At 36.1% G+C, this 72089-nt stretch overlaps 1 protein-coding gene across 1 annotated transcript; it reads right to left on the bottom strand.

Moving 5' to 3' along the window:
- Positions 1-53639: 53639 nt before the first annotated feature.
- On the bottom strand, positions 53640-54440 carry LOC120091341 (14 kDa proline-rich protein DC2.15-like). Its single transcript, XM_039049338.1, has one exon. The coding sequence runs from the start codon at positions 54365-54367 to the stop codon at positions 53957-53959; it is 411 nt and encodes a 136-aa protein (XP_038905266.1). The 5' UTR covers positions 54368-54440; the 3' UTR covers positions 53640-53956.
- Between the last annotated feature and the right edge of the window lie 17649 nt (positions 54441-72089).

The following is a 72089-nucleotide window of genomic DNA, read 5'->3' as shown; positions in this document are numbered from 1 at the left end:
TACAGGCCCCAGGTCATCGTCCACTTAGTGCCAAGTATTATTTCATTTATATATTTATTTCGTTATCATTTTATGTAAGAATGTAAATTAATTGTATGTTTTTTTTTATAATTTTAGATGGATTGGTCTACTAGCTACCTCTGAATAGTCAGCAAATATGTTGCTAGTATACTGAATAATATTTGACAGACTGATGCACAATTAGGTAACAAATGTATGTATAAATGAGTATTTAAAACATTTGGTCAGATTAATTTGGTATATAATTAGTTTATTTTTTTGCCAGATTAATTGGATGTCATACACACAAAATATTTGGTCATCACTACCTGATTACTGTCGTGATGGTCAAGACTTCTGGTTAACCGTTAGCCCTCTTATATACTTCCATATAGTAGAGTGGCATCATTCCGATCATGTGTTGAGACAATGCGACAAACGGTACCTTCATTGTACTATACACAATGATATAACAAAAAAATAGGGTTGTTTTTAAATATAGAAAAATAAATCAAAATATTTACAAAATATACCAAAATTTTAGAACTATCATTAATAGACGCTGATAAACACTGATAGACTTCTTTCAGTGTCTATTAGTAACATTGATAAACTGAGATAGAACTATCATTGATAATTCTAAAATTTTGCTATAAATATTTTCAACAGTTTTACCATTTGAAATAATTTTCCTTTTTACAATTGAAACTAGAATTTTTCCATGCTAAAAAATAGGAGGAATGAGATTATTTTTTCTTTTCCTCTTTCTTTTTCTTTTTACGTGTGAAGATAAAAAATAGAGGAAAAACAAATTTTTAAAAAAGAATTTTCTTTTTTTACATGTGACACAAAAATAGGGAAATTTTAGATTTTTTATTTTTTTAAGTGTGACTCTAAAAAATAAGGGGAAAAAAATTTTAAAATGTGAAATTACTAAGATAATCCCTATAACTATCCATGAAAATGGACAAAAGGGGAAATCAAAAGTTCCTCGCCTCTTTTAGATAATATAGATCGTAAATATTTATTTTGTTAAAATTGTGTTGATACAATTTCAATCCCAAAAATATTGTTCAAATCATTTTTTACACATCAGTTACTATGTCAATATTGTAAAAAAATGCCACAAATTTCATTCATCTTTACATATTAGTCGTTGCATCAATTTTCATCTTATTTTAGTGGAAAAAAATTGTCCAACTATAGGTTTTTTAAAATTAATTTCAATGTCGGTTACAATGAAAATTTTGAAGGGGTGTAATTGAGAAAAACTTTAGTTTAAGGGTATTTTGTATAACTCAACAAATAAAAAATTTTAAAATTTAAAACATTAAGATATGTTAGATAAAATTTACAGTGAGTTTATCTAGCCTTAATGTGTATTCGCACGAGGATTTCAGAAAAACTTGTTTCATGAAGTTGAACTTGTATTTATGTAGATTTGATATATTGTGGTTCAATCTCTAGCAATTGATCATCTGATTCTCTAAGTGGAATGCGTACGTTTGACTTAAGGAAGATGAGTGTGTAGCTTGAGTTTCAAAGGGCTGGTTCAGTCTTTAGAAGTCAAGGAGTCTTCTGATTGCAGAGGGTAGAATTGTTGACCCCCACAAATGAAAAGAACTCATCTATTTATAAAGTTCTTAGGTGGGCTTTGTGGGTTTGGGCTTGGTTGTTCCATGGACCTGACCCTTGAGCCTAACTAATTCGATTTGGGCCTAAGTTGACATTCAGGCCAAGTTAAGCCTAATTTTGGGCTCAAATGGACTTTAGCCCAAATTATAATATTAAGTCGGACTAAATTAATTTTATTCAATCCAACGGTCATGATGAAAACACGTGGCGTCATCAGAATTTGCCAATTATGTCTTCCAATTCGATTTGGGACAAATATCAACATATAATTAATCCAATTTCAATTATTTATAATTTCGAAATTAATTTAAGAAATGACGTGAAAATTTGTGATTGGTCCAAAATTTCTCATTCAATAAATGCTACTTTTTTTTAGATTTATGCACGTATATAGGTGGGCGAATCTCGAAAAAAATAAAGTTAGAATCAAAACACAAGTTATTTGCTCTTGATTTTGACTCTATTTGATGTGTCAAAGTAGCCAAACTACGAATTTGGTTCATAAGTTTAATTAAAATTTGGGATAATGTTTGGAACATGGCCAAAATTTTTAATTTAAGAGAAATTTCAAGTTTTATCTACAATTTAATTTGATTTGGAAATAAAAGCTTAGAATTTTGAATTTCATATGAAATTTGGAATATAGCCAAACTTTTAATTTGGAATGAATTTGGAGGTTCTACTCACAATTTATTTTGACTTGAAGCTAAAGAGTCAAAATTGAATAATTTGAATTTAGGATAAAACTTGAGGTATGTATTCAAATTTGAATGAAATCTAGATAAATTTGGTAGCTATAACATTTAATTTCAAGCTTGATCCATGCACATTATCAAGTATTTTCAAAAAAATTTAATCATAAAGATAAGATAATGGAATTTAGATACTGGATTTCCTAATTTGAAGAGATTTCATTAAATCTAGATCAATTAGAATTTGATCTATCTTATAAATAGAAGATCAAACTGTAGCTCCTTTGTTTCAATTCAAACCATTTCAAATTAAGATAGTTCTCCTTTTCTGAACTTTGGTTGTGCTCTGTCCTCTCTCTTTTATTGTCGTCACAATTTGAAGAATCAACTTATTGGAAAAGTTGGAAATATTGGAAAAGTTGGAAATAATTTTAGTTCATTCCTAGTAACTTGAAAACTTCTACCAAGATTGTGGAAGATGAGCCTTTTCTTTTCTTCTTTTTTTCTTATTTTGTTTCACTTTTGGGCAGTGCTATTTTTTTTCTCTTTTTTTCTTGTTTTTTCTTTTTTTGCAGAAAAGAATAGAACGGGAGGTAGTTCGAGGCTTCGACTTTAGCATTCCTCCTATAAGCATGATCTTAATTCGAAACTTGAGGATTTCGTCGGTTTTAGCTTGAGTCCTTCACTTGAGTGTTCCGTCGGTTTCAAGCTCAGTGCTCAACAGGCTATGATGTCAGTGTTCGACCTGAGCGTTCCTCTTATATTTATGTTCGACCTGAGCGTTCCGTCGGTTTTGATCTTAACGTTCTACTGACTTTGATCTCAATGTTCCATTAGCCCTGATCTTGGTGCTCTGGTTATTTCGATCTCAGTGTTTCCTTGACTCTGATCTTTCAGATGTGATGAATCAAAGCAAACTCGACCTCAACTTTCATACAAGGCAAAGATTGGCAGATCATACACCGACCTGGTAGATTGCACTTGATCACGTAAATGAAGCGAACAAAGGTAGATCAAAACTAATTGTGCAGTTGAGGTAGAGTCAAGCAGACAAGAATCGATCTCACGAATGAGGTAAAGCTAGAAGGACCGAACTTGATTTCACATATGAGGCGAAGGTAGGAGGATCAAAATTGATCGCATATGAGGTCAAGCCAGGTGGACCGAACTTGATCTTGCATATGAGGCATTGTCAGATGAACCAGACTTTATCCTGCATATAAGGTAGAGCCAAGTAAATCAGATGCGATCTCGCATATAAGGTAGAGCCAGACGGACTACAGTTGATCTCGCGTACTAGGCAGAGTCCAGCAGACCAGATTTGATCTTGCATACAAGGCAAAGTTAGAAGGATCAAAATTGACTCACATATGAGGCTGGAGCAAGGTAGACCAGACTTGTCTTAGGGTTGACGCCCTAAATCTCGTAGGGTCTTGGAGTTTGTAAATACGTGTATGAACAAACATTTGTGATGTAATAATATGAGATATTTTCTTCACTAATGTCTATAAAATATGAGATATTTTAGTTGCATTAACCACAAACTAATAAACTAAGATCCCTGGTTATCTTTGTACCTTAAGCATGTATATGGAGACATACACATGGATCATGCCTTAAGTGATAACCTAAATGGTCTGTAGTATATGGATAAAGTAGGGAAACCTTATTCTAGTGACACTATGGATACGGCTCGCTTTGTAGATGTTACAAGTGTTGTAAAGTGCTACAGATGATCTGATCCTGATCATTCATGTGAAGACATGCGAGCGGGGGTATCCTATACAAAAGATTTTGTTTAAGATCGGACCACGAAATGTTTGGTCTCGTTATATAAAGTTGTTCATGACAGAGACTTTCATTTCACTAGAATGACCATAGGTAACATGACCTTAATCCTGAGTGAGTTGGGAACTCCTGCCTATGAGGGCGGTCCTTTGATTTGCATGGGTGCGAGTGGCTAGATCACCGACTCAAACCTACCACTTTGGGTATTCGTTTGATTGGGGAGCTGGGAACTCAGCTACACAAGACGGAATTCACTCCTTCCTCGAAGATGGGGTAAGTAGATAGATTGCTCCCTTAAGGGCTGATTCCGGGGCTTGAACAATGTGGTGCTACACCTTCTCTGGTCCGAGAAGTATTACTCATAGTAGGACTATAATGTATTGTTCATTAGAGAATCTAGTGGTACTTAAGAAGTTAGATGTAACTATAGGGGCAAAACGGTAAATTGGTCCAGCTATACTTACGAGCGATTTGTGAAGGGTTATCGTACTATTGATTGGTTATATCCAAAGAACACAGAACATATCTGTAGTCCGAAGAGTGCAGTTGTCAGTCTTTAATGGAGTGCCTGACAGTTAACGGATGGTGGATATCATCATTAAAGAGTTTAGTCAGTTATACACGTACCGTTGGAGCTTCAAGTTATAGGTCTACTCAATGGATTCAAGTTGAGAATCAGTTTTTGGGTTAGTTTGAAATGTTCAAATTAACAAGAGGGAATTTGATTATATATGATATAATTAAATTGATTCAATTATATGTGATATCATTGATTTGATGTATTAGATACATTAATTGGAGGAATCAATATAAATATGATTTATATTTAATAAAAGAGAAAAGAATTATGGTTTAAATATTACATATGATGAAAGAACTATGGTTTAAATATTACATATGATGTTATATTAAAACTATAGGTTAAAAATATAATATGATAAATTAGTTATTATATTTATTTATAATAAGACAATTATTGATAATTCTTGGTTGGTTTTTCTTTTCTCCAATAACTGTGCAAGTGGGAAGTTTATTCAGTTTTAATAACTGAAGAATAAAAATGAAAAATGTTTTCATTTTTCATAATCACAAGATTAAGCGCATCATTTGACCAAGTGAAAAGAGAGAGCTATACGATAGCCCTTTTGAGAGAGTAAACGACGAGCGAGTTTACTAAACGGTTGCTTCTCGTTACTAGACGATCGAGTACCCAATGTCTATAAGATAGACTAACCCTTTCTCCCACTTACTCGATCATTTAACTTGATCGTATACTTCTTCCCTCCCTTTACCAAATCCATACAGAGCCCACACCTCTTGGATTCTCACACCGAGAATACCAAGGTAACCAAGTGGTAGTGTCAAGTGTTTTTGTTCGAGAGTCGAGGATTGAGTCTTACTCGATTGGGTTCAAAGATCAGACAGTTCGTGAATTCACTGGTTCTTTGTTGCGTTCGTGCTTTTGATCGAGTTTGTTGGGATGCCTGACTAGTGTAGATTGAGGGAATATATAAAGAAGAATTCTTCAAAGGTATATCACTCGATTTTTTTATTTTTAAATGAATAGCATGTTGTAATTTACTTGATAATGCATAACTGTTCTTGTATGTTTGTAAATGTTTAATTCTTTCACAATGGTTTGGAACCGAGTTGTTCTAATATTCTAAATCCATTGATGTATTTAATTGCATTTGCATTCTTGGTGCGTTAAAGCATGTTCACATTATGTTTAAGTGTTAAATGTATTTGTGGATGTGAATTAATAGAGTTTCTGTGATGATTGCCTCTAGTTATTGCTTTTTTTTTTTTACATTTCAAAGTTAATTGTAAAGGCCCCTGTGTTTTTCGGCATATTAACTTGCTATCGAGTCTGTATTCAAAGTGTTTGAGTCTGTAAGAGTCTCTCGTGATGAAGCTTCAAGGCATGGAGATGCAGTTTACTTCGAGAAAGAAGAAGACCAAAGGTTGGTCAGATTGTGTAGCCTAGGCTAAACGATCGTTTAGATTTGGCTAAATGATCGAGTGGAAAAGTTCTAACTCGATCGTGTAGCATTTACTAAACGATTATATGGCTAATGATAAACGAACGAGTAAAGTGTTTACTCGATCGATTTGCGTTGATTACTCGATCGTGTAAATGATGGGGGTAAACAATCATTGAGCATGGGATACCCGTTACATGGTAGGCGCGCACACTAAACGATCGAGTAGGCCAGCATGCTTCATCACATAGTCATTGGCTACCCGATCAATCGGTAAGTGTTACTCGACGCCTGTTCCTCGATCGTCTAGATGATCATGCTTCATCACATAGTTTTCATCTACTCGATCGTTTAGGTAGGTGTTATACTCGATGCGCTGCACGATCGAGTGGCCTTCATGCTTCATCGCATAGTCAAAGGTATTCGATTGTTGCTACACGATCGTGTTACTCGACCATCATTACTCGATGATCACAAGGAAAAGCTACACGATCAGGGAGCAAGGCTTCGCCCGGGTGATTCAAGACTCGATTCGCCTATTTGAACCGGTTTACTTGGTGGTTTATGTAATAGATAGTTTTTTATTTCCAATTTTTTAGACTAATCATCTCGGGCCATTAATTTTGGTGAATGTACATGAGATGTATGTTTAAATTATATGTCATATAGTATGCCATATAGTTTTAAATCCCATCATAGGTTATGTATTTTTCATGCATCATCTTTATATTATAAGAGTTATAACATAGTAGATTGCATGATTAAATTACTTTAAAGCATGCTCATGCATCATATAATATACGAGTTATAATATATGCATGCATTAAGCATACTCATGCATCATCTTTATATTATAAGTGTCAAAGTATAAGGGTGTATGAAAGCATGTATGCTTGGTTCATTACAATTATATAAGAGTTATATATAGTAATGAATGGACAATGCATGAAGCATGACACATAGGTTAATTTATAAAAGTTATAAATATCTAGTCTAGCTTAGCAATGTGGATGGTTTTAGTTGTTTCCTTTTATAAGAGTTATAATGGAAATTAGAACTAAAATAAATAAGAAAGATATGCATGCAAACATAGGTTTGAATCATGTTTTAAAAGAGTTTTAAAATTTGATTGAGATAGACCTAAGATCATGGTTCTAATGAGATTAGAAACCTAAGTTTAATCTCTTAATCAGTTTAATAGGATTAAATTACTAATAAAAGATTAAATATGTACCAAATCTATCTATAAGGGACCTTTTGTCTAAGGTGGGTTCTATCTAAGCTAGGATATTTAAGCTGATGGAAACAGAACACCCCTACCTGGAAACCTACTTGGAAAGGTGAATTAGATAGATTTGATACATGCATGCAAATTTGATGATAGTATGTTAAAGTGTTTAATAGGACTTGATTCGAACTTGTTTAATTATCAAAACCAATAGTTGTTTTTTAGCAAATTAAACTCACACTTAGATAAAATTAGTAGCCGGATTGTCTAAGTTAATGAATCCCTAAGTAAAACATTCAGTGGCAAGTACTTGGGGTATATGATACTTCACTTAAACCTCTACACGTTTATCTCTAATTTTCACACTTCGAGATCTATCATCAGCCTCGAGGAACCCTGGGAGTGTCCCTTAGAGGATGGTGGTTGGATAGGTCAATACAAAGGTGAATGGAGAGAATGTTCATAGTAAGTGGGAGCGGGACGTGTGACAACATATCCCATGGTCTCTCTCATTAGGTTGGACAACGTTTTGTGCATCGCCTCGAGGCACCCTGGGAGTGTCCCACTAAAGGATGGCAGTTTTGCACGACTCTTGATCTGATCTCCTATATAGGATAAGGTCGCTTTAGTCTCTTGTCCTAATCTGTTTTTTCCCTACGGTGGGAGCTTTAGGGCAGGACTTTAGGAACTAAAATGAGGGGTTACACTTACGCGGAATTGTTAAAGATTATCATATTCTTGACTAACAAATGCTGACTGTTAGAGTCAGTTACAATAGTTGTTTCTGTCTAATGGTTGAAAATGTCTCATCCTAGTGAAGGGGCACCTGATCACCACACCGTTTGTTGGGAATGTCCTGGAACTCGCAGTTCGTGTTAAACATTCTATTAATCAATAAAATATTGTTGAGTAATTTATTCGATAAAGTTGTTGATTTTGAATTCTATTATGAAAATCCAATAAACATATCCCTGGCTATAGTGTGAATACTTTAACTTTATGTGGTGACATAAACAAGATCAAGTTAATACTATATAGCCTAAATGGTCTAATAAGTATATGGAGGAAATTGGGTATTTCATCCTAGTAACACTATTGGATGCGGCCCATTTTGTAGGTAATACAAATGATGTTATCCAAAGATCATTCATGTAGAGACATGTGAGTAGGGGCATCCTATACAATAAGTTTGCATATAGACTGGACCACGAAATAGTCACGTTTCTTTATAACGACCGTTTACTGTTAAAACTGACTATTTAATTTTAAGTAACCTAAGATAACTCGATCTTAATCCTGAGCTAGCTATGAACTCCTGTTTGTTTGGGATTATCCTTTGATCTGTATGGGTGATAATAGTCTAATAGCACTGCTCAATAAGCCTTCCATTTTAAGGATAAGACCGGATGAATAGTTGGGGACATAGCCCTGCAAGATGGAATTCACTTCTACCCGATTTAGGGTTAGCAGATAGCTTGTTCTCTTAAGTATTGATTTCAGGTCTTTGCTAACTCAAACCTACCACTTTGGGGATTCGTCTGATTGGGGAGCTGAGAACTTAGCTACACAAGACGGAATTCACTCCTTCCCCGAAGTAGGGGTAAATGGATAGATTGCTCCCTTAAGGGCTAATTTTGAGGCTTGAACAATGTGGCGCCACACCTTCTCATAGCCCGAGAAGTGTTCACTCATAGTAAGACTATGAATGTATTGTTCATCTAGAGGATGCCAGTGGTAACTTAAGAAGTTAGATATGTAACTAAACAGGGCAAAACAGTAAATTGGTTTTCCACTATACTTAATGAACAGATCTGTGAAGGGTTTATCATACTGTTTATTTGGTTATATCCAATGGACACAAAAATATATCTGTAAGTGTGAAGAAGTGCAGTTTCGGCTCTTTAAATGAAATGACGGCAGTTAAAGGATGGTGGATATACGTGATTAAAAGAGTTTAGTCATTATTCACATAATCGTTGAGCTTCAAAGCTAACAGTTCCATAAGGTCCCCCACATTGGTAAGCTCATGGATTCAAAGTTGAGAATGCAATTTTTGGTTTAAGTTTCTGAAAATGTTCCAAAATAACCAGAGAGAGTTTGATTATATAGATATACACTAAATTGAATTCAAATTAATATGTGATATCATTGATTTGATGTATTACATACTATTTATGGAGGAATTAATAAATATGATTTTATATTAAATAAAGGAGAAAAGAACTATGGTTTAAATATTACATATGATGTGATATTAAAACTATATAAATATAATATGATAAATTAGTTATTATATTTATTTATAATAAAACAATTATTAGATACTTGTTGGTTGGTTTTTCTTTTCTAAATTAATCGTGCAAGTGGAAAGTGTATTTCAGTTTTAATAACTGAAGAATAAAAGTGAAAAAAGGGTTGTCATTTTTCATAATCGCAAGATTAAGCGCATCATTTGATTGAGTGAAAAGAGAGAGCTATATGATAGACCTTTTGTGAGAGTAAACGACGAGCGAGTTTACTAGACGATTGCTCCTCATTATTAGACGATCGAGTACCCAGTGTTTATACGATAAACTAACCCTTTCTCCCACTTACTCGATCGTATACTTCCTCCTTCCCTCTATCAAATCTACACAGAGTCCACACCTCCTAGATTCTCACATCGAGAATATCAAGGTAACCGAGTGGTAGTGTCAAGTGTTGTTGTTCGAGGGTCGAGGATCGAGTCTTACTCGATTGGGTTTGACGATCAAACAGTTCATGAATTCACTGTTTATTCATTATGTTCGTGCTCGTGATCGAGTTTACTGGGACGCCTGGCCAGTGTAGATCGAGGGAATACGTGAAGAAGAGTTCTTCAAAGGTATGTCACTCGATTTCTTTTTTTTTAAAAATGAAAAGCATGCTGTAATTTACTTGATAATGCATAACTGTCCTTGTATGTTTGTAAATATTTAATTCTTTCACAATGGGTTTGAAACAATCTTGCTTCCACTCAATGGTTTTCTTGAATAAGAGTTCCTTCAACTTGATCCTACATATAAGGCAGATTCAAGGAGACTAGATGTGATCTCACATATAAGGCAGAGCCAGGCAGTTACTCCACATCAACCTCAATAGGATTGAGAAGTTGGTGAAATGTGGATTTTTAAAGAGTTTAGAAGAAAACTCCTTGCCGGTATGTGAATCATCCCTTGAAGGCAAGATGACCAAATGACCTTTTACTGGAAAAGGTTATAGAGCCAAGGAAACCTTAGAGCTTATACATTAAGACCTTTGTGGTCCGATGAATATTAAAGCTCAAGGTGGGTATGAATATTTCATCTTTTTCATAGATGATTATTCAAGATACGGGTATCTATACCTAATGCAACATAATTCTTACGCTCTTGACAAGTTCAAGAAGTATGAGGCTGAAGTTGAAAACTTGTTAGGTAAGAAGATAAAAACACTACGATCTAATCATGATAGAGAGTATAATGGGCCTCAAATTCCAGAACTATATGATAGAACATGAAATCACGTCCCAACACTCGGCCCCAGGTACACAGCAGCAGAATGGTGTATCATAAAGGAGAAACAAAACCTTGTTGGACATGGTTTGATAAATGATGACTCGTTTTAGGGATTTGCAGTAGAGATTCCATGTTACATTTTGAACAACGTTCCCTCAAAAAGTGTTTCTGAAATGCCTTCTGAGCTGTGAAGAGGCTGTAAAGATAGTTTACGCACCTTCAGGATTTTAGGATGTCCAGCCCACATGCTTATGGCTAACCCTAAAAAGTAAGAACCGCGTTCGAAAGTTTGCCTCTTTGTAGGCTACCCCAAGGAAAGGAGGGGTGGATACTTCTATGATCCAAGTGAGAATAAGGTGTTTTTGTCGACAAATGCTATCTTCTTGGAAGAAGACCACATCAAGGATCATAAACTACGAAGCAAGCTTGTTTTACATGAGATTTCTAGCGAGACTACTGAGAGTTCAACAAGACTTGTTGAACAGACTGGTAGATCAACAAGAGTTGTTGATGTGGGTTCATCTAGTCAAGAGTTCATATTGCCTTGATGTAGTGAGAGGATTGCGAACCCACTAGAATGCTACATGGGTTTGATTGAAGCCCACAACATCAAGTTTGATGATGGAGTTGAGGATCCATTGTCTTATAAGCAAGCAATGGAGAATGTTGACAAAGATGAGTGGATTCAAGTCATGAATCAGGAAATTGAGTCTATGTACTTTATTCTATCTAGAAACTTGTGGATCAGCCTGATAGGGTAAAACCTATAGGGTGTAAGTGGATCTAGAAGAGAAAACGAGGTGTAGATGGAAAGGTGCAGACCTTTAAGACTGGACTCGTGGCAAAAGGTTGTACCCAAGTTGAGGGAGTGGACTATGAGGAAAATTTCTCACCTATTGTCATGTTGAAATCTATCAGGATACTCTTGTCCACAACCATATTTTATGATTATGAGATATGGAAAATGGACGTCAAGATTGCCTTTCTAAATGGTAATCTTGAGGAGACCATCTACATGGCTCAACTAGAGGGGTTCATTTTGTTCCAGATCAATAGCAAAGAGTTTGCAAGCTTGATATGTCCATTTATAGGCTGAAACAGGCGTCTAGATCGTGGAACATTAGATTTGATAGCGCGACCAAATCGTTTGGTTTTGATCAAAATGATGAGCCTTGTGTTTACAAGAAAATCATCAACATCTCAGTAGCTTTCCTAGTGTTGTATGTGGATGATATCCTACTCATTGGGAATGATGTAGGTTTTCTGACTGACATTAAAATGTGGCTAGCTGGCCACTTCCAAATGAAAAATTTAGGAGAGGTGCAGTATGTTGTAAGAATCCACATCGTTCGAGATCGTATGAACAAGAGGTTGGCCTTGTCTCAGGCATCGTACATTGACAAGATGTTGATCAGGTACTCAATGTAGAATTCCAAGAGGGGTTTATTACCCTTCAAGCATGGAATTTTTTTGTCCAAGGAACAATGTTCTAAGACACCTCAAGAAGTTGAGGAAATGAGATGGATTCCATATTCTTCGGCTGTTGGAAGTCTTATGTATGCAATGTTATGTATTAGACCTGACATTTACTATGCAGTAAGGATTTTCAGTCGTTATCAATCCAATCCAGGATTAGATCACTGGATAGCAGTCAAAACGATTCTCAAGTATCTTCGGAGAAGGAGAGACTATATGCTTGTGTATAGAGATAAGGATTTGATCCTTATAGGATACACAAACTCTGACTTTCAGACTGATAGAGATTCTCGAAAATCGACATCGGGGTCAGTGTTCACTCTGAATAAAACTGCCAGCGTTCACTATCCGTTCACGTGCTTATTTTTTGATTCAAAACAAAGACCTTGGGGCGTCTTTGGCTTTACAAGAGAAAGCCCGCCGGAGCTAGGGCTCAAGTATACTTTCTTAGTAAGTCATCAGACAGAAAAGGTTAGGGTAGCTGGGGAATTAGTTGAAGTGCAAGCATCTCTTGTAAAAGGAGAATCTCTTATTGTCCATTGAGAATTGAAGAGGGGAGAACGAGCAGACATCAGAAGGGTTGTAGTTTAGCAAAGCATCAAGTAGGGATGGATCACAGACTTCAATATGGAAGCCAAATACGTAGTCGCTTGTGAAGCTGTTAAAGAGGTTTTTTGGCTTAGGAAGTTCCTTACAGATTTGGAAATTGTTTCAAATATGTCTTTGTCGATCACACTCTAGTGTGATAACAATGAGGTTGTGACAAATTCTAAGAAACCTCGGAGTCATCATAGAGGCAAGCATATTGAACAGAAGTATCATTTGATTAGGGAGATTGTGTATCACGGTGATGTTATAGTCACTAAGATCATGTCGGAGCACAATGTTGTTGATCCGTTTACCAAGGTTCTCACGGCTAAAGTGTTCGAGGGTCATTTGGAGAGTCTGGGTCTATAGAACATGCGACACCTTGTCTAGGAAAAGTGAGAGATGATACTGGGTATAGAGTATGCCCTAATTTATTGTATATTGTACTGTGTTATGTATTGTACATTAGTCTCCCGAGGCATTAGGACAAGTGGAAGATTGTTGGGATTGGTGTTCTGATTCTCCCGGTGGTCTCGTAGTTTGTAAACTTTTTGTCCACATTGTTATTCATAAAATAAGTGTTATTTTATTAGCATTTACTTATATCCAATAAACTAAGATCCGTGGTTATTTCATGTAACTTAAGCATGTATGTGAGATATACAAGTGGATCATACTTTAACCTAATGGTTTGTAGTATAAGGATAAAAGAGGGATACCTTATCTTGGTGACACTACAGATACGACCCACTTGATATTTACAAGTGTTGTAAAGTGCTACAGATGATTTGATCTTGACCATTCATGTGGAAACATGTGAGCCGAGGTGTCCTATACAAAGAGTTTGTATAAGACCGGACTATGAGATGATTAGTCTCTTTATATAATGTCGTTGATAATTGAGACTTATATTTCACTAAAATGACTATAGGTGACATGACCTTAATCCTGAGTGTTTCTCCTACCTATAAGGGCGGTTATTTGATTAGTATGGGTGAGAATGGCCAGGTTGCCAACTCAACAAGCCTACCTTTTTGGGGATTCATCTGATTGGGGAGCTGGGAACTCAATTACACAAGATGGAATTCACTCCTTCTCTGAAGCAGGGGTAAGTAGATAAATTGCTCTTTTAAGGGCTGATTCTGGGTTTTTAACATAGTGGCCACACCCTCTCTTTGGAAGAGAGGACTCAACCATAGTAGGACCATGACTTATTATTCATTAGAGGAATCAATGGTACTTAAGGAGTTAGATGTAATTACAGGGGCAAAACGGTAAATTGGCCCAACTATACTTACAGGCGATTTGTGAAGGGTTATCACACTGTTGATTGGTCATATGGACACAGAAATATATCTGTAGTGAAAAGAGTGCAGCTGTCGGTCTTTAGTAGAGTGTCTGATAGTTAACAGATTGTGGATCTCGTGACTAAAGAGTTTAGTCAGTTATTCACATACCATTGAAGTTTCAAGCTACAGGTCCGTGAGGTCCCTTTGGTAGCTCAATGGGTTCAAGTTGAGAATCAGATTTTGGGTTAGCTTGAAGTGTTCAAATTAACAAGAGGAAATTCAATTATATGTGATATAATTTGCATGATGTATTAGATACATTAAATGGAGGAATTAATATAAATAGGATTTATATTAAGTACCATAAAATAGAAAAATAACTATGGCTTATATGTTTTATATGATGAAATGTTAAAACTATAGGTTATAAATATAATATGATAAGTTAGTTATCATATTTATTTATGATATATTAATTATATGATAATTAATTCTTTTTCTCTAATAACTAATTTGAGTGGGAGGTTATTGGAAGTTTTATGGAAACTGTGAGATAAAAGAATTTTTTTTTCCAAATTTAGAAGTTGCTTCATTCGTAAAAATACTCACGGAATAGGCTATCAAGTAAAAAGAGTTTTTACTAAGCGAAAGACGTTGAGAGTATAAACAATCGCTTAGATTTGACTATACGATAGTTACTCGTTGATCGTTGCTACACGATCGAGTAGCAGATTCTATGGGAGGCTTCCATTATCTAAATGATCAAGTACATCGTCTATGCGATAAACAGTGTTCTTATCTCTCACTTACTCAATCGTCTACTCGATCGCTTACCTCCAGTCTTCCTCAAGCCAAGATCATACAGAGCCCATAACTCCTGGATTCTCACACCGCGAATACCAAGGTAACACTTGTGGTGGTGTTCCTACTCAGTTCGTGATCGAGTTGGACTCGATTGGGTTCGATGAGCATTAAGTTGTTCGTGCTGTTGGTGTTCCGTTCGTTGCGTTCGAGTGCATTGTTGGACACACTAGACATCGGTCGAGGGATACGTGAAGAATGGTTCTTCAAAGGTACGCATGCTCTATCCCTTAAATCTCTTATAGCATGCTGTAATTTCTATTGATGCATAATCTGTATGTTTCTGGTTTGACTGTAATTGCTGGTGTCCATTCTGTATGGAATTTTGAACGATCCACTTCCGCTGCTCATGGAGATCTCTGTTTGTGATTTCCTTCATGTAGTTCATAATATTTTTATTTTTGAGCCCGTATACCTTTTAAGCTCATGCAGGTCGGAACCAACATGCAGTTTGGGCTATTTCGATGAAGAGCTTCTACATTTAAACTTCAAAAGCTCTTATTTCATCATAATTTTGATCATCCTCTTCACTTGTAGGATTCGCCAGTATGATAAGTTTCGGTTTCACTATCAAGGAACTTTATGTATTTATGTCAACGGACAATTTCCTCTTCATGCATGAGGGACACAACTGTGAATCTTCTTATCATTGTTTCTTCGTGAAATGATTTTGCCTTCAATATTTTCATCCTTCTTTTATGTTGATCGCTTATTATATTGAAATGATCAAAAGTAGATGTTGAAGATTAATCTTTCTTTGATGTGGAGATACTTAGCCTTTGGAAAGCTGAAGTTCGAGTGGAAGTAGATGTTGAACATTGGCTTTCTTCTTCTATCGTGGCCATACTTAATCTTTGGAAGACTGGAGATTGAATAGTTAAAGGCTTGATACGATTGAAGACAGAAGCTTTTTACTTGATTTCTTTTGAATTATCGACTTCTTCAACAGTTATATGATTGTCGTTGACTTCCGCTATGCTGACATCATGGCATGTAATAACTTCTAATACTTCCTCTAGATGATTCTCGAGGAAGTTTCTTGGGAAGAATTCTGTCAAAGTCACCGGCCATTGAAGTTGAGGGAAGTCTTCATCTTCTTCCTTACCAGGCTTAGGTTTCCATGCCCTCTTTTTGTCTTTCTTTTTATGAGTCTTTTTCCCTCTTTTATAGTTTTGATAGAAGCGCAACTCTTTTTGGGTGGAATTTAACTGTCTTATTTTTCGACGAGTCACAACTATCCACCCTTCGTCCACCTCTTCGATTGATTCTTTCTTCTTTTGGGAGTCTTTCATCACGATCTTCTATTAGAACCGAAAAGCTATTCGCTTAAAGGCCCCAAGCTAGATCAAGCTTTCCCTTTGATCATAAGACGCAGACAGTGTTGGAACACTTGAAGTCATTTCTACTACAGCATGGTTTGTTTGAATTATTTTATTAAGATCCAACTCAATCTTATTTTCACAAAAAAACTTCAAAATTAGCTCATTTAGCACGATGCAGTTTTCCACTGAGTGGCTAATGACCCTATGGTACTTTTAGTAGTTAGGATTGTCTACTTTTCCTAACTACTCCGGCTGTTTGCATTCTAGCAGTTGAATGAGTTACTTCTCTAATATTTGCTCCAGCATATCTGCAACATCAAAGTCAGGGAATGGATAAAAGTTTTTCCTACCTTTCTCTAAGAGTTGGGCGACATTTCTCGCCCTCATTGTGTTTTCTTTCAAATTTGGTTTGTTTTCCATTAGAGGAAAATTTCATTAAGGTTGTATGAATGACCATAGATTCTCTTATGGTACTTTTCACGATCTTTTCAGTGCCCTTGGTTTCATTCTAGTCTTTTCTCCCTTCAGGGACTAGGAAATCTTTAGTTCCCCCTATTGACAATGCTCAGCTTTCTGTCATAAGCGCGTGTCGCCTACTCCTCAATTGTACGAGGTTTTCTCCTTTGTAGGATATAGAGAAGCTCTCAGTGCATGTCTTGGGTGCACGTCTCCACTGTGGATAATTCAGTGAGTCTATCTTTGCAATCCAAACTCAGAACTCTCCATCGGTTGATGTACTCGATGATCGACTCTTCCTTCTGCTGCTTGGTGTTTGTCAGCTCCATCATGCTAATGATACACCTAGTGTTATAAAAGCGGTTAAGGAACTCTCTTTCCAACTGTTCCCAACTGTCGATTACTTCTGGCTATAGATCAATATACCAATAGAAAACATTTCCTTTCAAAGTACGAACAACTACTTGACTAGTAGGTCTCCTCTGGTTCCTGTATTTTTGCAGTTTCAATGAAGTGACCAACATGTTCTTTTGGATTCCTCTTTCCATTGAACTGCTGGAACTTTGGAGATTGGTACCCAGCTAACATTCTCAAATTGTCGATCCTCTTGGTGTATGACTTGAAGTATATAAAATAAGTTTGCGATAGTCCTCCATTTTCAGCCCTTATGGAGTTTATGATCATATCCTGCAGTTGTTGAACTGACAGGAAGGTAACCAAGGTAGATTGTTGTGATCGACATTCCTATAGGACAACCTTTCTTTTGTCATTGGCTTTGACAGCTAGAGTTTGACTCGTCTCAGCAGTTTAACTCTTAAGGCAACGATTTCATGGTCTTGGTCCTCAACAACTTTCGTTAAGAGATTTATCTTCATCTCCATCTCTATCATGGCCAACTCAGTTGTCACATCAGCCATCATGACAGACACTACATCAAAGTGTGATTCTTTCTCTGATCAGTCAGAAGCAGAAGCAGAATTATCAAACAAGAGATTTTCTTTGATGATGATTCTACCTTAGGAAATTCTATCAGTTGTTCCCAGATTTTCTCCGCAATGTTAAAGTCTTGTTCTTGCTCATGCAGGATCCTCTTTGTGTGACTCTGGGTGACAGGTCTCGTGTAGATGTCGCTTGTAGCAGTGCTTTGGATGCAACTTTCTTTGGTGTCATTTGTTGATTTGGATGACGAGAGAGATAAGAGATAGAGATGTCTCACTATACGTGCCAATTTGTTCACACGAGGTTTTTGGAGAAATTTATTTCGTGGAGCTGAACATGTGTTGATGTAGATTTGATGTGTTGTGGTTTGATCTCTAGTACTTGATCCTCTGATTCTCTCTCGGTGGAATGCATACGCTTGATTTAAGGAAGCGGAGTGTGTGGTGTTTTTTATGTTTGAAGTCCTAGAAGAATCTTTATATCTTTAGAGCTTGAACTTGAAGGGATGGTTCAATCTTCAAGAGTCAAGGAGTCTTTTGACTGTAAAGAATTCTCTCTAAGCTCTCTAGAGTATAGAATTGCTTACCCAACAAATGAAGATAACTCCTTTATTTATAGAGTTCTTAGGTGGGCTTTGTGGGTTTTGGCTTGGTTGGTCCATGGACCTAGCCCTTAAGTCCAACTAATTGAATTTGAGCTTAATTTAGCATTTAGGCCAAATTAAGCCTATTTTTGGGTTCAAATGAACTTTAGCCCAAATTATAATATCAAATCGAACTAAATTAATTTTATTTAATCCAACGGTCATGATAAAAACATGTGACGTCATCAAAATTTGTTAGTTTATGTTTTCAATTTCGATTTGGGACACATATCAACTTTTAATTAGTCCCAAATTCAATCATTTAAAATTTCATCATTAATTTGAGAAATGACGTGAAAATTTGTGATTTGTCCAAAATTTCTCATTCAACAGCATAGTTTTCCTCCCAAAATGTTGAAGATCCGATCCCCACCCTTGCCATTGTTGAAACATATATATACACACATACTGTCAATGAAGAATTATTTGAGCTTATATTATATCTAGCAAAGACCATCAATGAAAGATTTGCTCATTGAAGGATTTTCTTTTTCTTGGTGATAAAAATTTGATTATTATATTTTTTGAAGTAGAAAATCAAAAGAAAATACCTAAATGCAAGAACGAGGACAAGTGATAACCTAATTCTATTTTTTTAGACTATAAAAGGTTTGAAAGAAAAGTTTAATAAATTTACTGTAGATAACCTTTTATGTCATACAATAATTTGAAGCTATGATCAATGATTGATATACCAATAAGTCAATCAAATTATAATTAATTAATTAATGTCGGTGAAATTACAATTATTCAACTATTTTGTAATACTGCGTTGAATTTTTCTTTTAATTTTATATTTTAATATGATAATTTATTTCAAACCATTCAAAAGTTTTAAGTCTACATGTATAGAAAAAATGAACAAATACAAATGACTGATTCTATGAATTCAAATCTTATAGCAAATTTAGAACACACCTTCAAGTTGTAGCTACATTACAAAACATGAATCCTATCCATTTCACTTTCAGCTTTTTTTTTTTTCAAAGCCCTTTTACTTTTGATTTTTGGACTTTCTTTTCCATATCCACTTGCTAGGGTGTGAGCCAAATTTAGAAATTAGGTGGGATCTTTTTGTGCAATTTCAAATATTATACAATATTGTACTTGACTAATTGCTAGCCACACGAAAATAAAATAAAATAATTGCTAGGCACACAAAATATTTATTTTTATTATTAATTTTAAACAACATAAAAAGCTATTCGAAATTTTTCAGCCAATAATTATTCCAAAGGATGGAAAAGATCAAAGGATGCATAATAATGATGTAGAAACAATTAGTAATGACGTTTGAACGAGGGTAATGCCTTTTCTTTTCGATGAATTATAAAATTTAATCCAAGAATTTCTTATTCTTATTATTATTATTATTATGAAGCTTGAATTTTATGAATTTTAGGCATTCTGATCAAATGATGCAAATTTTTGTGTATTGTTTTATGCATTATTTTTTGAATTTTTGAATTTGATAAATTATATCTATTGTATATTCTCAAAAAAATTTAATTAAAAAATCAGTTAATAAAATATTGAAATTAGTGACTAAAATCAAGTTTTACTTTTTCTTTTTACAAGTTCATGTTTCTTTGGTAAAATAATGAAGACTTTTTTAGAAGTTTATTTATTATTCAAATAGTTTCTTCAAGAACAACTTATGACAGTTGGATCTTTTTTGTATTGTCCAAAGTATGGTCCTTAGATCTTTTATATTGATCAAAGACAATTTAAAGCTACTGGATCCTTCAAATTGATGAAGGAAAATTTTGAGCCCTTCGATTTACTAAATGGCTAAGTTTCTTTTTCTTAAAAAAAAATATTCACAAGGCAAGAAGGATCAGTAGATGCACGAGGACATCTCAACTAAGTTAGCATTAGAGATGTCTAAAAAATTCGTGGGGCCCGGCCCACAGGGACCAATAGAGGTGGGGAATCCCTGAATATACGGGGAACGGGGGAGGGAGTGTGAAATTTTTTCCCCATTTACAATTTAAGGTCGGGGACGGGGATTATATTCCCTGTCCCCAATCCTGACCCCAACCCCGTCACATGTCCCCTTCCCGCCCCGCCCCGACTTTTGTATATAAACTATAAAGCTGCTAAGAAAGTTGTATGGTTCAAGAAGTTCTTGACTGATCTGAAACTGGTTCCAGATATGTCAAAGCCCATCACTCTTTATTATGATAATAGTGGTGTTGTAGCTAATTCCCAAGAGCCTACGAATCATAAGCGCAAAAAGCACATAGAACAAAAGTATCATCTCATCTGAGAGATTGTACATCGAGGGGACGTGATCATCACGTAAATAGCTTCAGAGCACAACGTTGGTGATCCATTTACAATGGCTCTCATGGCTAAGACATTTAAGGGTCACCTGAAGAGTATAGGTCTACAGGATAGGACACGTTTAGTCCAGGGCAAGTGGGAGATTTTGTACTGTACACATATTTTGCCCCAGTTTATTATTTTGTGTGTACTTTTATATTAGTATGACTTTTATATTGTACACCCAGTAACTTTAGAACAAGTGGGAGATTGTTGGGGTTGATGCCCTAAATCTCGTAGGTTCTATAGTTTGTAATTGTAATGTACAAACAATTTTATTTATTTAATAAAATATGAGATATTTAATTCAACATTTAGTAGCATTAACCTACAAAACCAATAAACTAACATCCAAGATTATCTTCTGTAGCTTAAAATGTATGTAGAGACATATAGGTGGAACATGTTTAAGTGATAACCTAAATGGTCTGTATTAGATGGATAAGGTTGGATACCTTATATTGGTGACACTACGAATATGACCTACTTTGTAAATGTTACAATTGTTGTAAAGTGCTAGAGCTGACCTGATCCTGATCATTCATGTAGAGACATGTGAGCGAGGTTATTTAATACAAAGGGGTTTGTATAATACCGGACTAGAAAATGAATAGTCTTATTATATAACATCGTTAATAAATAGAGACTTCCATTTCATCAGGGTGACCATAGGTGACATGATTTGAATCCTAAGTAAGTTGTGAACTCCTGTCTATGAAGGCGGTCCTTTGATTTGTATGGGTGAGAGTGGCCAAATCGCCGACTCAATAAACTTGCCATTTTGGAGATTCGTCGGATTAAGGAACTGGGAACACATCTACACAAGACGGAATTCACTCCTTCTATAATGTTGGGATAAGTAGATAAATTGCTCCCTTAGAGGCTGATTCTTGGGCTTGAACAATATGGCGTCACACCCTCTTTTGGCCCGAGATGGGTTTGGTCATAGTTAAACTATGACTTATTGTTCATTATAGGCATCATTGGTACTTAAGGAGTTAGATGTAACTACAAAGACAAAATGGTAATTTTGGCCCAACTGTACTTACGAGAAATTTATGAAGGGTCATCACACTGTTGACTAATTATATCCAATGGACACAGAAATATATCTGTAGTGCGAAGAGTGCAGCTATTGGTCTTTAGTGGAGAGACTACAATTAATAGATGTTGAATAATTTAATTAAAGAGTTTAATTAATTATTCAAGTACCATTGGAGCTTCAATCTACAGGTCCATAAGGTCCCATTTGTAGCTCAACAGGGATTATTAATAATTAATTTTGGATTAATTTGAATTGTTCAAATTAATTGAGAGAATTAATTATATGTGATATAATTAAATTAAATTAAGTATATGTGATATATTTAATATACTGTATTTGATACATTATAATATAAAGCTTATTTTAAAGGGAATTAAGTATTTGAATATGATTCAAATACTAATTATATGGATGAGATTCATATAAATAAATTTAGTATAAATATGATTTATATTAAATGTCATGCATTATTCAGAGAGAAACAAACTATAGTTTATATTGTATTTGATACAATATAAAAACTATAAGTTGTGTTATATTTGATATAATATATAGTTTAATATATATTATATGATTTATATTAAATGTCAGATATTATTGAGAGAGAAAACAAACTATAGTTTATATTATATTTGATACAATATAAAAACTAGAGTTTATGTGTTATATTGATATAACATATAGTTTAATATATATTATATGGTAAGGTAGTTATATATAAATATATATATTAAACAATCTATTTAAATAATTAATTAAATTATTTTTATTTTTATATTAATTTTTTAAAAATTGATATGGGAGGGAGTTCTTTTCTCTCTCAGTAAAACATGGGTGTGGGAGTTTTTTAACACATCTTCATCTTCTTCATGGGAGGTTACAGAGAAGTGTATCAGTATGTTATGTGTTTTTCTTTTTTTTATCTGCCAAAAATTCTCCCAAGAAACCTCATTGCTTCTCAAATCTTTCTCTCCCTCTTTCCAAAACGTAGAGCTCACAACTCTTGAGAATTCTCTTTCCCTATAGAGAATACAAAGGAAATGTTTGCAGTGGTGTCTGTTGGGTTGTGTGTCCTAAGACTCGCAGTTTGTAAAGTTAAACACATTCTATTATTAATAAAGATGTTATTCAACATTTTTTCAATAAAGTTGTTATTTAATCAATAAATTGTATTCGTAAAGTCTAATCCAATAAAGTAAGATCCATGGCTATTACATGAATACTTGAACTTTATGTAGAGACATAAAAATGGATTAAGTTCGAGTAAATAGCCAAAACGGTCTATAGTATATGAATAAGGTTGGGTGCCTTACTCTGGTAGCACTATTGGATGCAGCCTACTCTGTAGTTGTTACAAGTTGATGTAAAGGTACTACAAACGAAGTGATCCTGATTCGTTCATATATTGAAATGAGGAGTTGGGACGTCCTATGCAATGAGTTTGCATAAGATCGGACCAAGAAATAAGTCGCTCTTACTTTATAATGATGTTTACTGTTTAAGACTGACTATTCCACTTAGATGACCTAGGTAACTCGATCTTAATCCTGAGCTAACTATGAACTCCTATTTATTCGAGATTATCCTTAGATTTACATAGGTGAGGGTTCGCTCAATAGCGTCGGCTCAATAAGCCTCCCATTTCAGGGGTAAGACCAGGTAGATAGCTGGGAACATAGGATGCAAGACGAAATTCATGCCTACCCGATTTAGGGATAGGAGAAAGGTTGTTCTCTTAAGTACTGAATCCAGGTATTGAACAAGGGACCCCACCCTCTCATTGGCCCGAGAGGGATCCGGTTTAGTAATTAGATCATAAACCAATTGTTCATTAGAGGATCAATAGGAAATTAAGGAGAAAAACATAATATCGAGGGTAAAACTACATATTCACTCAGTCGTTATTACGAACAACCTGTGTAGGGTCGACTTACTAACTATGGTTAAATCATATGGATACAAATATATCAACAGTGAGAAGAGTGCAACTATCGAGTATAGTGGTGCGACTTGATAGTTAACGAATACTGATTAATTTGGTCTAAAGAGTTTTAGCCAATTAATCTTAAATCGTTGGAGCACATGATCTGTAGGTCCAGTTGGCCTAAAAGATGTGGGGTAAGATTTGATCTACCTCTAAATTTAAAACTAATATCCCCCGTGCTCCTTTTTCTAGTAGGTTGAGTGTTGCTCAGGAAGGATCACTTAAAGAGAAAGTGAAATCTGAGAGAAGAGCCCTACTACAAAAGGCAAGAAGATTTGGGTTGAAGCTCCATTGAGGAAAAGAAAGAAAATGAGGTCGAATAGGAGGTAATTATCCCAGGTAATCTACTTGTTAAGCAGGAGCACCCAAGTACGTTTTCTGTGCCCTGTGAAATAGTAACTAGAAAATTGGAGCATGCCATGTTAAATCTACGGTCAGCTATAAATGTTATGTCTACTTCTATTTATTCTGAGTTTCAGTCTCATATTCTGCACCCTGCTAATATTTTGGTGGAGTTAGCTAACCATTATTTAATTTAGGCAGTAGAATTGGTTAAAGATATGCTAGTTAAAATCAATGGTCTAACTTTTCCTTCTGATTTTTATGTAATTAATATGAATGTAACTCTCCTTCTTTTGAATTATCTATACTATTAGGTCGTCCCTTCTTAAAATCTGCTAGGGCTATAATTGATGTACATAAAGGGTCCTTAGCTCTTAGACACAAAGAAAAGTTTGAAAAAAAAAATTGTTTATGATATTCCCACTATAGCTCGTCCTGCATTTTCAGTTCTATTCTTTTTCAAGATAGTGGCCAACCTTCTAAGTTGAAGGTGGGAGATACTGACACGACCATTAATAGGGAATATGGATGAGAAAGTCGAGTCGGATCGAGCATAACGACCTTAAAAAATTGTGCTACCTGGAGGCAGCTAGGATTTTGTAGGATCTAAAGGCAACACTAGAGGAGGAGTGAATAGGGTTGACTACCAATTTTTTTTTTCAAATAATTTTATCTTCAAACAATGCTCAATAGAGTTAACCCACTAATTTGATTAAAGAAAATTTATGCAAGACAAAACTTAAATCATGCAAGCTATGATAACTTCAACTTTAAAGACAATTTAATCAAGGATAAATTTAAATAACACACTAAAAATTAAATCATGCAATTTGGAAAGATTAAAAAAAAAAAAACTAAGACAAGAAGTAAAAATTTGAAAACAAGAAATAAAAGAGAGAGAGAAAGAGAAAACACCGAGAATTATAGTGGTTCGGCAAATTGCCTATTCTAATCTCCAAGACTCCTTCTTGGGTATTTTACTAAGTGATACTCTTGCAGGTGAGGACCAAACCGACACACGACCCTCTTTTTTCTAGGCTAAAGAGAAACTCAAGATCCTTTTTATTGGTTCAGGATCAAATCAATTTCTTTTTCTCACAACCCAAGGTGTACCCACACGTTAATACAATTCCCAAAAAATAAAAGAAAACCTCACAATATTACCTCTTGAAGGCAAAATACACAAGTTGAGCACTCAAAAAAAAAACTCACAAAAATAACTCTAGGCCAATTTAGGAGCAAGGAGGACAAGAATTTGAGAGTAGAGAGAATTGAGAGCTTAAGACTTGATAGCTTTTGGTGTGTCACTGAAGAGTAAAATCAAGTCGAATTTATAGGCGAGAGGGATAAATTTTGGCCATTGGATATGATTGTAAATGAAGGGTGGAGATTGAATAAAAATAAAAAAGGAAAGGATTTGAAATGGAATTTTGAAATATTGGAATTATTGAGATTTGGAGAATAAAAAGGATTTGAAGATGAAAATTTAGGAAGGAAATCAAATTTGAAAAGGCTGAAGTTTGGTGAGAATTTGGAGAAAATTGGATCAGGAAATTAAAGGAAAATAAGAAAATAAAAATGAAAATAAAAAATAGCCGAATGATATGAGCACCACGCGCACAGGGGAGGAGATTGAGCGTCACGCGCCACATTCTATGAAGAAACCGCAGGCACATGCGGTGCACGCGTGCGTCCGCGCGTGAAGCTAGGTGACCGCCACTTGTCATTATCTTATTCGTCCACGATCGCCACGTCACAGCCACATCATATGCCACGTCATCACCACGTCAGCAAAAATTGACGGTTGGAGTGTCACGTCAGCTGTCCCGTCATCAATATTGATCGTTTGTGTGCCACGTCAGCAAGGTGCCATGTGTCATTGCCACATTGAATTTCCTCTCCAATCTTCTTTTGCTTATAACTTTCTCGTTTGAACTCCGATTTGAGCGATTCAAATTGTGTTGGAATCGTCTTTCCGAGCTCTATAAGATAATGACTCTAAAACACTGAAAATTTTAGTACAAAAAATCTGAGTTTGTTATTATCAAAATACTTGGTTTGATTGAAGCCCTAAAGCTAACAGATTTATCCTTTTTATTACTTTCTTAGTATAGGTTTCTTTTTTGTTATTTTTTTTATTTGAGCTTAATTCTTTCTATATTTCTAGATATTTAGGCTTTGTAGTTCAAAAAGGAGATGAAGAGAATTTTATCTCATGAGCTAGATATCACCACCATCTTCTGTGGCGAATTTAGGGAAATTTTCTATTTTCCTTGCATCTGTCCTCATTCTTTATTTATTTATTACAATGGAGACAATGTTAGATTTTAAGTTGGGGGTGGGGGATGTCTGTGTTCTGGCTGGAACTCTTGAGCATATGAGTTCGGGTTATTTTGTTTATGTGCTTTATATGCATGTTTGCTCATATTTATGTGGTTTATTATGATCAGAAGTTGATGACACACTCCCTTGTGATTTTTCATGTGTAAGATGATGTTTCAGATGATTAATCATGGTTTTTAGCCCTTTTTAAAAATATTTCCTGCTTTCATGCATGTTTAAGTTCTCTTTCTATCTATATTAGACCTTGCATTCTTAGAATTGTATTACTTGGCTTGTATTTTTGTTGCCATTCCGAAAAGTGCCACTAATTAGATAGTGTCTTGTATGTTGTAATGTAATACTGAGGGAGAAAAATGATTTATATGCCTGCTTTAAAATCTGCAGATGAAATGTTTCACTGAAAAGATGATATCATGAAAAAGAAAATTTAAACTTGTAATGTTATGCATGATTGGGGGTAGAAAGAGCTACCTTTTCTATGATTAGTTAGTGCACTCGCGAGAAAAGAGTGAGTATACTTTTCTGCAATGATGTGTTAAAGCTAATACCCCTAGGTAAAATAAATGCAAGTTTAGCGCCCTAGAGTATAGTTTCAGGCACCTCAGTTGACATATTACTGCTTAGAGTTTTTGGCGCTTGACAGTTAGTGCATGAGCCAATGTAAGGGAAAATAAATTGAGAACTATGTAAAACCATTCTGGATTGCTAGGACTTAATTAAAAGGGCTTTGAACCCACTCTTTCATGAATAACTTTAGAATCAATTTTAAATCGTGCTTCAATGAATGATTATAAATTAATTTCATTGTTGAGTACAAGTTAAGTTCTAGGAGACTATTGAGACTTGAGTAACGAACCACGCATGTGAGGAGCATATTATTGTGTGATTGTGTGTTCTATCTACCTTGCTCGAAGACGATCAAGAATTAAGTTGGGAGTGATGATAGCACTTAAAATGTGTTATTATATTCCGCTTAACTCGAGATTGTTCCTGTATTTTATATGTTTATTTGATGAATTTATAGGTTTCGAGCACTTAAGAGGTAGAACGGAAAATTAGTGACGAAATGGAGCTAAAACAAGTCAAAACAAAGCTTAATTACATCAACTGGGAAAGAAAAGGTCAAATGATTGAAATGCCCCTAGAAGCAAAGTGCACAGTGCAGCGACATTAACGTCCGGTGCTTTTTCCAGAAGCACCAAATTTTTTGCAACGCCTCGAGGTCTAGGCATGTCAATTTTCACCAACGTCGTGGTGTTGCACCCTAGCGCTATGGCGTTACCACAATATTAATAAGAAATCTGCCATCTAGGGTTGGGGGATCTTGAATTTTAGTCGAAATCCACACAATTTCTCTCTATTTTCTCCATCTTTTTGTTTATTCATGTACCTAAACAATTCCTGGATGTCCATCATGACGATTATGGGCTAAGGTAACTTGTTCTAGCTTGGGTTTTAGGATTTTACTCTAGTTTCATGAACTTGTAAGCTTTCCAACCAAACATTGATGTATTTTCTTGATTCAATTATGTTATTCTTAGATTATGAATATATTATCAGACGCTTGTGGATTTTATGATTGATGCTTTTGATTAACATTTGATATGTGACATATAATCTTATGTTCATCACTAAGAAGCAATAGGTTAGGTTAGCATGCGAATCATATTGTTCTAACCAATCTAGAATTAAATCCAATGAGTATTTATGAAGGAAATCGAACATGAAATTTCCACGAGCAACAAAATAGATCATTCCAAATTACAATCATGTATGAACATTACAATTATAGTCATAAACAAAACAAACATTTATGTAATTGCTACAGAAATTACAGAATGATACAATAAGAAATCAAGGAGAAAAGCTACGAACGTTTGTCGACTCGTCTCCATGCTCCTTGCTCACGAATGCTCAAACACAGAAACCTCGAACGCTCGAATAACATGACCGCAACACTGCACGAACACTTTGCGCTCATCCTCAGCGATCGCCTCGATCAAAGTCTTCCTAGCAAAACCAACGACCTCCACAGAACTCGATGATGTTGAGTTGAGTATGACACCACCAAGAAGTGTACCTTGGTATTCTCGGTGTGAGAATCCAGAGGGTGGGCTCTGTTTGGACTTGGTATGAGGCAAGAGAAGGAGGAATGAACAATCGTGTACACGATTAGGTAACTGGGAGAAGACAGAAACCTATCGTATAGGTCTATACCCAATCGTTTAGCAAAAGCTAAGCGATCGTCTAGCAAAAGCTAAGCGATCGTCTAGCAAAAGCTAAACGATCTTTTAGCTCATCACTTAGCTCAATGTCTGTCGTTTATAAAACACTACATGATCGTTTACTTCGCTCAGGCTGTCGCTTAGTAAATAAGTATTTACTTGACAAGCTTCTGTGAAATGTTTTTTCTGAGAGAGAATTCTCCAAAAAACTTTGATAAAAAACTCACTAAAATTAGGAAAATAATTTTTCTTTTATCTCATGGTTACCATGAACCACCAATAACCTCCCATTCAATTGATTATTAGAGAAAAATAATTAATTATCCAATAATTAATATTATTATAAATATAAATGATAACCAACTTATCATATTGTATTTATAACCTAAGTTTTAATATTTCATCTCATGAAACATATAAACCATAGCTCTTTTTCTATTCCATAGTACTTAATATAAATCTTATTTACATTAATCTTCCACTAAATGTATCTCTTACATCATACCGATCATATCTTATATAATCAAAATACCTCTTGTTAATTTGAACATTTCAAATCAACACCAAGAATTGATCCTCAACTGAATCCATTGAGCTACTAAGGAGACCTTATAGACCTGTAGCTCAAAGCTCCAATGGTACGTGAATAACTAACTAAACTCTTTAGTCACGGGATCCACCATCCGTTAATTGTCAGGCACTCACTAAAGACCGATAGTTGAACTCTCCTTACCACAAATATATTATGTGTCCATCTTAACCAATCAGAAGTGCAACAACCCTTCACAGATCGCTCGTAAGTACAGCTGGGCCAATAACCATTATGCCCCTATAGTTACATCTAACTTCTTAAGTACCACTGATCCCTCTAATGAACATAAGTCATAGCCCTACTATGACTGAGTCTTCTCTTCCAAAAAGAAGTTGTGGCCACTATGTTCAAGCCCCAGAATCAGCCCTTAAGGGAGCAATCTCTCTACTTATCCTTACTTCGAGAAAGAAGTGAATTCCATCTTATGGATTGAGTTCCCAGCTCCCAGATCAGACAAGTCTCGAAAAAGGTAGGTATGTTGAGTTAGCAATCTGGCCACTCTCACCCATACTAATCAAAGGACCGCTCTCAAAGACAGGAGTTCCCAAAACACTTAGGATTGAGGTCGTGTCACCTATGGTCGTTTAGATGAGATGTAAGTCTCTAGTATCAAACAACGTAATATATAGAGTCTAGTCTTCTCGTGGTCCAGATTTTATACAAACTTTTGTATAGGACACCCCGCTCGCACATCTCCACATGAATGGTCAGATCTACCATCTGTAGTAGTTTACAATACTTGCAAACCTTTACAAAGCAGGTCGTATCCATAGTGTCACAAGGATCAGGTATCCCACCTGAATCCTTATACCACATACCTATTCTGGTTATTACTTAAGGCATGATCCACTTGTATATCATATATACATGCTCAAGTTTACATATGATAACCAAGGAGCTTTGTTTATTGGATATGAGTAAATTTCAGAATTAAATAACGCTTATTTTAATGCTTAAACAATGTGTATCTTTTAAAAACAACGAGACTCCGAGAGAATTAGGACACCAATCCCAACAATCTCCCACTTGTCCTAATGACTCGGGAGACTAATGTACAATACAAATATAAAATGTACAATATACAATAAACTAAGGCATACCCAATATCATCTCCTATTTTCCCTAGACAAGATGTCGCAAGACCCAGACTCTCCAGGTGACCCTCGAACACTTTAGCCATGAGGACCTTTGTAAAGGGATCAGCAATGTTATGCTCCGATGCGATCTTTGTGACTATCACACCACCGCGATGCACAATCTCCCTGATCAGATGATATTTTCGTTCGATGTGTTTACCTTGACAATGACTCCGAGGTTTTTTTGAATTTGCCAAAGCCTCGTTGTTATAACAATATAGTGTGATAGGCAAATCCATATTTGGAACAACTTCCAAATCTGAAAGAAATTCCTCAGCCAAACAGCCTCTTTAGCTGCTTCACAAGTGGCTACGTATTCGGCTTCCATAGTGGAGTCCGTGATGCATTCTTGTTAATGCTTCGCCAGTCTACAGCCCCTCAATTCAGAGTAAACACTGACCCAATGTCGATTTGTGAGAATCTCGATCAGTTTGAAAGTCAGAGTCTGTGTATCTCGTAAGGATCAGATCCTTATCTCTAAACACGAGCATGTAGTCCCTCGTTCTCCGATGATACTTGAGGATCGTCTTGACTGCCATCCAGTGATTAAATCCTAGACTGGACTGATACCGACTGGTAATCCCTACCGCATAGCAAATGTCGGGTCTGGTACACAACATTGAATACATCAAGCTTCTTCCAGCAGAAGCATAGGGAATCTGTCTCATCTCTTCAACCTCTTGAGGTGTCTTAGGACATTGATCCTTAGATAGAATGATTCATGCTTGAAAGGTAATAAACCCCTCTTGGAATCCTGCATCTTGTACCTGTAATGTAAAATTTGAATGAATTGAATGAAATGATTGTGTTGTCGTCAACAACTTGTCAACAACTTGTTAAGGATAAAATGCACTTTGCGACAATGATAATACGATACTACGTTCTAAATGTATGCGATGATAATGATATGCATTCGTTTAGTGCGTGTCACAAGTTTTCTTATGCTGGAACCAAATATAATTCCAACACAAGCTTCTCAGAGTAATCTGAGGTCGAACATGGGGATTGTTGTGATTAATGTGGTATATGCGACTGGTTAAACATAAAGAATAATGAATTGTATTGAAAGGTAAATTACGGTAAGAAGTAAATTGCAATAAAGAATAAAATGCAATGGTAAATAAAGTACGATAAAGTAAATGTAGTGATAAGGTAAAATGCGGTAAAAGATAAATTAATAAACAAATAATTATACAAAGTAAGGACTGGCTGGGAAGTTCTGCAAAAGAATCCGATGAATGCGGTGGCAAGTCTTGTGAAATGAGTTAGAAAGAGAATGGGATGAGGGAAAGGACATCGCAAGTTCGTCAATCTTTTTGATGACGCAATTAAGGTTCCGCTTTCTCTTGGCTTACACCTTTCAGTGATTCGTAGCGTTCTCATATGTCTATGGTGAAACAGGGATGAACGTGATGAACGCAAGGTTGTTTCCATCATTAGAAATACTTCTCGCTTAAGTTAACGCATTCTTCCAACCTTCTTTCGAGAGGCAGAATAACATCTTCACATCTGCTCTCATAGGTGAAAATGCCGTCGAGCATGCTTTAGGTAAGCTTAGCCGATTTCTTCAACAAAGATTAACTTACTCGCTTAATCCTTCCCCTTTACCCTAGGGATTAGTTACACATGATGAAGAAAATGGATGATGAATGTATGGGGAGGAACAAAGAAATGACAATGAATATGATAAGGATATTAAAATCTAAGGATAGGCGTCTGTTACAGATAGTGAATGAAAGTTTAGGGATGAACACAGTAGATGAATAGAAAATAAGAAAAAATACGAAAAGAGTGTCAATTCTTGACACAGATCTCGATCGGAGATGATTGCTCGCCAGCGTGTGGTATAAATGGAGTGGAAAGCTTCCCTCTCAGGTTTGCTTTTCAGGTAGAAGTGACCTTTAGCACAGAGCTTCTTCTTCGGGAATGGAAAGAATTGCTTGCTCTAAAGACTTACCTTTCAGTCTTGTCTCGTCTTTCTCTCGGATTTTCTCTAAATTGTCTCTTCAGACCAGCCTCCTTTCTTCGAATTTGATGAAGTTATTTATAGACCTTGGCTTCTTCTACATTAGTGGTCCCGATCTGAAAAACTGATAATTCCTACCATGGTATAGTGGAAACGTCCGCTCTGCTCCACGATTGATTTGTCAGAATCGTACAATAGAAAAACTGTACAATGTCAGAAGTCCTTACGAATGTGTTGCTCTTTACATCTTCGATCGATCACCGCATGCAGTGTAATTGTTTTGATCTTTTATCGATTTCCGCATGCGATGGAAATGCGTTGTTCGTTTGCATCCATGATCGATCGTCGCATGCGCTGCAGTTGCCTTATTTTTTTTCGTTCTTGATCGATTGTCGCATGCAATGTGGCTACGTTGTTCATTTTTGTCCTCGAGCGATTATCGCATATGATGACCTGTTTCCTGCAAAATAAAGACTTGGACATTCCATTTTGCCATCGGAATGGGGTTAGCGAGTATGCTTACGACACTTTACAATTTTCGCGTTTCAAAGCCAATTTCTACACTGTCGACGCAACTTTTCCTTCTTTTTGTCGCAAAATCTAAATCAAACGGTATAAATAACTTGTATTTCTATAAGTTATCAGTACCTGATCAATATTTGATCAATATACGATGCCTGAGACAAGGCTAACCATTTGTTCTTACGATCTCGAATGATCTGGATCCCGAGAACATATTGTGCCTCACCTAAATCTTTCATTTGGAACTGGGCAGCTAGGCAATTCTTAATATCAATCAGATACCCTACATCATTCCCAATGTGTAGGATATCATCCACATACAGTATCAAGAAAGCTACTGAGTTGTTGATAATCTTCTTGTAAACACAAGGCTCATCAAAGTTCTGGTCAAAGCCAAAAGACTTGACAACAGTGTCAAATCTGATGTTCCAAGATCTAAATGTTTGTTTCAGCCCATAAATGGACCTATTAAGCTTGCAAACTCTTTGTTCTTGATCTAGAACGATGAACCCCTCTGGTTGAGTCATATAGATGGTCTCCTCAAGATTACCATTAAAAAAAGGTAGTTTTGACATCCATTTACCATATTTCATAATCATAAAATGTGGTTATGGACAGGAGAATCCGGACAGATTTAAGCATGACAACAGGTGAGAAAGTTTTCTCATAGTCAACTCCCTCAACCTGGGTATTACCCTTTGCCACAAGTCTAGCCTTCAAGATTGCACCTTTCCATCTACACTTCTCTTTCACTTATAGATCCACTTACACCCAATAGGTCTTACCCCATCAGGTGAATCAACTAGCTCTTAGACGTTATTGAAGTACATAGACTCCATTTCCTGGTTCATGGATTTAACCGATTCATCTTTGTCAACATCCTCCATTTCTTTCTTAAAAGACAACGAATCCTCGACTCCATCATTCGTAATGACGTTTTGGGCTTCAGCCAAACCCATGTAGCGATCCGGTGGGTCCATAACCTTCCAACTACGTCGAGCCAATCTCAACTCTTGAGCTGGTTGACTAGATGTACCGACCTCAACAACTCTTGTTGATCTGTCGACCTGTTCAACAACTCTTGTTGAACCCTCAGCAGTCTCAGTCTCACTAGAGGTTTCACGTAAAACGAGCTCACTTCGTTTTTTATGATCCCTCATGTGGTCTTTTTCCAAGAAGGTAGCATTTGTAAAAACAAACACTTTGTTCTCACTTGGATCATAGAAGTATCTACCTCTCATTTCCTTGGGGTAGCTGGTGACGTAAATTTGGTAACGCAATTTATGTGATGCATGTCTTAGGCTACGTTCGTTCTCATGTGTCGGTGGTCATGCGTTGGAATGGAAAGTATGCGTTAATCTCATATGCAATGACCATGCATTCCTGTCACTAGTTTTCTTGCACTCTCGCCAAGTATAATGAGATCGCAAGTTTCTCAGGTGATCTGAGGTCGAATTCAGGGACTTGTAGCTAAATGTTATGTGGTAATGTGTATGCGGCGAAGAAATAAAAGAATGATGAGGGTTATGGGCTATGCACTACTCCTACTCCTAACTAACAAATAAAGCAGTGGAATATGACTAAGAGGTAGAGACGCGACAACTGTTAACGTGTAGTAAAATGCATGAAAAAATAGATGAAAAGGCGAGGATGTCTTCACTGCAACACTAAGCTTGACCGTAAGGGTAACCCCAGCCAACGCAAACTATGCGATCATGCTATACACACTTGATGTAGACGCATGCGATGTATATGCAATAGTATCGAGAAGCCTATTTCTAAGCCTCTATATTCCCGCTCACGTGCTCTCACACATAAGCAAGATAACTGCATACCACTATATCCTACTTAAAGGGTGCATCTTGTGCAGTAGCAAACGGAGCTTATTCCTAAGTTCCCCATTCTTGCTTATGCGATCCAATCCGCTTTCCCAAATCTTAGATTTGATTTTTAGACTACTCTCTCAAGTATGCCTAAATGATGAATGATGCACTCATAAGACAAGGTAATCACATAAATCTGGCTGATGTAAGATTATTCCTATCTCTAGTGAACACTTTCTTACATTACTTAATGCGACCAACTACTTACCCTCCCGGGCAGTTAGTTGTTGCTGATTCTACTCATAGACAAGCATTGCGTCTGCTTATAGACAAGCGTTGCTACAGCTTCATACTAAGAAAATAAGGTTTTCTCACAACACTCGCGCAACGCACACNCTGCTTATAGACAAGCGTTGCTACAGCTTCATACTAAGAAAATAAGGTTTTCTCACAACACTCGCGCAACGCACACCTCCCGATGGTTTGCTACATGCTTCATATCCCTATGTCGCATGATTAAGTATGCGATACTCTAGCAATCTTACTCAGTGATACAATGAAAGTAAAGGATGCTAAGTAAATAAAGATAGAGATGGAATCGTAGGAAAATATAGAAATGCATTGATCACAAAATGTATTAATTCCTTAAGCCAAAATGTAATACAATACAAAGATAGGAGAGAAATGGAGGGCCAGATGGAAGCAATGTCTTGCTTCCATCAGATGTGTGTCAAGGCTGTCGGTGGTGCCATGGATGGGCGGTAGAGTAGACTCTCTCGAGCTCTAACTCCAGCGAAGGCTCTGATCGTCACTCTGAATGGTTAAGGGGATGAAAAACTCTCAAGCTATCTTCTCACACTTTGGTCTGGATCACAAGGATCTGCCCTCAGGCAGAAAACCCTGGATAATTTGAAGTTTTACTCAACAGCTTCTATTTATAGAGCTTGATCGCCGACAGCATTAATAGACCGACTTTAAATCTGACACTCGCGGCATGATGGTCCTTTTCTAAATCTCTGCTGCTAATGGTATGGTGGGTGAAATGTCAACATCATCTTTTTAATAATACCTGTGTATGTGTTCATGCTTTCATTCCACCGACTTTGCGTTCATCCCTCTATTATGGTTATTACTTTGTGGCCGCAATCTCTCTGTGATGACTGCATTCGCTTAATAGCTACAACACCCATACGACCGACGTATGCGATGACCACATGTGATCGTCTCCACGATAGCCTGGCTCCCGCGTATGCGATCAAATTCTATGGTTGCTTAAAAAATAAACAATTGAACGCATAATAGTGGGTAGGCTGAGATTCTTAATGCCGATAGACGCAAACTCATTTTCTCATGAATTCTAAGTATAATTGTCGCATCTTGTACTTAACAGCCTGCATAATTCTAAATAAAAGGCCTATAATTACGTGCATTCCTGCCCATCATCAGTAACCTACAAAGAGGCAAATCCTGAAGTGGCGTAAAATACCTTTACGGCCTCACCATAACTCAAAAAGTGTTTCATAAATATTTTTTGAGGGAACGTTGTTCAAGATATAACAAGTAGTTTGCACTGCATAACCCCAAAACGAGTCTAAAAGATGAGTATAACTCATCATAGAACGAACCATGTCCAACAAGGTTTTGTTTCTTCTTTCTGATACACCATTCTATTGAGGTGTACCAAGGGTCGAGAGTTGGGACGCAATCCCATGTTCTATCATATAGTTCTGGAATTGGAGGTTCATATACTCTCCAACACGATCAGATCGTAGTGTTTTTATCTTCTTATCTAACAAGTTTTCAACTTCAGCCTTATACTTCTTGAACTTGTCAAGAGCTTCAGACTTACGTTGCATTAGGTAGAGATACTCAAACCTTGAATAATCATCTATGAAAGAATGAAATATTCATACCCACCTCGAGCTCTAACATTCATCGGACCACAGAGGTCTGAATGTACAAGCACTAAGGCATCCTTGGCTCTGTAACCTTTTCTAGTAAAAGGTCGTATGGTCATCTTGCCTTCGAAGAATGATTCATATACCAGCAAGGTCCACTTTTCACAAAATTCTCTATCCTATTGAGGTTGATGTAACCTAACCTTAGATGCAAAAGATGGGTGTTTTCCTTCGGAGAAACCTTTGGTCTTTTAGCTAGTGTTGCTGTACTGAACATTTCAGTGTTAAACAAGGCTTTTATGACTAAAAGCCTTAATACATATAAGTTATTTTCCATTGAACCATAACCAATCTCCATTCCATTCATGAAAATAAACACTTTATTCTCATAAAAGAAGACGGTATAGCCTTGTTCAATGAGACAAGAAATCGAGATTAAGTTCCTCTTAATATGAGGAACTACAAAAATATTATCCAGTAATAGATAACGTTTCTTGTAAACAAATAACTTCAGCCTGCCTTCAGCAACAGTTGAAACAACCTCACTAATACCAACTCGAAGAGTCATCTCTCCTTGTGGAAATATTTGCCAGGAACTGAATCCTTGGTAAGAGGAACTGACATGATTGGTAGCACCTGAATCAAAGATCTAGGTAGAATCATCATTCTCTACCAAACATGTCTCCAAGACTAATATGAACCCTATGTGACATCTAGTTTCGCAATGACGCTTCAAAGGTTTAGGACAAAAGTCGCCGATGGGAGGTCAGTTATCCCTCCTCTGAATTGAGAAGTTCTCAACCAGTCATTAATACCAAAACAACTCTTGCTCCTATAACGACTAGCCACCATTGATTTGGCCAAGAGATCATTAACTTGCTTAACAATCTCTCGTAAGTGTGACCCGCCATTTTAGGCCCTAGAGGTCCGCCCCAAAAGGCCAATCCAAAGGGAAAAAATCCGATTGGGGCAAAATATAAAGCAACCCTATCCATTTTTGGAGTTCACCTTGATCTTGACGAACAGCACGAAACCCATCCGAAAAGGAACGTACAAAGGCGACACGAGGGATATAGAATGATCTCATGGTGTGAACCAATGACAGAGACTATAGGATATGTTGACACACACCCTTTACCCACTTACTATAAACACCCTCTCTATTCACCTTAATATTGACTTCTGCAAATACCATCCAAAGAGGGATGCATCCAGGGCACCACGAGGCCAAACATGAATCTCACAGTGTGAACATACAGGGAGAAATGTGAGTGGAATCATAGACATATAAAATACGCCGCTTCCTCCCATTGAGTATTTTATAACCTAGGGTTTAGCTTACTTAGAAAAAAACATGGTTAAGGATTTTAACTAAGTGACTTTTAGGTTTGCCCAAGAGTAACTGTTACCTTGGATAGTTAAACAATTTTTGATCATCATCCATTAAACTCTTTAACGGAGTCTTTGACCAAATCGTCGCATGCTTGTTGAAATTCTATCTAATTCACCTTTCTAGGTAGGTTCCCAGGTAGGGGTGTTACGTTCTTGTTAACTTAAAAACCCCAGCCTAGCTAGAACCCGCCTTAGACAAAAGAACCCTTATAGATAAATTTACAACAAATTCAATCTTTTATGCCAGCCAATTTAATCTTATTAAATCTATTTTAAAAGATTAATCTAGGTTACTAAAATTTTTAGAATAACTTGAACTTAGGTCTATCTCAATCCAATTTTGAAACCCTTTTAAAAAACTTAAGTTCACCCTAAGTCCCCATGCAACTCTGAATTATTGATTTTAGGTCTAATTTTCTTTATAACGCTTATAAACGGAAACAAACACCACAATGTGAAGCTAACACATGCAAGGCATTCATAACGATTATAAATGGCCTAAGTGTCATGCTCAATGCATTGTCCATTCATTAATACTTCTTTTATATAACACTTATACAAAGTAGCAATGAAACAAGCAAAACATGCTTCCATTCACCCTTAGACTATAACATTTATAATAAAAAGATAATGCATGATAATGCTCACTGCATGCAAAATATAACTCTTATATTTCATGATGCATGCGCATGCTGTTAAGTAATTTCTTCATGCTCGATTATAACATTTATAATACATGATGCATGAATAATTGCACAACCTAAGGTGGGTTTTAAACTATATGTCAAACACTTTGGCATATAAGCACCATACATCACATGTATAATAAACCAATATTGATGAACCGAGTAAAAGTGCCTTAAAATCACCAAAAATAAAGCTAACTATTACAAAGACAAGGAGTCTCCGGTTCAAACAGGCGAACCAGGTCTTGAACCTCTCGGGCAAAGCATCGCATCTCCAACCATCGTGTACTAAACTCCTTGCTCTCGTCTACACGATAAAATAAACGTTTTGCTCTATCGCCTACCAATACTCCCAGAGCTAAACGATCATTCAGCAAATACTACAAGATCATTTAGAAAAGTCTAAACGATCATTTAGCTATTACTACATGATCGTGTACCTTTTACTAAGCGATGAAGCCTGAGGTAGTCGATCGCTTAGCACACTCTGCACAATGCCCGCCTTCCGTGATCATCTAAATGACTACGATACCGCAAAGCACCGTCGCCTAAGCGATCGCTTAGCTAGCGCTCCAAATCGTATACGCATGATCGTGTAGGTAGTAACTAAGTGATGAAGCTTGATAACTACAGGATCATCTAGCGTGTGCCTTTTACTAAACGATGAGCATCACATGCTCCCACTACGATCGTCTACCTCCAGCACCTACCCAATCGGGCACCCAACGCTATGCGATAGAGTAAACGATTTACCCCATCGCTTAGCATTAGCTAAATGATCGTTTAGAAAATACTACACGATCGTCTAGAAAAATCTAAACGATCGCTTAGTTAAATCCCAACGATCGTTTACCTGAAGCTACACGATACGACCAATGCTTGGTCTTCTTCTTTGTTGAGATCTGCATCTCCATGCTTCGAAGCTTCATCACGAACGACACGACTAACTCAAACTCTTTGAATTACAGACTCGATTGCAAACCTAATTACACCCAAAAACATAAGGGCCCTTACAAATTAACACTTTGTAATGAAAAAAAAACTTTAACTAAAGGCAATTAAACCAGAAACATTCATCAACTTCATCCACAAATGTAGAAAACAATTAACCACAAATGCAGAAAACCCACTGTGACAATCAAATGAAGTTCAAAACAAAGTTGTAATTTGGAATATCAGAACAACCTGTCTCTGATACCAATTGAAGGAAATCGAACATGAGATTTCCATGAGCAGCGGAATAGATCATTCCATATTACAATCATGTGAAAATATTACAATTATAGTCATAAACAAAACAAACAATTATGTAATTGTTACAAAAATTATAGCATGATACAAAAAGAAATCAAGGAGAAAAGCTACGAACGCTTGTCGACTCGTCTCCACGCTCATTGCTCACAAACACTCGAAAACAGCAACCTCGAACGCTCGAAAAACATGACCGCAACACTGCACGAACACTTCGCGCTCGTCCTCAGCGATCGCCTCAATCACAAACTCCCCAACAACACAAACATCCTCCACAGAACCTCGATGGTGTCAAATTGAGTATGACACCACCAAGAAGGGTACCTTGGTATTCTCGGTGTGAAAATCCAGAGGGTGGGCTCTGTTTGGACTTGATACGAGGTAGAAGAAGAAGGACTGAACAATCGTGTACACGATTGGGCAAGTGGGAGAAGACAGAAACCTATCGTATAGGTCTATACCCAATCGTTTAGCAAAAGTTAAGCGATCGTCTAGCAAAAGCTAAGCGATTGTTTAGCTCATCGCTTAGCTCAGTGTCTGTCGTTTACAAAACACTACACGATCGTTTACTTCGCTCAAGCTATCACTTAAATAAGTATTTATTTGACAAGCTTCCGTGAGATGTTTTTTCCAAGAGAGAATTCTCCAAAAAACTTTGATAAAAAACTCATTAAAATTAGGAAAATAATTTTCCTTTTATCTCACGGTTACCATGAACCACTAATAACCTCCCACTCAATTGGTTATTAGAGAAAAAGAATTAATTATCCAATAATTAATATTATTCTAAATATAAATTATAACCAACTTATCATACTGTATTTATAACCTATAGTTTTAATATTTCATCTCATGAAACATATAAACCGTAGTTCTTTTTCTATTCCATGGTACTTAATGTAAATCTTATTGACATTAATCCTCTACTAAATGTATCTCATACATCATACCAATCATATCATATGCAATCAAAATACTTCTTGTCAATTTGAACATTTCAAATCAATACCAAGAACTAATCCTCAACTGAATCCATTGAGCTACCAAGGGGACCTTATGGACCTGTAGCTCAAAGCTCCAACGATACGTTAATAACTGTCTAAACTCTTTAGTCACGGGATCCACCATTCTTTAACTATCAGGCACTCCACTAAAGACCGACAACTGAACTCTCCTTACCACAAATATATTATACGTCCATCTTAACCAATCAAAAGTGTGACAACCTTTCACAAATCGCTCGTAAGTACAGCTGGGTCAATAACCGTTATTCCCTGTAGTTACACCTAACTCCTTAAGTACCACTGATCCCTCTAATGAACATAAGTCATAGTCCTACTATAACTGAGTCTTCTCTTCGAAAGAGATGTTGTGGCTACTATGTTCAAGCCCCGGAATTAGCTCTTAAGGGAGCAATCTCTCTACTTATCCCTACTTCGAGAAATGAGTGAATTCCATCTTGTGGATTGAGTTCCCAACTCCCAAATTAGACAAGTCCCAGAAAAGGTAGGCATTTTGAGTTGGCAATCTAGCCACTCTCACTCATACTAATCAAAGGACTACCCACAAAGGCAGGAGTTTCCAAAACACTCAGGATTGAGGTCGTATCACCCATGGTCGTTTAGGTGAGAAGTAAGTCTCTAGTATCGACAGCGTTATATACAGAGTCTAGTCATCTCGTGGTCCATGTCTTATACAAACTCTTTGTATAGGACATCCTCGCACGTCTCCACATGAATGGTCAGGATCTACCATCTGTAGTAGTTTACAACACTTGCAAACCTCTACAAAGTGAGTTGTATCCGTAATGTCACAAGGATCAGGTAGCCCACCTTAATCCTTATACTATATACCTATCTAGGTTATTACTTAAGACATGATCCACTTGTATATCACATATACATGTTTAAGTTCACAAAAGATAACCAATGAGCTTTGTTTATTGGATATGAGTAAATGCCAGAATTAAATAACACTTATTTTATTCATTAAATAATGTGTATCTTTACAAAACAACGAGACTCCAGGAGAATTAGGACACCAATCCCAACAATTTAATCATGGCTTTTTTTTTTTTGGATACCACCTAACGCTTCCCTAGATCTTAATTGCAACTAAGACAAATTTGGATTTGCATGCTTTTCATCAATTCAATTTGGCTAGTTAATTGATTAGGACGAACTAATTGCCTTTTCCAATTAGTTCGGTTAGATGTGAGAAAACACTTAATTTAGGTAATAAGAAATCAATGGTCGAGTACATGAAATAGAGAAACTCTATAATAATCCAAGCTAGGTTTTCTTCACATTTTTGTCTCAACTTTATTGCTTTAATTTTATGCCATTTAATTTGTTTTTCAACCAATCAACTTCAAACCTCCCCTCTCTCAATTACTTCGAGCTGTAAACTACTAAATAAAGAAACGCAAAGGTTTCCTGTGTTCAACATGTTGCTACCACTACTATATATTTAGTGGATACGGTTTAAATTATTTCATCTAAATTTGAGGGATGAAATTCACCTGATCACTAGTGCATTTGAATACACATAGGATCCGTCTACAATTGAGGCTTCAAACTGTTTTCCCTTAGCTTCCATTTCTTTCTTTTGATTTTTATTTTTAAGAATGAAGCAATCCTTGATTAGATGGCCCTTCTTCTTGCAGTATTTTCATTTTGGCTTCTATTTAGGCTTATTTTCATCATTAGACTATTGTTTTCCACTTTTCTAGTGATTAGGTTTAGAATCCTTTCACAAATAGCCCTTCACCTGTGGGACTGTTCATTCTTTACTAAATGAAGTTCAATTTCCTTTGTTCTCAAGGTTGTAATGATGGCATCTATGGTTATGGATTGTCTTCCATATTTTAGTGCATTGTTTACTTCTTTGTAGGATTTCGATGGGAATTTAGAAGCACATAGGCTTCATTGTCATCACCCAATCTTTCCCCTAGGTTCTTGAATTCAAAGATAATCTTTTTGAATTCATCAAGATTTCCCATCATTGATCTTGATGAGTTCATTTTGAATGTGAAGAACTTCTCCATAATGTACATCTTGTTTGGAAGGTCCTTTGTGGCAAATAACTTTTTCAACTTAGTCCATATCTTGTGAATTGTCTCTTGATCTAAAACTTGCCTTAATACGTTGTCATTGAGATTTAAAAACCAACATCCATAGGCTACCAGCTCCATATCCTCCCTTTCTTATGCTATGATAGTGGTTGGAAGTGTTGATGAATGTAAAAGGGCCTTGTGTACCTTTTTCTAACCAAGAATGGCTTTGATTTTAGGCTTCCAAAGGCCAAAATCACCATTTCCATCAAATTTTTCAATTTCAAACATTGCTATTGCCATGAATGATCTGATTTTGTGATATTTATTCTCTAAAAATTTCTTTCTTAATAGTCAAACGCTTTGATACCAAATTTGTTGTGCTTTGTATATAATCTGTAGGCCCAATTCTGAAGAAAACATATCCAAATGAGAGATGGGTAGTTGTCGTGTGTGGAGAGGAAAAGGCCACATTGCAGTTAAGAGGAAAAACACGTGGGAGGTAATTTCTTTCGCAATTTCAAAAGAATTTTTTTGTTTTTGAAACCAGAACAAAATATCTATCTCCCTCCCTCTAAACTCTATTTTTCTCTTATACTCTCTCTAACTCTCTAAGTTGTTTCTATGGCGAATTTGCAAAGTCAAGAAGAACTCGAGCAAATACCTAATGAAAAAGAAGGAGAAGAAGAATAGAGACACAACGATGTATGTGGTTCGACGAAGAAAAGCTTACATCCACGAGAAGGATTTGTTCTTCCACTTAAAAGACTACAAAAATCGAAGAGTATTTTTTTTCTCTTTTTACTGGTTTCAATCTTGGCTCTCTTTTTCAAAGTAGATCTTTTTTATAGTATAGATTTAATACAATAGAGTTAATTACAAGAAAAAATCGTTGGAAATCAATTTCTCTTCAGAATTAATACTGTAGATAAGTTACAAAATTGCAATCCTACTATTTCTCTTCGCCTCACTTGTGTGTTGTGCCAAAGAAATGTCGAACATATAACACCAAAAATGTTACATTATCAGACCTCACTAGCTCGATAAGTTAGAACATTTGGCTAAAGTGTAACACCAGGGTCTTTAGAAGACAAATCCAAAGTTTCCCTTTGTCTTTTGGATGATATCTCTCTCGTTGTCGCTTCTTGGTGCTCCATTTTTTCATTTTTTTTTTTAATTATGATACTTCCTCTCTTGTTTAAATTGGAGAGTTTTCCTTTAGCTTGTTAACTTGAGCTATACTAACTAATGTTTTAGCTCACTGATGTAGCAGCGGAAGTACTCAAATGAAAAATAAAAGAAGAAGAGAAGAAAAAACAAACAACACAGAAATTATAGTGGTTCAATCTCAATGTGAGATTTACATCTACTGTGAAAGGTCTCTCAAACTTCTTTACTGATATGTATAACAGGATTACAAAGGAATTCTTTTTGGAAGAGGAAATATAAAGTTCGTTCTCACAGCAACAAGAAGAAAACACTTAAATAGCTAGTGCTCAGAGTTTCTATACTCATACTCGATCCTCAATAGCATCTTACTTGATGCTCGATCGCTCGCTTAGTCGATTATTCGTTGCTCACTATTCATCTGAAAGCTTCACGCTTACAAGCTTACTCAATTACTCGATGCACGCTTACTCGCTTACTCGATGCTCCCCTGAATACTCGCTCAATCGACCATTTAATTACATTAGGGGAAACACTTCAGCTGCAACCATTTTATGCACGATAAAATCCCTAGAAGGAGAAATGAATTCAGATGACATATCTCAACCAATCAACCAATCTCATACTGCCTTCTATAACAAATTTAGTGGAGGAATATTCTTCTTCCAGCTCATTCACAAACTTCTTTAAGATGGGCCTAAGAAAAATAATAATACTCTTTCACTATAGACAACAAAGATATATCAAGCCCAATAAGAAGTCAAATTAATGTGCTAAAATAAGACAAGCCCACTAAATATAATAAAGGGCCAAAAATGTATTAGGCTAGCAAAAACCACAACAATTCTCCGCCTTGCTACATAATACATCATTGAGAAAAATATAGAAGTTTTCCCAATAATAGAGTTCATAAAGAACCAACCTTGAAAGCCTTCAAATAGCTCTGAAGTTTATGTGCAGGTAGAGTCTTTGTCAAGGCATCAGCTGCATTTTCAGAGGATGAGATTTTCTCAGTCCTTACCCTTCCTTCAGCAATAACATCTCATATGAAATGGAACCTAACATCTATATGCTTAGTTCTTTCATGGTGGGCCTGATTCTTTGACAAAAAAACTGTATTCTGACTATCACAAAAAATCACCAAATCATCCTTCAAGCGAATCTGAAATTCTTCATCTAACTCATTCAGCCAGATAGCTTCTTTAAATGCTTCAGTTAGAGCCATGTATTCAGCTTCTGTGGTTGATAAAGCAAACACTGATTGTAAGGATGATTTTCAGTTCATTGTTTTTCCAAAGAACTTGAAGACTAAACCGGACAAAGACCTTCTCTTGTCTTTGTCAGTTGCATAATCTGCATCTACAAAAATTGTGAGAACCTCTTGATTACTCAAGTGTTTTATATATAACAGCCCATATGAAACTGTTCCTTTAACATATCTCATAATCGACTTAACTGCTTGCCAATGATAGCTCCCTGGATCAGCCATATATCTACTAACAACACTTAAACAATGAGCTAAATCTGGTCTGGTAAAGACCATAAGATACATGATACTTCCTACAGCATTAGCATATAGTACAGCTTGCATTTGATCTCTTTCATCATCAGATTTAGGGCATGCTCAAGGGATAACTTAAAACGAGATGTAAGAGGTGTTGTAACTAATTTGGATTCATTCATTCTAAATCTTGTAAGCATCTTATGGTCGTATGCTTCTTGAGAAAGTCTCATAGTACCAACATCTCTATCTCTATCAATTGTTATCCCTATATTTTCTTTGCAGGTCCAAGATCTTTCATGTCAAAGACCCTTTTTAAATCATTTTTCAACTTATTCACCTCTTGTCTATCTAGGCTTGCTACTAGCATATCATCAACATATAACAATAAGAAAACATAATGTCTTCCTACTTCATGTCTAAAGTACACGCAATGATCCAACATACTTCTTTTAAAACCACATAACAACATAAAAGAATCAAACTTAGGATACCATTGGCAAGGTGCTTGCTTTAGACCATACAAGGATTTCTTAAGAAACATACCTTATTTTCAGTTCATGCTTTTAAAAATCCAAGTGGTTGATGCATATAAATAGTTCCAGACAAGTATCCATGTAAGAATGTTGTTTTGACATCTAGCTGGTCTAACTCCATGTTGTACTTAGTAACCAGTGATAATAGCATTCTGATGGAGGTGTGTCTCACTATAGGTGAAAATATTTCATTGTAGTCTACCCCTTCTTTCTGATTGAACCCTTTAGCAATAAGTCTTTCTTTATATCTTGGTGAATCTTTATTTTGAATGTCATGTTTAAGCTTGTATATCCACTTACATCCAAGCAACTTCAGCTTAAGTGGTTTGTCCACCAATTCTCAAGTTTTATTCTTGATCAAAGAATCCATCTCTTCTTGCATAGCTCACTGCCATTTGAGTTTTTCTTTAGAATTTATTACTTCTTCAAAGGGCAGTGGTTCATTATCAGCCTCTTCTAGCTCAGTTTAGAATGAATAGTGAAGTATAACAGCATATGCATACCTAGAAAGTGGCCTAATCTACCTTCCCGATCTGTCTCTAGCCAAAGTATATGACTGAAGATCATCTCCTTGAGAAGTTTCTGCTTGAACTGTCTCCACCTGAGAGTTATCTTCTGCATTTTCCTGATTTTTAGATTCATTTGAAGTATGGCTCAGTACTTCAAACTCAATATAAATTTCAGATGCTGCCTCTGGCTCTTGTGCAGTCTTATTCTCTTTGTTGGTTAATGTCATCTTGGTCTCATCAAAAGTTACATCCCTACTAATGATGCATTTCTCTTGTCCTTTTTCTACACACCATAGTTTATAGCCTTTTACACCTTAGGATATCCAAAAAAAGACACTTCTTTGCACGATTGTCTAACTTTCCCTCCGTAGAATGTGCATATGCAATACACTAAAAAATCTTCAAGTTAGATAAGTTTGATGGATGTCCTGTCCATTTTTCCATGGGAGTTTTAAACTCTATAGCTGAAGAAGGACTTCTATTAACAAAGTAAGTAGTTGTTTCCAATGCTTCCCCCCAGAAATTTCTTGGTAGGTTAGCATTTTACATGAGACATCTTACCTTTTCTAGTAGTGTACGATTCATCCTTTCGGCCATGCCATTTTGCTGAGGTGTTCCTTTCACTATAAGGTGTCTCTGAATTCCATCTCTCTCACATAGGAGCTTAAATTCATTGCTAAACAATTCCAAGTCATTGTCAGTCCTCAATGACTTTAACTTCTTGTTTGTTTAATTTTCAACCAAATTTTTCCATTCAACAAACTTCCTGTAGGTTTCAGCTTTGCTTTTCAGCAACTAGGTCCAAACACTTTTTAAATAGTCATCAACAATGGAGAGGAAAAAAATGTGTCCCTCCCATGGTAGGAGGTTGTTCTGGACCCCATAAATTAATATGCACATATTCTAAGACAGATTTAGACGTGTGCAGCCCTTTACTGAACGAAACTCTGGTTGACTTGCCATAGATACAGTGCTCACATATACCTAGGTTGATTTGTGAAGTTATTCTTAGCAAGCCTTGCTTGAAAAGATGTTTCAAACCATTCTCACTGATGTGCCTCAAACTCTAATGCCATATTCTTGCTTCTATTTGATGTTTCTGTGAAGCAATTGATGAGGCACCAACTACTATATTTTCCTCCAAAACATATAATCCATATCGAAGCTTTCCTTTAAGTTTCACCATCACTTCTTTTATGACTTTTAAGGTACCATTCTCAAGTCTAACAGAGTATCCTGTAGTATCAAAAACTCCAAGAGAAAGAAGATTTATCTTCAAATTAGGAACATACCTTACTGAAGTGAGCTCTCTTATCTATCCATCAAACATCTTCACCGACACTATTATAATTCCTTCAACACTAAATTCTTGATGATTTCCTAGAAGAACCTTTCCCCCATTAATCTCCTTGAACTGTTGAAACCAATCCCGGTTTGGACTCATATGAAAAGAATAATGTTAAGAATCGATACTAATTTGAACTTGCCATTCGAAATAGTAAGAACTTCAGCTTCTTGGTAGTTCTCTGTCACATTGACATTTTGAGTATCATCCTCTTTTCTATTTCATTTTTCCTTTTATTTTTCAGCTCAAAAAAATTTCTCCTAATGTGACCTTCCTTGTGGCAATAGAAGCACTTCTTCATTTTTCCTTAAGACTTTGATCTACCACGGTTTGAATTTTTGTTGGATTTCTTCTCTAACCTTCCCCTTGTTATTACGGCTTCAGGTTCTTTTCCTTTAGCTTTCCTTAGTTCTAAGTCTCTTGATCTTAAGGCATTTAAAATAATGTCCATCGTGAGACTATCCCTACCATTTTAATTTCATTATAAGAATCAGACAGAGAATTCAACAATATTATGGCCATATTTTCATCAGACATAATTTCACCAATATTATTAAGATCCAACAAAACTCGATTATACTCATCTAGATTATATTCTAGATCTTTAGTGGGATCCATTTTAAAATCCTTTCCTTGATATACAGTTTATTAGTGGGTGATTTTGTTAAATAAATTGCATCAAGTTGTTTCCATACCTCAACTGTAGTATTTGCATCATTCACCTGTCTCAAAACATTGTCTGCAAGATACAAAATGATAGTGATGTAGGAAATTTCCTTTATCTCAGTAATTTCTTCTAGCTTCATGGTTGTCGACAGGTGTATTTGCTCATCTAGAGCTTTTGCCACTTTCTGTTGAACAAGCAGAGCATTCATCTTCTTCTTCCACAAAGCAAAATCGACCTTTCCATCGAATCTCTCGATCTGAAACTTAGCTGTCATAGCCTCCAGTTTCAACTTCTTTCTAGGCGTCCGAGTATCGAAAGTTCTGATACCAAATTGTTGACCTGAGCTATATTAACTAACGTTTCAATTAGGTGATGTAGTAGCGGAAGTACTTGAATGAAAAATAAAAGAAGAAAAGAAGAAAGACAAACAATACAGAAATTATAGTGGTTCAATCTCAAGGTGAGATTTACATCCTCTGTGAAAGGTCTCTCAATCTTCTTTACTGATATGCATAAAAGGATTACAAAGGAATTCTTTATGGAAGAGGAAATACAAAATTCGTTTCACAACAACAAGAAAACACTTAAATAGCTAGTACTTTAGAGTTTGCATACTCATACTCGATCTTGATAGCATCTTAATCGATGCTCGATCGGTTGCTTACTCGATTACTCGTTTCTCACTGTTCACCTGAAAGCTTCATGTTTACAAGCTTACTCGATTACTCGATGCACGCTTACTCGCTTACTCGATGCTCCCCTAAATACTCGTTCAACCAGCCATTTAATTACATCAGGGGAAACACTTCAGCTGGAACCACTTTACGCACAATAAAATCCCTGGAAGGATAAACGAATTCAGGTGACATACCTCAACCAATCAACCAATCTCGTGCTTCCTTCTATAATAGATTTAGTGGAGGAATAGTCTTCTTCCAACTCATTCACAAACTGCGTAAGATAGGCCTAAAAACAACAATAATAATACTCTTTCATTGCAAACAACAAAGAGTATATCAAGCCCAATAAGAAGCCAAATTAATGTGTTGAAATAAGACAAGCCCATTGAATATAATAAAGGGCAAAAAATGTATTAGGCTAGCAAAAACCACAACATAGCTCTTCTTTGTACATCTTCTCTTTGTGAATGAAGTGGTTTTTCCAATAATATATATATATATATATATACACACACATACGTACATACATATACTTTTTAATGTCCCTCCAAAATTTACGTTTTTCATCAATTTGATTTAACTTCATATTGTTTATATAGTCCATGGTAGAAAGTTATTTATAGCTTATGACACAAGTAGAAATAAAACTCAAAACTTAAAAAGTAAAAATACAACATTTTAAAACTTAACCATAACAGGAACTGTAGGCGAGTTAAGGACTAGAAAAAAGATATTTTTCCCTTAAAAGAAAATCATCTGTCATAGTTTTTGCACCACATGGATATTTTAGTTTAAATTGATTCCTTGGTGTTGTTGGTTGTATTTTGCCAGCATACGACATAGACAAGTGAACATTTACGATAAATTGGAAAGAAACTCTTTGTCCCCACACAATCATGTGTAAGTACACTCACCTAAGTTCATTAAATTGGTTTTCTCCAAAAGTTATAAGAAACACATTTTCTCTCCTTTAATCAAATTTCCTTAATTATAATTATTAGGTCTTGTTTACCAATAATGCTTTCCAAGGACAATCGATTTTGGAAGGCTTGACATTGAATCATCAAAGAAAGGTTTGGTGTCAACCTCCCTCTTTAATGGTTTAATCGAATTCTCTATAGTTCATCATTATCCTTAACAAAGATTGTATATAAATTTATCTTAATTGACAAGTGTTGCTAAAGAAAATTCTTCTCCTCACCCCTTCGAGAATGTTTTGAGGTTTTTCTTTTATGGTAAATGTTGAAATGTCTTGAATCTGTTTGTTGGCGCTTCGAACAACCTAGTACGGGAGTCTCACTGGGGCGGTGCGTCCTGGTGGAGGTTCGAGGGCAGCGCCCCTGAAACCTATTCAGATTTTGTATTCAGCATATTTATTTATTTGCAGTTATTTACGTTTTTTACCCTAGAGTTTAGAACAGTGCGATATATAAACTCTCAAACCTAGATGCGCCATTCTTGATGTGATTCTGAAAATATTTTCTTGAAATAATATTGTTCTTCCTCTGCCCGTGGACGTAGCTAACACACTGTTAGTGAACCACGTACATCTGTGTGTTGATTTTTCCCTACTTTACGTTCCTTTTTGTATTCTTTAATTGTCGATTTCGCAACAATAGAACCTGCAATAGAATTGTTCATGCCCTCACGTCAATGGAGGTTGATTTTTTTTCCCATAGTCAGGGGTCGAAGAGTCTTTTTAGGGTGTTTGTTTTTTTTTGGTCGAGGTCCTCTCTTTTGTTTGACTCTATTTGTTTGTAGTTTCTTTTCTGCCTAATATATTCATTTTTTAAAAAAAAAAAATGCTAGTATGCCTTTTTCTACTCTTCTTGTGGCAAATTTATATTAAAATTCCAAATTTAAAGTACTCATTTTACCACCACTTGCTTCCAAAAGATGGGTTTTCCCCCCTATTATAAGTTAAATTCAGATGATTAAGTGTGGGCCTAATTTAAATCTTAATGATGTGGGAATAACTAGGCATGGAAAAAAAAAGTTGCCATTAATTGCATGAAGTTACAAAGATTGTACTGAGAAATTGACCCACATGAATTATTTCCAAAATAGAAACTATATTCTTGTCCCAAAAAAAAATCTAGAAGAAGTTATATTGAAAGCTAAGTGAGATAATTAACTTGGGTCATTATGTCATTTTGACATTGTAACTTTTAAATGTCGAAGATAAAAATACTCAAAGATTTCAATCTCCTGCCCCATTTAGAAAATTTTGAGAATAACAAAGGTATGGAAAAGGTTATTACTTATTACAATAATGTAGTTTAATAAATATAAGCATCTAAATTTCTTTCTGTTTAGAAGGGTTAATTTTTGTCTAATTTTTTTTATATTTTTCTCGTAATCGACTAACAATGTAGAGTATCATTTTGTCAATTTCGAAATTTTCATTCATATCAACATTTTAAACCTTGACAACTTTGATATTGTATGATTTTTTTATGATAAGTATATATAGATATGATTGTTAAAAGAATCGGTTGATATTGAATGCACACCACAAACATATTTCTTCATAACATTTTTTTTATTTTTGATGTCTTCTTCGCTCTATTTTTATTATTTATTAGCTGTAGCTTTTTTTTGTTTTTTTTCTTTTTAGTAAAATCTTCTCTGTAGTTTATCAATTGTTTGTTTCCCAAAAGTGTAATTAATTAGCTGACAAAGACAAATGAGGATTTGCAATAAATTTGGGATATTGACCCTTTTGTCCCCATAAAGTCGTTTGAATTAGGTTCACTCACCTAAACTCATATAACAATTAAACATATTAAAGGAAAACGAGCTAAATCGGACTTAACTCAATTGAAATAGAAATCTATCTATGTTGCTTCGGTGGCACTTTTACGTTTTTGTGCTAGAAACCACGAGATCTATAGTTCAAATCTTCCTAAAAACTATTCCTTTGTTTTATTGACCCTTGTGCAAATCATGGTGATACTAATTCGATACACTCATCCTACATCTTGTCAAGAAAAAAAATTATGACGACACTTAACTTTAACATTTTTATATGTTCAAGTGTCCGATACCAACATTACGGATGAATTATGATTTCATTAAGATATAACTATTGTGGACGTAACATTGATAATAAGATATCTATCTAATTTAAGTATTTTTGTAAATATTTAATTCTTATAAATTTTTCCGACATGGATATTTTATTGATAATTTCATTAAATTGAAATATCCAAATTTTCATCAACATGAACTTTCTGAACATTAGTTTATGTATATATTACTCTTCCATGTCAGTATTTTCTTTAGTGTACGTCTATGATTTCATGCCCAAAAAAAATAAAAATAAAGTAACAAAAGGGTATAACATTTTAAAATACTCGCTAAATTACCTCAAATGTTTAGTTTGAGTATAGCATAGCATTAGAAGCACTTTGTAAATAATTTTTTTAGGGTAATTATTTTAAATGATAAAATTGATTAAAATATTTTTAAATATAGAAAAATTTCACTATCTATCAGTAATAGACTACAATAAACATCTATCAATATTCTTTTTCATATAATAAATGTTGTGTAATTATGAAAATCATTTAAATTTTCAACTTTTGTAAAAAAAAAATATATATATCAATTTTTTTCAGTACAATGACAAGGTGGGGATTGAACCTTTAACCTCTAGAGACGGAGTACATGTCAATATCACTAAGTCAAGTTCACGTGGATAAAAAGGAAAACAAAAAAAAGTCAATTATCTTTGTACTATACTTATAACTATGTCAACCTTATTTATTCATTTATTATTTCTTTTTTACAAATTCCCATATTTTCTAACGTGTTTGTGCCCATTATATATTTTGGGTGGTTGCTTATTGTTAATAATTGAAATATCATTTGTCGAGGAATTTCAATGTCGATATCAAGATTGAGTAGATAATTTTTAATATATCTCGTATAAATATCCATAAAATATAAAAGTATTTCACCTATTAGTCATCAATATAAATAGAAATGCTAATTAGTAAGATCTATACTTATTTAGAAATTGAAAAGAAAATAATTATTAATTTAAGTGATTTTTATATATTATTTAATTTATAGGAATATTTATCAATATCAATATTTTATCAATATATTAGTAAAATTGCAACCTCGATATCAATATCGACATCGATATTTCAATCCTTTTACTTATTGTCAAGACACTTAGTCTAAACCATTGCTATCATTCCAAACATATGCAGCATCAATATTGAAAGAGATAAAGGAAAACATTCTTGTTTTTATTCCAAAAGCTACGTATCTATATTTTTTATATTACACATAAACAAGGACATTGCTATAATGAAGCCTATAGAAGATGGTGGAATTCTAAGAAGATTTCCAAACCCATCATTAAAACACAAAACAGATCATAATGACCAAACATAACATTCAAAACACACACAATATAAAATAACCCAAATGGAAAAGTTCAAGAACAAAACTTGAGTGAAAATGAAAAGGATAATTAAGTAAGATTATTGTAGTATATTTTTTTTTTTGGACCGACATCAAAGGCCTACTTTATTGTAGTGTCTCAAGCTGGGCATTGGAAGCCATATGGAACCTTCTTTCCACAATAGTTCAAGAGTAAGCTGAGGGAAACTGAGAGGTCAATGTTGAGCCCTAAGGCTTTGGCTTTAATGACGGTACAAAGACAAACAGCAGCTTCAAGATCAGCTATGTCCTGGATTAGGGTGCAACATGGAGTTTTCGGTGGCTTACCGATCACCAAGTGCACTAGACCGTCGAGCAAGTCCGCGCAAACGCCGAGCTTGAGAGTGTCCTTCGGGCACCGAGGCTGTGGCGCCGGTTGCTTCGAGGGAACGCCCTTAGGGTGCTTCGGTGGTGGCGGCGGGCAAGGGACGTAGGTGGAGGTGACCATAGTGAAGAAGAGGAGGTTGAAGAGGAGGAGAAGGGAAGTGGCTGAGGAAATTTTGGAAGCCATTTGAAGAGGAATAATGATATTGAATGTTTTTAATGGCTATCGATGGGTGAGGAATAATGAGAGGATTTAGGGTTTTTATAGATGGGGTTTGAGATTTTTTAAAATGGGATTTTATGGTGAAGGAGCAAACTTGAGAGAGCACATTTGATTGGAGAAAGACAAGACTGGAATCTCAATGTCGTGGCACAACATCATGAAGATGAGACTTTTTTTTCATCTTTTAAAAATTTTGGCATTTTCCTAATCGATTGGCTGTCAATTGTGCCATTTGTCTCCCTAAAAAAATGCTTTCAAACTTCTTGATATGCAAATTGGGTTTTAGGAAAATATATATAAAGTACGTAGGGGGGAGGTATCAAACATCTTTTTGAAGAAGTCGATAGTTATTGCTGCAAAAATTAGTATAGACTACAATTTAATTTAACATAAGACCATGGTGTTTTAACAATCTAATCACATTTACCTACATTAAAAGATACTAAGAAAAGAGAGTTTGTTTTTCTAAATCTAAATTTTTACAATGATATTAGTATAGGAAATAAAGTAGTATAAGAGTTTGGTTGTAGGGACTAAAAATATATTTTATTCTAATATTTAGATTTAGGAAGGCTCTCTTTTTTATACAATTTCGTGATTCTCCCTTTATAATAAAAAAAAAATTCAAATATCACGTCGAACTTTGGTTGTCTAAGTTTCAAATAAACGATAACATATAGAATCCATAATGTTGTAAGCCTCAAAAAGATTAGAAAATAACTAAATTGAAATGATTTTCATTCATCAAAAGAAGATTGAACTTAAAAAATGAATCAAGGAAAAGAGAAAAATAATACTAAAAATCAGAAGAAAGAAAAAAAAAAAAAAAAAAAAAAAAAAAAAAAAAAAAACAACCTACTTAAGGTTTGATTGGAAACTAGGTTTAAAATTGATTTATTCTGATATCGAGAACTTGTTCGACTAGTTTTTTTTTTTTCAAGAAAAAAATTTCATTAAACATATGTCACTACAAGAAAAGACAATCTCCCAACATTAAAAAACACCATTAGGAGTCGATTAGTCAAGAGATATGGAATCTCGAGACGTTGTAAAAGCACCACTTGGAGTTATTATAAGTAATTCCCAAAGAAGTGTAACCAACGACAGGACTTCTATTTAAATGTGGCATAACTCCCAAGGGGTTAATCAGATCGTCAACACCAATTCTACAGCGTCAGGAGATAGACCGTGAACTCCCGATGAATGAATTTATTCATCGGGAGTTATGCATATTTCCTAACGCTTGCATTTTAAACGTCGAGAGATAGCCTTTAAAACTTCCATACCAGATCTTGAGATCGATTTCGCCACAGCTAGGGTTTGTGCCGATTTCTCCCCACCATTCTCTGTTTCATTGCCTCTTATCGATGTCTATTAGTCGATCGCCGCCATCACCTGTCGATCTTGAAGGTATGGTCCTCGTGTGGTCATCGGTCGAGCGCCATCATTGAGCTGCTCCTGTCGGACTTCATGGTGGTGAGCGTCGTCGATCTTGAAGGTAAGGTCGTTGTGGTTTGTGTATCGTGTTGTATGTTGAATTATGCTATCGGTATTTCATTGTAGTTATTTTTGTGATTTAACTCACAAATGAGAGAGGGTCATGCAAGACAAATGGAAGAAATGAAAAAAATGATTGAAGATATGATACGATCATAGAGAGAAGGGCCATCAAATTAGGTATGATTACTTCATTATCTAGTTGGCTAATATGTTGCTGTCTTGCAGTTATGGTAGCAAAGTAGTTATGTCTTACTAGTAGCTTTATGATAATGAATTGTTGGCTATCCTGTAGTTATGGTAGCCAAACAACTGGACTTTGGTGTATTTTCTAGAGTTTTTGTGTGTTTGTGGATGTTTATGAAATTTAAGTGTTATGTGGAGTGGGTTGAAATTAGTTATACTTGTTTTGGAGTTGAACTTGGAATTTTTTGTTTGTTTGTGGAAGTTTATGAATTTTAAAAGTTGTGTGGGATGGATTGAGATTAGTTATCTTTCTTTTGGAGTTCAACTTGTGATTTTTGTGTGTTTGTGGAGGTTTAAAGTTGAGAACATGTAATCTTGGAAGTGTGTGTTGATTTTCTTTGTTTTGTAGGATTGTAGGATTCATCTTATGATTTTTTTTCTTATTATGGAAGTTTATGAATTTTGAATGTTGTGTGGGGTGGGCTAAGATTAGTTTTCAAATAAGGGGTTGAGGGTTCTTCTTACATTTAATCTTCATATATAAAATAATGTTATCTAATTAATGTAATTATAGGTAAACTACTATTTTGGAAATGTTGTATGGAGATGTTGTTGGAGATGTCATCACACTTTCTTCTATGTATTCGTCAAGACATGTTTGTTTTGTAGACCATCTTGGTCAACTTTTCTCTCTTTTGTGTAATAAAGAATACTATTGACTTTGTTTTTGTTTTTGTTTATTTGTATGTGAATATGTTTTATTCTTTATGTATTTGATTTGCTTAATAATGTTCTAAATTTTAGGTTATTAGGATCAAAATAAAAAAAATGGATGGTGCACTATTTCTCGAAGAGGTCGTCAGAAGTTCTATTATCTCCCGATGGCTAATCAATCATCGAGAGTTTGATTTTAGAAATTGTGAATTAAACTCTTAAATTCCCAACGACAGTAACATTGTCAAGAGATCCGAGAACTCCCGACAAATAAATACATCCGTCAAAAGTAAATAAACTCTCGATGTTGTACATGATGCGTTAGGAGTTGTTCTAACTCCTGACGATGTGTATACACGCGTTGGAAGATGGTTTGCCAATAGGTTTATCCCGACCAAAATCCTGACGCCTATTTAGTCGTCGGAAGTTGATCTCTCGATGCATTTTTTACAATTTTTCGATGATTCAGAATTCTGATAAATGGTATTTATAAAATATACCAACAGACTGTTACAAGATAAAGTTAGTTATAAACAAAAAACTAGCTGAGGTATTTGAGTCACGATTTCTTCAAATTCTCCACCTTGACTCTAATGCCTTACAATCTTTTGAGCTTCCTGATTCTGACCATTTTGTTTACACTGTGTCTGGAAGTTCAAATCCAACCTGATCTAGACATTTGACCAATTTAAGCTTTGAAATAAGCTTTGTCAACATGTTGGTTGCATTGTCTGATGTGTGAACCTTTAGGATTTCTATTTCCCCTACCTCTACTTTGTCTCTAATGAAATGATACTTTATATCAATGTCTTTAGTTCTAGTGTGTTATTGTGGATTTGGGGATAAATGGATAGCACTTTGGTTGTCACGGTAGAATTTTACCACTGTTTGATCTATTCCAAAGTCTTTCAGCAATCCCTTAAGCTACAATGTCTCTTTAATTGCTTCTGCTAAAGCCATATATTCAGCTTCTGTTATAGATAAGGCTACTAAAGGTTGTAGTGTTGCTTTCCAGCTGATTTGATTAGGACCATAAAGGAATAGGTAACCTATTAGGGACCTCCTTTTGTCCATATCACCAGCATAGTCAGCATCCACATATCCATATAGTTCTAAGTTTGGTTCAACTGATTTTTGGTTGACTATTCTTGAGTTTTTGGACAAAACTAAGTATCTTAGGATCCATTTATTAGCCTCCTAGTGTCTCTTACCTAGGTTAGCCATATTTCTACTGACAAGGCTAGTTGAATATGAGAGATCAGGCCTAGTAGAAATCATTAAATACATTAGGCTTCCGACTGCCTAACTATAGGGTATGACTGACATCTATTTTTGATGTTCTTGGTCAGAATCTTTAGAAGAGTTAGCTGAGGATAGCTTGAAGTGTTGAGCAATAGGTAAGCTTACAGGTTTAGCATCACTCATATTAAACCTTTTTAGGATCTTCTCGCAATAGTTAAACTGATTGATGCTTAGAACAAACTCATCCTTGTTCCTTAGGATTTCAATTCCTAGGACCTTGCATGCTTCTCCCAAGTCCTTCATATCAAACTCTCTTTTTAAGAGGTTTTTAACATGGGTTAGATCTTCCTTGGACCTACTTGCTAGTAACATATCATCTATATATATAAGTAGGTAAACCTTGTCCTTATAGGAACCTGTATTTACATAAACACATATGTCAAATCAACTTCTTTTGAATCCAATGCTAGAAATATAGTCATTGAACCTTCTCCAGCACCTAGGTGATTGTTTTAACCCATAAATTGACATATTGAGTAAGAAATAGAGATTTTCTTTTCCTTTAACTTCAAATCCTTTAGGTTGCGTCATATAGATTGTCTCTTCTAGATGTCCATGAAGGAAGGTAGTTTTCACATCTAGTTGATACATTTCTAAATTATTTTGAGCAACAAAGGATAAAAGAAGTCTTATAGAGGTTTGTTTGACAACTGGAGAGAAAATCTCTGAGTAGTCTATTCCTTCCTTTTGAGTAAAGCCCTTTGCAACCAACCTTGCCTTATATCTAGGTTTTTTTTATCACATGATGCACCTTCCTTAAGTTTGAAAACCCATTTAGAGGCAATTGGTTTATAACCCTTAGGCAGAGGAACTAAAGATTAAGTGTCATTCACTTTTAGTGAATGCATTTCCTCATTCATAACTTCTATCCAATCCTATGCATCAGCACAACTTGTTGCTTCTTCAAAAATTGTTGGTTCTTGGTTAGTATGAGCCACAACAATATTTAGAACCAAATTCATATAGTTCATTTCAGATATCTAGCTGGAGGAGTAATGGTTCTCCTTTTTCTATCCCTAGCTAAAACATACTAACTCAAATCAAGCTGCTCATTTACAGTCTTCTCTTGCTCCCCTACATCTTCCTCGACTTCTCCTGTGTCACTAGGTAAGTTAGATTTTGTTGGTTGCTTAGTAGGTAACTCCACCTCAATTCCTATGTTAGATGACTCACCTTCATCCTCAAGGCTTTTCTCCTTTTTCATATGTTGAGGTTGATGCTCTAAAATCTCGTGTCCTATAGTTTGTAAACAGTTGTATGAACGCTTGTGTTGTTAATATATGATATTTACTTCACATTTTGTATTTTTGCTCAGTTACTTGTTTTATTTTCTTTACCACAAACCAATAAACATAAAATCCATTGTTATCTGTATATGACTCAAGCATGTATGTACTGACATACAAGTGGATCATGTCTTGAGTGATAACCAAAATGGTCTGTAGTATATGGATATAGAAGGGAAACCTTATCGTGGTAAAGTTACGGATGCAGCCCGCTTTGTAGAATGGTCACAAGTGTTGTGACTTGTCACAGATGATCTGATCCTGATCATTCGTGTTGGGGACATGCGAGCGGAGGCATCCTATACAAAGAGTTTGTATAAGACCTGACCATAAAGTGTGAACGTTTCGTTATATAACACCATTCATGATAGAGACTTCACTTCACGAAGATGACCATAGGTAACATGACGTCAATTCTGAGTGAGTTGGGAACTCCTGCCATTGAGGGCGGTTCTTTGATTTGTATGGGTGTGAGTGGCCAGGTCGCCGATTCAAACCTACCATTTTGGGGATTCATCTGATTTGGGAGTTAGGAACTCAGTTACACAAGATGGAATTCACTTCTTCCCCGAGGCAGGGGTAAGTAGATAGATAGCTCCCTTAAGAGCTGATTCCAAGGCTTGAATGATGTGGTGCCACACACCTTCTCTTGGCCTGAGAGGTGTTCACACATAGTTAAACTATGTTGTATTGTTCATTAGAGGAATCAGTGGTACTTAAGGAGTGAGATGTAACTATTTGGGTAAAAAGGTAATTTAGCCCAGCTATACTTACGAGCATCTGTGAAGGGTCTAAAGGAAAGTGGAAGTGAGATTTCCATGAGCAGGGGAACAAGGCTATTCCAAATTACAATCAGGAATTAACATAACATTTACAATCGACTTCAAATAAACGGTTAAACAATTCAAATGCAGAAATTACAGCATGAACAACAAATGCATAAAAAGATCAAACTTTACGCACAATAGCAGAAGTGTCTCCATGCTCCGATGCGCATGGTCACTCGAACAATCAGCAACCACAAACGCTCGATCTACATGACTGCAAAACAGCACGAACACTTCACGCTCGTCCTCAACGATCTTCTCAGTCACGAACTCCTTCGCAACAGCGAACGAACTTCTCCGCAGCACCACGAACGACCTCCAGAAAACCTTGACAGTGTCGAGTTGAGTCTGATATCACCAACAAGGCTACCTTGGTATTCTCGGTGTGAGAAATCTAGAGGTGGCTCTGTTCGAACTTGGTATGATGCAGACGAACGGAGGAAACACCGATCGCATACACGACTGGGCAAATGGGAAATGGCAAGAGACCTATCGTATAGGTCGATGCCCAATCGTTTAGATAAAGCTAAACGATCGTCTAACAAAAGCTATGTGATCGTTTAGCTCGGTCTGTCGCCTACAGACTCTACACAATTGTTTACCTTGGGGCTAAGCATCTTCTAGCAAAACTATGCGATTGTTTAGCTCTACTCTGCACGATCATTTAGCACGCCCAGCCATCGTTTAAGTAAATCCGAATTTACTTGATGACTTCATGAGTTTCTTCTTGCGCGAAGAGGAAAACTAAAACTTTTAAATCTTTTCTAAAACTCCATCTTGACAATAGGAAAACCACTTACCTTTTAAACTCACGGTTACCATGATTCAATAACCACCCACTACATTGGTTATTTTAAAGAAAAAAATTAATTATCCAAATTATATATTATAATTATAAATGATAACCAACTTATCATACTATATTCTATAACCTATAGTTTTAATATTTCATCTCATGAAACATATAAACCATAGTCTTTTTCTATTCCATGGTACTTAATGTAATCTCATTTACATCAATCCTCCACTAGATGTATCTCATACATCATACCGATATATTAACATATATAAATCAAAATACCTCTTGTCAATTTGAAACATTTCAAATCACACCAAGAACTGATCCTCATACTGAATCCATTGAGCTACCAAGAGAGACCTCATGGACCTGTAGCTCCGAAAGCTCCACCGGTAAGTTGAATAACTGACTAAACTCTTTAGTCATGGGATCCACACATCCATTAACTGTCAGACAACTCCACTAAAGACCGATAACTGAACACTTCTTACCACAGATATATAATGTGTCCATCTTAACCAATCAACAATGCAACAACCCTTCACAAATCGCTTGTAAGTATAGCTGGGCAAATAACCGTTATGGCCCCTATAAGTTTACATCTGTCTCCTTAAGTACCACTGATACCCTTCTAATGAACATAAGTCAAGTTCTACTATGACTGAAGTCTTCTCTTTCCAAAGAGAAGCTATGGCCACTATGTTCAAGCCTGGAGAATCAGCCTTGAAGGGAGCAATCTCCTTACTCTATCCCCTGTTTCGGGAAAGAAGTGAATTCCATCTTATGGATTGAGTTCCCAGCTCTCAATCAGACAAGTCCCAAAAGGTAGGTATGTTGAGTTGGCAATTTGGCCACTCTCACCCATACTAATCAAAGGACCGCCCTCAAAGGCAGAAGTTCCCAAAACACTCAGGATTGATGTCATGTCACCTATGGTCGTTTAGGTGAGATGTAAGTCTCTAGTATCAACGGTGTTATATACAGAGTCTAGTAATCTCGTGGTCTAGGTCTTATACAAACTCTTTGTATAGGACACCCTGTTCCACATCTCTACATGAATGGTCAGGATCTACCATTTGTAGTAGTTTACAATACTTGCAAACCTCTACAAAGTGGGCCGTATCCGTAGTGTCACCAGGATCACGTATCCCACCTTAATTTTTATACTACAGACCGATTTAGGTTATTACTTAAGGCATGATCCAATTGTATATCACATATACATGCTTAAGTTCACATAAGATAACCAAGGAGCTTTGTTTATTGGATAGAGTAAATGCCAGAATTAAATAACATTTATTTTATTAATTGAGTAATGTGTATCTTTATAAAACAACGAGACTCCAGGAGAATTAGAACACCAATCCCAACAATCTCCCACTTGTCCTAATGACTCGGGAGACTAATGTACAATACAACACAAAAATGTACAATATACAATAAACTAGGGCATACCCCAGTATCATCTCCCAGTTGCCCTAGACAAGATGTCGCATGTTCCGCAGACCCAGACTCTCCAGGTGACCCTCAAACACTTTAGCCGTGATGGCCTTTGTAAAGGGATCAGCAACGTTCTATCCCGTAAGGATCAGATCCTTATCTCCATACACAAGTATGTAGACCCTCATTCTCCGAAGATACTTGAGGATCGTCTTAACCGCCGTCTAGTTATCAAATCCTGGATTGGACTGATATCGACTGACAATCCCTACCACATAGAAAATGTCGGGTCGAGTACACAACATTGCATACATCAAGCTTCCTACAGTAGAAGCATAGGGAATCTGTCTCATCTCTTCAACTTCTTAAGGTGTCTTAGGATGTTGATCCTTAGACAAAACGATTCCATACCTGATGGGTAACAAATCCCTCTTGGAATCCTGCATCCTATACCTGATCAACATTTGATCAATGTACGATGCCTAAGACAGGGCTAACCGTTTGTTCTTGCGATCCTGAATGACCTGGATCCTGAGAACATACTGTGCCTCACCCAAATCTTTCATTTGGAACTGGGCAGCTCGCCAACTCTTAATGTCAGTCAGATACCCTACATCATTCCCAATGAGTAGGATATCATCCACATACAATACCAGGAAAGCTACTGAGTTTTTGATGATCTTCTTGTAAACACAAGGCTCATCAACGTTCTGATCAAAGCCAAACGACTTGACAGCAGTGTCAAATCTGATGTTCTAAGATCTAGATGCTTGTTTCAGCCCATAAATGGACCTATTAAGCTTGCAAACTCTTTGCTCTTGATCTGGAATTATGAACCCCTCTGGTTGAGTCATATAGATGGTCTCCTCAAGATTACCATTATGAAAGGCAGTCTTGACGTCCATTTGCCATATTTCATAATCATAAAATGTGGCTATGGACAGAAGAATCCTGATAGACTTCAGCATGACAACAGGTGAGAAAGTTTCTTCATAGTCAACTCCCTCAACCTGGGTATAACCCTTTGCCACGAGTCTAGCCTTAAAGGTTTGCACCTTTCCATCTACACCTCTCTTTCACTTATAGATCCACTTACACCCAATAGGTCTTACCCCATCAGGTGAATCAACAAGCTTCTAAATGTTATTGAAGTACATAGACTCTATTTCTTGGTTCATGGCTTTAACCCATTCATCTTTTTAAACATTCTCCATTGCTTTCTTAAAAGACAACGGATCCTCGACTCCATCATTCGTAATGACGTTTTGGGATTCAGTCAAACCTATGTAGCGATCTGGTGGGTTCAAAACCCTCCCACTACATCGAGGGAGACTCAACTTTTGAGTTGGTTGACTAGACATCTCGACCTCAACAACTCTTGTTGATCTGTCGGCTTGTTCAACAACTCTTGTTGAACCCTACGCAATCGCAGTCTCAGTCTCACTTGAGATCTCACATAAAACGAGCTTACTTCGTGGCTTATGATCCCTCATGTGATCTTCTTCTAAGAAGATAGCATTAGTGGAAACAAATACTTTGTTCTCACTTGGATCATAGAAGTATCCTCCTCTCGTTTCCTTGGGATAACCTACAAAGAGGCAAACCTTCGAATGGGTTCCAACTTCTTTAGGTTAGCTGCTAGCACATGTGCCGGACAACCCCAAATCCTGAAGTGACGTAAACTACCTTTACGGCCTCTCCATAACTCAAAAGGTATTTCAGAAACACTTTTCGAAGGAACGCTATTCAGCATATAACATACAGTCTACACTACATAACCCTAAAACGAGTCTAGAAGATTAGCATAACTCATCATAGACCGAACCATATCCAATAAGGTTCTGTTTCTCCTTTCTGATACACCATTCTGCTGAGGTGCACCAGGGCCCGAGAGTTGGGATGCAATCCCATGTTCTATCATATAGTTCTGGAATTGGCGGTCCATATACTCTCCACCACGATCAAATCAAAGTGTTTTTATCTTCTTACCTAGCAAGTTTTCAACTTCAGCCTTATACTCCTTGAACTTGTCAAGGGCTTTAGACTTAGTTGCATTACGAAGAGATACCCAAACTTAAATTATGAAAGAGATAAAATATCATACCCACCTCAAGCTCTAACATTCATCGGACCACAAAGGTCTGAATGTACAAGCTCCAAGGCTTTCTTAGCTCTGTAACCTTTTCCAGTAAAAGGTCGTCTAGTCATCTTACCTTCGAGGCATGATTCACATACCGGCAAGGAGTTTTCTTCTAAACTCTTTAGAAGTCCACTTTGCACCAACTTCTCAATCCTATTGAGGTTGATGTGACCTAACCTAAGATGCCAAAGATGGGTGTTTCTTTTGAAGAAACCTTTGGTCTTTTAGCTGTTGTTGCCGTACTGAACATTTCAATGTTAAACAAGGCTTTTATGACTAACGGCCTTAGTACATATATAAGTTATTTTCCATTGAACCATAACCAATCTCCATTCCATTCTTGAAAATAAACACTTTATTCTCAGAAAAAGAGACGGTATAGTCTTGTTCAATGAGACAAGAAACCGAGATTAAGTTCCTCTTAATATGAAAAACTACAAAAACATTATCCAGTAACAGATAACGTTTCTTGTCAACAAATAACTTCAGCCTACCTACAGCAACAGCTGAAACAACCTCCCCAGTTCCGACTTGAAGAGTCATCTCTCCCTGTGGCAATGTTTTTCAGGAACTGAATCCTTGGTAAGAGGAACTGACATGATTGGTAGCACCTGAATCGAGGATCCAGGCAGAAACATCATTCTCTACCAAACATGTCTCCAAGACCAATAAATCATATTTACTGTTTTGTCTCCTCTTTTGGAGAGTTCCCAAGAAATTCGTTTCACACGATTCATTCCACTGAAAATAGTCGGTCATTTTTAAAAGCTTTAAATGGAAATACTAACGAGTTGCTAAAATAAAAACACATTGACCTACGTTAGGTTTTAAGCAAATACCCGTTGTAAAACAAAACACCATCCAATAAGGTTTTGGCAAAACTAACAAGAACCCCGTATGACATCTAGTTTCGCAATGACACTTCAAAGGTTTAGGACAAAAGCCGCTGAAAGGAGGTCAGTTATCCCTCCTCTGAATTGAGAAGTTCTCAACCAGTCATTAATACCAGAACAATTCATGTTCCTTAATGACAAGCCATCATTGATTTGGCCAAGAGATCATTAACATACTTAACAATCTCCCATAAGTGTGACCGGCCATTTTTAAGCCCTAGAGGTCCGTCCCAAAAGGCCAATCCGAAGGGAAAAAATCCGATTGGGGAAAAACCTAAAGCGACCCTATCCATTTCTGGAGTTCACATTGATATTGACCAACTGCACAAAACCCATCCGAAGAGGGATGCTCCGAAGGCGACACGGGGGCGTACAGAATGATCTCATGGTGTGAACCAATGACAGAGACCATAGGACGTGTTGATACACATCCTTCACCCACTTACTATAAATACTCTCTCCATCCACCTTGATATTGACTCATGCAAACACCATCCGAAGGGGATGTATTCTGGGCATCTCGAGGCCAAGCATGAATCTCACGATGTGAACATACAGGGAGAAACATTAGTGGAATCATAGAGATATCTGATATGCCTCTTCCTCCCACTGAGTATTTTATAACCTAAGGTTTAGCGTACTTAGAAAAAACACGACTAAGGATTTTAACTAAGTGATTTTTAGGTTTTCCCAAAAGTAACTTTTACCTTGGATAGTGAAACAACTTTTGATCATCATTCATTAAACTCTTTAATAGAATCTTTGACCAAATCGTCGCATGCTTGTTGAAAATCTATCTAATTTACCTTTCCAGGTAGGTTCCCAGGTAGGGGTGTTACGTTTCCGTCAACTTAAGAATGCCAGCCTTGCCAGAACCCGCCTTAGAAAAAAGGTCTCTTATAGATAGGTTTACAACAAATTTAACATTTTATTCAACCAATTTAATCCTATTAAACCGATTTTAAAAGATTAATCTATGTTACTAAACTATTTAGAATCATTTGAACTTAGGTCTATCTCAATCCAATTTTAAAACCCTTTTAAAAACTTGAGTTCACCCTAAGTTCGCATGCAACTCTGAATTATTGATTTTAGGTATAATTTCCTTTATAACACTTATAAATGGAAACAACCACCACAATGCAAAGGTAACACATGCAAGGAATTCATAACGCTTATAAACAACCTAAGTGTCATGCTCAATGCATTGTCCATTCATTGCTACCTTCTTTTATATAACACTTATACAAAACCGCAATGAAACAAGCAAAACGTGCTTCCATTCACCCTTAAACTATAATACTTATAAGAAAAGGATGATGTATGATAATGTTCAACTGCAAAATACAATTCTTATATTCCATGATGCATGTGAATGCTTTCAAGTAATTTCTTCATGCAATATTATAACATTTATAATACATGATGCATGAATAATTGCACAACTTAAGGTGGGTTTTAACTATATGACAAACACTTTCACTTATAAGCACTATACATCACATGTATAAGCAATAAAAGTTGATGAACCGGGTAAGATTTCCTTAAACACAAAAAGAAAGCTAACTATTACAAAGACAAGGAGTCTCCGGTTCAAATAGGCGAACTGGGTCTTGAACCGCTCGCCAAAGCATCGCTTCTCCTACCATCGTGTACTAAGCACCCCGCGATCGTCTACACGATAAAACAAACACTTCGTTCTATCGCGTACCAACGCTCCAAAGTTAAACGATCGTTTAGCATTTACTATACGATCATATAGAAAAATCCAAACGATCGTTTAGCTATTACTACACAATTGTGTACCTTTACTAAGCGATAAAGTCTGAAGTACACGATCGCTTAGCACGCTCCGCAAAACGCCCGCCTTCCACGATCATCTAAGTGACTATGATGCCACGAAGCACCATCGCCTAAGCGATCACTTAGCTAACGCCTCCGTATCGCATACGCGCGATCGCATAGGTAGTAACTAAGCGATGAAGTTTGCTAACTACACGATCGTCAAGCGCGCGCCTTCTACTAAACGATGAGCATCACATGCTCCCACTACGATCGCCTACCTCTAGCGCCTACGCGATCGTGCAACCAATGCCACACGATATGGTAAACGATTTACCCCATCGCTTAGCATTAGCTAAACGATCGATTAGAAAATACTACACGGTCGTTTAGAAAAAAATATCTAAATGATCGCTTAGTTAAATCCCAACGATCGTTTACCTGAGGCTATACGAACCGACCAATGCTTGATCTTCTTCTTCGTTGAGAACTGCATCGCCATGCGCCAAGGCTTCATCACGAATGACTCGAGAACTCGAACTTTTCGAATTACAAACTCAATTGCAAAGTTAATTTCGCCAAAAACATAGAGGTTCTTACAATTAACACTTTGTAATACTGAAAGCTTTAACAAAAAGGCAATTTAAATCCGAAATGTTCATCAAAATCATCCACAAATGCAGAAAACGGTTTACCACAAATTCAGAAACCCACCGTGACTGAAAAATACATTCAATTCAAATCTGTAATTTGGAATATCAAATAACCTAGCTCCGATACCAATTGAAGGAAATCGGAAGCGAGATTTCCATAAGCGATGGAACAAGACTATTCCAAATTACAATCATGAATGAACATATATTTACAGTCGAATACAAAACAAGTGATTATGCAAATCATATAGAGAAATTACAGCATGAATACACTCAAATCAACAGAGATCAAACTCTACGCACAATAGCAGAAGCATCTCCACGCTCTGATGCGCACAGCCACTCGAACAATCAGCAACCACGAACGCTCGATCTACACGACCGCAACACTGCACGAACACTTCGTGCTCGTTCTTAACGATTTCCTCGGTTACAAACTCCTCCACGACAGCAAACGAACTCCTCTGCAGTACCATGAACAGCCTCCAGAAAATCTCGACGGTGTCAAGTTGAGTCTGACACCACCAACAAGGGTACCTTGGTATTCTCAGTGTGAGAATCCAGAGGGTAGGCTCTGTTCGAACTTGGTATGAGGCAGACAAATGGAGGAAACATCGATTGCGTACACGACTAGGCAAGTGGGAGATGGCGGAGACCTATCGTATAGGTCGATGCCCAATCGTTTAGATAAAGCTAAGCGATCGTCTAGCAAAAGCTATCTGATCGTTTAGCTCGGTCTGTAGCTACAGACTCTACACGATCGTTTACCTTGGGCCAGCGATCGTCTAGCAAAACTATGCGATCGTTTAGTAAATACTGCACGATCATTTAGCTCTATTCTGTATGGTCGTTTAGCACTCCCAGTCATCGTTTAGTAAATCCAAATTTATTTGAGTTTCTTTGCACGAAGAGAAAAACTCAAAACTTTTTCAAAATTTTGTAAAACTCCATCTTATCGAAAAAGGGGTATTTTCTTATAGTGCATGGCAACAAAGAAAGCCTAACATGAAGACTTGTTATTTCATTAACATGTTATAATTGTCTCAATAATAATGGTTGGATGTAGATTAAAAAATCTACATCTCCTTTATAAAAAGTAAAAACTACTAAATAAAAATTGGAGGTATTTCTCTCAGACATCTAACTTTGAAAACTATGCCACATTGTAGCGATGTTGCTGATAATTTCTCCAGATCAATAGTATCCCCTTGTTAATGAAAATGCATTCATTTCCTTCTGTCGGGCTATTCAATCTTCTCTAGGCCCAATTACTCAAGATCAACATTGAGAAAATAAAGAAATGGCTGAGAAAGGCTCTGTCAAATCCTTGATGCTAGATACTCGATGCTCGATATGTTTCTACTCGACACTTGATGCAAATTTTCTTCTATCCTTGACGAGTTTCTATTCTTTCCGCGATAGAACTCGATTAATGTTAGTCGATACTCAACTCTACTTGATGAGACTTGATCTTTACTCGAAACAACTCGAAGACAAAAATGACTGACTCGAAGCTACTCGATAGAGGAAATCGATGCATGATTCAACTCGATACTCTGGAATTCGATATGATTCGAAAGCAAGATTGTATTCATGCGATTTGCAGAAAGATTAAAGTCGATCGAACGAAGAAGATAAAGACAAGAAGAAGAAATACACAGGTTTACGTGGTTCAGCCAAGATGCCTACGTCCATGGGAAGATCCACGTTCTTTTTCACTTAGAAGATTACATACAACTTGTTTGTTTTCAGAACCATTTTCCTTTTAAACTCACGATTACCATGATTCAATAATCACCCACTACTTTAGTTATTTAAAAGAAAAAGAATTAATTATCCAATAATTAATATTATTATAAATATAAATGATAACCAACTTATCATACTATATTTATAACCTATAGTTTTAATATTTCATCTCATGAAACATATAAACCATAGTTCTTTTTCTATTCCATGGTACTTAATGTAAATCTCATTTACATCAATCCTCCACTAGATGTATCTCATACATCATACCGATTATATCATATATAATCAAAATACCTCTTGTCAATTTGAACATTTCAAATCAACACCAAGAATTGAACCTCAACTGAATCCATTGAGCTACCAAGGGGACCTCATGGACCTGTAGCTCGAAGCTCCAACGGTACGTGAATAACTGACTAAACTCTTTAGTCATAGGATCCACCATCCGTTAACTACCAGGCATTCCACTAAAGATCGATAGTTGAACTCTTCTTACTACAGATATATTATGTGTCCATCTTAACCAATCAACAGTGCGACAACCTTTCACAGATCACTCGTAAGTATAGCTAGGCCAATAACCGTTATTCCCTTGTAGTTACATCTGTCTCCTTAAGTACCACTGATCCCTCTAATGAACATAAGTCATAGTCCTACTATGACTGAGTCTTCTCTTCCAAAGAGAAGTTGTGGCCACTATGTTCAAACCTCGGAATCAGCTCTTAAAGGAGCAATCTCTCTACTTATCCCTGCTTTAGGAAAGGAGTGAATTCCATCTTGTGGATTGAGTTCCCAACTCCTAGATCAGACAAGTCCCCAAAAAGGTAGGCATGTTGAGTTAGCAATCTGGCCACTCTCACCCATACTAATCAAAGGACCGCCCTCAAAGGTAGGAGTTCTAAAAACACTTAGGATTGAGGTCGTGTCATGTAACGCAAGTTTTGATTCCTTATTATGCATGCACTATGATGGTAGATAATGTATGATACAAGCTCATGTCCCAGTTACCAATTCCCCGACAACGGTGCCATAAACTTGTAACGGCATAAGTTGTATAATGATGCAAGCAAGGTTCAAGACCACGCATGGATGATTGCGATGATATGCGATACTACTTCTAGATATGCGTTATTAATGAATGTTCTTGTAGTATGTTGTGCGATGTCACATGTTTCCTTACGTTGAAACCAAGTATAATTTCACCACAAGTTTCTTGGTGTGATCCGAGGTCGAACACAGGGATTGTTTTAGGTTGATTGCATTATATTTGTGATACACGCGACCAAGGGTTTTTCATTTTATAAAAGGTTGTTTGTACAAGTATTTAAAAATGCGATAAAATAAATTGCGATGAAAGTAAATTACGATAAAATAAACCTAAGCTATGATGATATAAGATACAGGTTTCATGATACAAGATATTGAGGATGAGACTGGCTGTGAAGATTATACAAAGATCGTGTTATGCGGTAGCAAGTCTTTTGTGTGAAACAGAAAGAGAAAAGATAATTAGTACAAACATCGCAAGTTCCTTAATTGCGTTAAAGGCATAAGTACGGTTCCGCTTTTCCCTTGATGTACATCTCTCAGTGATCGGCCGCGTTTCCCACATTTTTGTGGTGAAACAGGGACAAACGTAATGTACGCAAGGTTGCTTCCATCTCTGGAAGTACTTCTTGCTTTAGTTAATGCATTCTTCTAATGTTCTCTCAACAGATCAAAATGGCATCTTCACTTTTGCTCTCACAAGTGAAGATGTCGTCTAGCATGCTTTAGCTAAACATCTTTATTTCTTTAGCATAGAATAAGTTACTTGTTTAATTCATATTAATCACCAAGGGATTAAAAAAACATCATGGAGAAAATGATTTATGGAAGAACGGAAATAAACAGAGAAGTGGAAATGGAAATGATTGAGACATTCAATAATACTATTTAGCATCTAATACATGATTGTGAATGAAGAGATTAAGAAGATGAAATACAATTGATAAATGAGAGTTAGAAACAAATACAAATAAGCACCAATGCCTTGGCACAGATCTGGAATGGAGAATTGCTTGTCGGCGTTGATGGAATGAATGGAAGGATGAGCTTCCCTCTCAGGCTTACTCAACCAGTAGGCGGGATCTAAGTACAGAGCTTCTTGGCGGGGATTTGGCAGAATTGCACTGAGAATCACCTCTCGGCCTTGTCTTTTCTTTTCTCGGATTTCCTCCGATCAGCACTCAGATCAGCTCTCTCAATAACCTCGTATCAATTATACCCCCTATCAAGTATATCTTTCAGTGAATTCTTTAAGGGTATTTATAGGCTGAAGGCTTTGACTTTCTGACTAGTACTCATGATTGGTTATATTCGATGGACACATAAATATATCTATGGTAAGAAAAGTTCAGTTATTGGTCTTTAGTG

Source organism: Benincasa hispida, chromosome 11, assembly GCF_009727055.1.
Source record: "Benincasa hispida cultivar B227 chromosome 11, ASM972705v1, whole genome shotgun sequence".
Lineage (NCBI taxonomy): Eukaryota > Viridiplantae > Streptophyta > Magnoliopsida > Cucurbitales > Cucurbitaceae > Benincasa > Benincasa hispida.
This window is presented reverse-complemented; position numbering and strand designations above follow the sequence as displayed.

Bases quoted from the DNA above. Each gene is read 5' to 3' on its own strand.
- LOC120091341 (XM_039049338.1), bottom strand. From the start codon at position 54,367: ATGGCTTCCAAAATTTCCTCAGCCACTTCCCTTCTCCTCCTCTTCAAC.